Source organism: Eptesicus fuscus, chromosome 6, assembly GCF_027574615.1.
Source record: "Eptesicus fuscus isolate TK198812 chromosome 6, DD_ASM_mEF_20220401, whole genome shotgun sequence".
Taxonomy (NCBI): domain Eukaryota; kingdom Metazoa; phylum Chordata; class Mammalia; order Chiroptera; family Vespertilionidae; genus Eptesicus; species Eptesicus fuscus.
In genome coordinates this window covers 21,529,342-21,594,705 of record NC_072478.1, presented here as the reverse complement: position 1 = coordinate 21,594,705, position 65,364 = coordinate 21,529,342, and the positions used below count along the sequence as shown (strand labels likewise).

Sequence of the window (65,364 nt, the reverse complement as noted above, 5' to 3'; positions counted from 1 at the left end):
TGGCATTTCCTCCTTATATCACAAGTTAAGAGCTGTCATTTAGTCCCCCGCTATGAAATATTTGTTAATTTTAAGAAACATATTTCAATTATTTTACATGCTAATCTGAACTTGGAGTAGGAAAGTAAATAGATTCTTCCCTGTAGACTCCAGAAAAATCCTAGCCCTGCAAACATCTTGATTTTAGCTCACTGAGACCCATTTCCTGTTTCTGACCTCAGGAATTAAAAAAAGCATGAATGTGTTTGTTTTAAATCACTTTTGTGGTAATTTTAGATTAGCATTAAAAAGTGAATACACATTTATCCAATGAAAATTTTCTTGAGGAAGCTGAGATCAAGTGTCTCAATTCATTCATTTATCCTTCCCTGGGTAAAGGCATTTTGGGTTGTAATCCCCCCTTAAGTAAAAGAAATGTGTAATCAGTTTGAAGATATTCAGGCTCTTTAACTGGTAGAGAATTTCTTACTATATAAATGTAAATGTATTCAGATTTTGATGCCTTTGAGGCATTAACATAGGCAAAGTAATTCTTCATTTAAGTTCAGGTCTACCATTTACTTTAAGTCTTCATGTCTAAATTTCTACATCTTTTAATTTTATGTTAATTCAAAAATTCGTTCTTTTCATATCTATCCTCTTTAAATTTCTCTTAAGCTTCCTTTCAACATGAAATACATGATTATAAATAAATCTGTGTTTGTGCACATATAAGTTGGTGGGTTTGTTTGACATAAAAAATGTATATGAATAAGCACACATATACATACACACTTTACCTTGGAATTTTTTATTTAGGCTCAATGAAATATGGCCATATATTTTATTTATTGCTTGCAATATTCCTCTGAAGTTACGTTTACTAGCCCCATGACGAATGTTGCAAGCAAAAGGTGAGATATACGGCCATATTTCATTGGAAATTTAGGCTCAAGTATATTAAATGTTTAACAATTACTATAAGAAGCCATTAAATTTTATTGTGTATTTTCTTGACATATACTAATGGAAACATGAGGTATGAACTGCAATTTGGGTATGACTTTTATTCATCAAATAGTAGATTTTTATCATATTCAGTTTACATTATGTAATTATACTTTAAAAAAAAAAACATGGAAGGAAAATAGCCTAGGATCTAGAGCTCAGGTAGCTGATTCACACTGAGAAATGGTAGCAGGTATTTCTACTACCTGGGAGAAAAGCTAAGTTTCATGGGTATTGGAACCACAGAAGTAAAATAAAGTAATTCATATTCAGTACTATTTCTTTTCTTTTTTAAAAAAAATATATTTTATTGATTTTTTACAGAAAGGAAGGGAGAGGGATAGAGAGCTAGAAACATCAATGAGAGAGAAACGTGGATCAGCTGTCTCCTGCACACCCCCCACTGGGGATGTGCCCTCAACCAAGGTACATGCCCTTGACCAGAATTGAACCTGAGACCCTTCAGTCCGCAAGCCGACGCTCTATCCACTGAGCCAAACCAGTCAGGGCACTATTTGTTTTCTTTAAAATAGAAGATAAAAGTAGATATAAAAATAAGATAAACTGATGTTATAGTGCTTCAAAAGAGAAGGTCATCAAGGCCACATACAACATCATGAATGAGCCTTTAGAAACACATGTAGAGACTCACATCTGACTACAGACTCATAGGGAGACTGGCAGAGCTCAGTAAAACTCCCTAACATGCAATCTCACTTGGTAATAATGGCATTATATTTAATAACATGCTTGTAGGATGGCTTGTCATACAGCAATAGCTTAATGATATGATAATCAAAGTAAATATAAGTGAGGACAGTAGTTATCTGCTGTTGATTTTTGTTGGCACTTGTTCTCTTTTTGTCCGAATTATAAACTATTCTAATTAACTGATAAATATTGAACTTTGTAGCCTATAAACAAATAATACATATCCTTTTTAAGCACCCATGGGACATTGGCAAAAGTCAGTTAACTTCTTAGCCACATATTTCAAAACATCAGAAGAAAAAATTCAGATATATTTTCTAAATACAAGGCCATAAAACTCAACTAAAAAAAACTTTATGGGGGAATTTTTAAAGCAAACTCCTCAAACACAACTTGGTCAAAAGAGAATTATTCAAACTACTATTTAAAAGATTACAATGAGCCCAACTGGTGTGGCTCAGTGGTTGAGCATCAACTCATGAACCGGGAGGTCACGGTTCGATTGGTTTGATTCTCAATCAGGGCACATGCCTGGCCTCAAATGCGATCCTTAGGAGGGGGTATGCAGGAGGCAGGAGATCAATGATTCTCTCTCATCATTGATGTTTCTATCTCTCTGTCCCTCTCCCTTCCTCTCTGAAATCAATACAAATATATTTAGGGGGGAAAAAAGATTACAATAACAACTCTATATGTGAAAATTTGGCATGTGATCAAAGTTGTACTCAGATGAAAAATATCCTTAGAATTTTCAGTTAAAAAAAAAAAGCATGGAGAAGCATCAATCAGACCATCAAACCTAACAGGGAAGGCAGGGGAGGGTGGAGGTAAGATCGCGAGATCAACAAAAGAACTTATATACATGCATATAATAATAACCAATGGACATAGACACTAGGGGGGTAAGGACATGAGCGGGGAGATGGGGGACATTAGAGGGGGTAAGAAGACATATGTAATACCTTAATAAGGAAAAATAAATAAATAAATAATGCATGAAAATAAATTGAATTCATTAATAGAATAAAATAAGCTTCAGGGGAGCAGATTAAGTTTATAACAAAGACAAAGACAGGAATTGATGGATTTAAAAAACAGAAAAACAGAATTTATAAATCCAAACCACACTGATGTCTAATAGAGCTAATCAAGAAAAAAAGTTAGAAGACACAAACAAAATTAGAAATTTTACAGGAGAATAACACCTTTTTTCCCCCTAAATATATTTTTATTGATTTTAGAGTGAGAAAGAAAGGGAGAGGGAGATATGGAAACTTTAATTGGCTGCCTTCTACATGCCCCCCACCCCACCCTCCATCCATTTGAGATAGAGCCCAAAACCTAGGCATGTGCCCTGACCAGGAATTAAACCTCTCAGTGTGTGGGACAACAACCAACCAACTAGGACACTTAGCATTTTTATTTTATTTTATTTTTTATAGAAGACAGCATTCATTGTTACTGTGTTAGTATATTTAAGACAACTATATATAAAAATTCATTGGAGGTTCATTTCCCTGTAATCAGGAGAGGTGGGAAGAACACGTATGAGTGTGTAGGAAAATTGGCGACCCTGTATCATACAACTAAACAAGAAGGCAATTTCTCTCTTGAGTCATTCTTTGATCATAAAGGATGAATATCATCCTGAGCATAATAGAGATGTATAATGGATGGAACTGATAATGATCATTTACCATCCCTTCCATTCTTATGAAAAATTTAGAGGGAGGGAATTTATATTCTTTATGTTAATAAAAGAGTCACATTATATGAAGCACTGAAAATTTTCAACCCAATAAAATATAGAGAAACACCAACCAGTCTTCAATCATATGAATAAACCCCTTTCCAAATGGGCATCATTCCTCCATACTCCAATGAATAGATGCATAGAATGAAGAATAAACAGTTTACATAGTAATACAATGTGTGATATAAAAATTTGCTCCATCATATTGAAATTCATCTGTGATTTTAAGGTGCTATTTATTTATCTTTCAATGAAGAGTCCTCTTGGAGACATGGATTTGATAATCATTTTGAAAGTGGCTAAGGTAGGGCTATGAACACTGAGCTGAAAGGGAACAGGATCCCAAGGAGGAGAATAAAATGCAGTGACCAGCTGTTAAACACACTGGTATGTCAGAATCTACATTATCAGGAACAACAATTGAGACAGTGATATACAAGCAATGTTGGTCATAAAAGTGAACAGCAGAGGTTTCAGGTTTTCCTCTCATACAAAACAGTGTAAATTGCCTTGGTCATTAAGTGCAGCTTTTCCATAGGAGTAGTGCAATTCAGGATGATTCTTTAGTTAAAAAAAAAAAAACAACTATCTGGTATGATATATGTCATTTGAGGAAAAATATTCTAAACATACCCAAGTTGTCTTATTAGGTAAATAGTATTTTCCAAATATTCTGATCCACAATAAAAATAAGTTAGGAAAAGTAGAAAAACAACAAAGAGAAAAGTTGTTGAATATCTGAGAGAGCAGAGAACTTAATTGAGTTATATATGTTGAATAAAGAAGATGAGGTTAAAGAAATAGAAATTCCAGGAAATAAATGAAAAGAGCAAGTTCTACTTCCACGGTCTGAAGATCATCATGATGTGTGACTCTACGTCTTTGACCTCTGCCATCATGGGCACATCTTCAGTCTTAGGACAACTGGCCTGTTTGTAGTTTCCTTCACAAAGAATGTCTTCAGAGCCTGTTTGATGTCTTTTTTCCTGTGAGTATAGATGAAGGGGTTCAGCATGTGTGTGACCACAGAGTACATGACCCAGGCTGTGGCACTTGAATGTGCCTTGTGGGTAGCAGCAGAGCTAAGGTACATACCCAAATTCGTACAATAAAATAAGGAGACAATTGAGAGGGGAGACACACAAGCGTTATACTTCCCCTGAGCTGATGAAATTCCATGTGTGCAGGACACTATTTTAGAATATGAGTAAAGAATCCTAGAGAAAGAACCACCACCAAGCAGGGGAGCTACAAAATACATCACCATGTTATTTAAAAATGTGTCAGAACAGGCAAGTTTGATCATCTGATTGAGTTCACAGAAAAAGTGAGGGGTTTCCATTTCCATACAGAAGGGCAGTCGTAATGCCATTAAGCATTGTAGGAAGGAATATAGGACTTTCATGATACAGCATATCAGAACCAGCAGTCCATAGAGCCGAGGATTCATGATGACCATGCAGTGCAGGTGGTGGCAGATGGTCGTAAAATGGTCATAGGCCATCATAGTGAGGAGAAAACATCCAACCCAGCAAAATGTACGACAAAATACATCTGAGTAATGCAGGCTTCATAGGTGATGAAATTAAATGGCACTGATCCAAATAAGGATTTGCTCTGTGTCTGGAAGTTCCACAGCATCTTTGGGATGGTGGTGGAGGTGAAACAGATGTCTACCAAGGACAGGTTGGAGAGGAAGAAGTACATGGGCGTGTGGAGGTGGGAGTCTGAGCTGACGGCCAGGATGATGAGCAGGTTTCCCAACACAGTGATCAGGTACATGGAGAGGAAAAGCCCAAATATGAGGGGCTGCATTTCTGGTTTCTCTAAAAATCCCGGAAGAAGAAATTCTAAAATTTGTGTAACATTCACAGGTTCCAGGTGGTGCAGGAGACTACCAGGAAAAATGAAAATAACATGACTAATTTTCACACAGAATTGCATTCCTCACATATTGAAAATGCAATAATTCATATTTTATAGCCAAGGAATTAATTTTAGTATTGTGTGCATGGCTATGGTCCCTTTTAGGGGATATCCAATGTTACCCCTGATATGGAATATTTGTCCCAATCACCTATGTATCTGAGGGGTTCATGTATTCTACAGTTTTAATGAGAATTTCTTGTTTTGCAGGAATGTAAATTGAGTGCTGACCATGTTTAGGCACTGTCCAGGCTGTGAGAATAGGGTGCTGAAGAACAGAAGTCTCTATCCAATGAGGGAGAAAGAATGCAGAAGCAAATGATAAAATAATAAATTATTTCATATAGTGGCCTGTGGTATGAAGAAAAGGATAGCACATCTAAAGGAGAAAGTGGATAGAGAGTACCATTTTAATGGGTATGTAGGTGGATCTGTAAGCAAGGTGACATTTGAAAAGAGACCTCGAAAATGAGCAGGAAAATATCTGAGATGTCCTAAATTAAATGGCACTGATCCAAAAGAGTGGGATAAAAAGATAAAAGTTGTCAACCAGGTCAAAGCTATGGGCCCACTTACAAAACACTGCTCATTTTCCTGATTGTATGTTAGAACTTTGATTCAACTTCTGTAGCGACACTCAGTGCCCCTGCAGCCTGCACATGCATGGGCTTTCAGGTCTGTTGCCTGTAACGAATCAAAAGCAGTAAAAATTTCTTTCTTGTGCTCATATTCTAGAAGTGCCCAGTTTATTTTCTCCCAGGACAGTGTGTGGACATGTCTTTCTTTTCCGCCTCTCTCTGATGCGGCTGGTTTAGACTTCATGCCCCAGGACCTGGTCTTTTCCTGCCTGGCATTTGGATCAATAAACCCTATTATCATTTTTAAAGAAAATCTTTTGGCCCTCAAAATATTTTCTTTAACAAAAGAGAGGAAGGGAGACACAAGATTGTGTGGGAAAGTGTGTGCTGAGCAGAGGGACTGGCCAGCACAAAGGCCCTGCGGACGGTTCTTGTTTCTAATATTCAAGTCAGAAAAAATGAAGCTAGCTTGCAAGGTGGGTGAGCATGAGGGAGAGTGAGGAGAAGTGGTGGCAGACACGCTGTGGAGTGAGGTGGCCTCTCTGCTACTGCTGACACCTCAGGCACAGGGACTTCCTCATACATATACCATTTATGCTCTTGTTATTCTTGCTGCAAAGGTGTCCTGTGAATGGAAACAGATCCCCTCCTTAGTACCTGCTCTTTTTGTCTTCAAAAATATATTTTTGTTGATTTCAGAAAGGAAGAGAGAGGGAGAGAGAGAGAAACATCAATGATGAGAATCATTGATCGTCTGCCTCTTGCATGCCCCCTACTGGGTGGGGGTGGAGCTCACAGGCTGAACTTTTAACCACTGAGCCAAATGAGCTAGGCCTTTAGTACCTTCTCTTGATTGAGTTATGGCCCCATAGTTTTAGAGCTACTTCGAATGTATGAATGCAGCTATCCCTGCTCTGAGCACCTCTCACATCCACAACCCACCCCTCCCACACACACACACACACACACACACACATACACCACCACCACCACGCCATAGCCCAGTTATTCCCATGTCTCTCTCACCCCAGTCATACTGATTATGCCAGGAATAGATTCAACACAAGTTGGCCAGATCTGTAATCTTCCACCTGCCAAATATAGAAATGTTTCCAGAAATTCCTCATAAAGTGGACTTTTCTAAAATTAAATCAAGAAATTCCTATAAAATGATAAGCTAAGGTCATGTGGCATAAAAATATCTAAGTGTATCTCTTATGGTGAATATATATTTTTTAATATGTTTTTATTGATTTTTTTAAAGAGAGAGAGGCAAACATTTATGAAGGGAAACAATGATGGTCTGCCTTCCTCACACTCCCTACTAGGAATCCACCGTTCAACCCAGGCATGTGCCCTGATGGGGAATCAAACCAGCAACTTGTAGGTTCATGGGATAATGCTCAACCAACTGAGGCACACTGGCCCGAAAAATTAATAAGTATTTTATGAGGGTATAAGTAATAGCTTTTAAGTGGTGATGTAAGTATAAAAATCCCTCATGATTTTGACAAATGTGTCAGGAACCCAAAGAGTGTGGCGCCCAGATTGCATCTCAAGAAGGAGCCCAGCTCTGCCATATTGAAGAGGAGAATAGCAATTTTCCCTAGAGATATCAGGTCAGTGTCCCACCCCAATCAGACTTTGAAGAAAAAGGGAAGTCAGGGATGGGACAGGGTAGTAGGTCTTTCAACCTCTAGAAAGCAGGAGAGATCAAAACAAGGAGTCATAAAAACTGAGTACACTTGACTTATAACCTGGTCACCAGGGATCACAGAATGATTAGAAAAATTTTCCTTTCTGCCTATTCCAGAGGCCCAGAGGGAAATCATGTGCTTAGAAGTTAGAATAACACAAGGGAAATGTACCTGTTGGGCAGGTATAGAGAGAGCTGTAAATCTCTCCCCTGTGCAGTCCTCAGTTTGTACAACGCTGGGAGACAGCACATAGCTGTTTCTTTTGATTCCTAAGCTGGCTCAGGAACTGATGCTTCACTTCTTCCTGCTGTCTCGTGTGGGAACTGAGCTTCAGTCTCCATCATCAACCATCCAGGGAGCAATTCAGACTTCAATACGGAGACCTTCCTCTCAGAAACCCATCCAGGTGAGTCTGGGAGGCCACAAGGTACATCAGGAAAGGGTCAGGGAAGATGGAACCTGACAACTTTTACCTATGTCACCTGGGAGCCCAAACAGCCTAGACCAGAGATAAGAGCTCGCTGTGTTGGCATTTTGAGTTAAGGAATTAATTTGTAATTAATTTAGGCAATACATTAAGAAAGATGTGTTTGTTGAAATCTGTATTATAAGGACCATAATTAACAATAAAGTGATGAGAATGGGAGTACAGTTGCATGACACTGTAGAATGAGTGAGATGCATAAAATGATTGCAGTGAAATGAAAATGTATCTGAGAAGATTTGTTTTTCATGAAGCAGGTAATAGAAAAATAGTTTGGAAGAACAGTGCAGTAAAGTGAGAGTGTTTGTATTAAATTTCAAAATGATGTGTATTTGAGCACGTTTTGTATTTATTGAAAAGATCCTGACCAGTCAGGGAGTTGGTCCCTTGCAATAGCAATTTGTGAGACATTCATTGCAGTACCTTCTCTCATGCTGGGTATTCGTGTGAAAAAAAGTATTTAATAAGTCTGAGAAGGAATACTAAATAATTTTACTTTGAATTAATTATTTATTATTGCCAAGGCTGCGTATAGTCTTGGATTTGTTACCCATTGACTTTCTCTGTTGCAACAATTGACAGGAATTCCTACCCTATACTCAGCCTTTCCCCCTGTGGTCTCTATGTGTAATGAGAAATTCTGACATGCATTCAGGAAATATAAATTAAGGCCTGACCAACTTCTAGGCAAAGGTATAGGGTGCTGAGAAAAAAGTCACCATAGTTATATAGATGGAGAATTACAGGTCACTTATTGTACCTTAACACTTAATGCCACAGAGGCAGCACAGTGAGTTTACATTTATGCAGTGAGGCCTTCACTGTACCAGCTGAAGGGGGAATGTCTCCGATCTAGTTAAAAATATTGTTGTACTTCATGTGTGTTTTTAACATGAAATGTCCTTACCCCAGGGAATCTAATGAATGAAGAGGCTTAAACTCAGTTCCCCCGACAAATGTTATTGAATAAATGTCTACATTAGAATCCTGTAGCTGCTGTAATGTATTCCCACACTAGATACTTGAAACAAACAAACATGTGCTCTTACAGTCTGGATGTCAGAAGCTTGAAATGAGACTCACTGACTAATATCCAGATGTGTGCAGGGCTGGGGTTCTTCTAGAAGCTGAGGGGAGGATCTGTTCCCTCTGATGCCTGTTAGTGTGGCTGGCCACCTGCATTCCTTGTCTCATGTGCCTTCCTCCATCTTCAACCCAGCTGTGTAGCATTCTCAAAGTCTCTCTGAGTCCAATTCTTTTGTCTCTCTCTTCAACATTAACGGAATCATTGTGGTTACCTTAGTCCCAAGACAGCCGATTAACATGCCTGTTCCATCTGCTGCTCTAATCCCCCTCTTGCTATACAACATATCATATTCAAGTACTTAGAGGCGGGAATAAAAAGAGGGAAATGTGCCTGAGGAACAGGTACAGGGATTTATAATATCTCCTCATCTCCAGTCTCTCAGCGTGTGTAAACTTAGGCTGGGAGGAGCTCGGTTAAGTGTATTTGTCATTATTCTTTGTTTGGAGGCCAATTCAGGCTGGAGACTTATATTTCACACCTTCCTGCTGTTTTGCCTGTGAACAGAACTTTAGTGTCTATCATCAGCCATTCTGGGAGGAATTCAGATGTGCCCACAATGACCTGCCTCTAAGAGATCTTATGCAGGTGAGTCCAAAACCCAGCTGACCCTGCATGAGAGGGTCACAGAGAATGGAAGCCAAGAACAATTACCTGTTGTCACCTGAGAACCCATTCTACTTAGTTCAGAGGCAAGAGATTGCTGTGTTTGTTTGCTTGATGAATCAATGTATTTATTTCGATGGCTACATAGAGTTCATAGTGTGACTGCTAATCACACTTTTGATGGTGTTTACACTCTTTATCATTAAACTAGAGGCCTGTACAAGGTATTCGTGCACTCGGTGCGGGGAGGAGGTAGCAGGGGGGGTCCCTCTGTCTGGTCTGCACCCTCTCACAGTCCTGGAGCCCTCAGGGGATGTCTGACTTTGTGTATTTCTAAAATTTTTCCATTTTTAGGGGGAGCAGGCCTAAGCTGGCAGTTGGACATCCTTAGCACTGCCGTGGAGGCAGGAGAGCTCCCGCCACCGCTGCTCTGCTCCCCAGCTGTGAGTCCAGCTTCTGGCTGAGCAGCACTCCCCCTGTGGGAATGCACTGACCCTGTGGGAGCTCTGCATTGAGCATCTGCCCCCTGGTGGTCAGTGCACGACATAGTGACCAGTAGTTCTGCCATTGGGCCAATTTGCATATTAGCCTTTTATTATGTAGGATTGTTGTCATGTCAATGCTATAAAATGTTTAAGTTATTAATTTCAAAATGTGATTCTGATCACGGGTGATTTTGTCCTCCATGACACATTGAGTAATGTCCAGAGAGATTTGTGCCTGTCACACTGGAGAGAGGTGGGTGGAGGCAGGGATACTAAACAACCTTCAATTCACAGGACAGACCGCACTACAGAGAGCAGTCTGTCCCAGAATGTCAACAGTGCTGAGGCTGAGAAACTATGAGTTACATAACATCACTATTTGTAAAATATCATGTCATTTGCGAATAACATCAGTTTTACTCCCTACTTTCCAATCTGGTTGCCTTTTATGTTTCCTTCATGTCTGATTGCTGCAGCTAGGACTTCCAATTCTATGTTGAATAAGAGTTGTAAAAACAGACATCCCTGTCCTCTTCCTGTTCTTAGAGAAAATGTTTTCAGTTTTTGCCCATTGAGTATGATGTTGGATGTAGGTTTGTCATATATAGCCTTTATTATATTGAGGTATGATCTCTTTATTCCCACTTTGCAAGAATTTTTACCAAAAATGAGTTTTGGATTTTGTCAAATGCTTTTTCTGCATCTATTGATATGATCCTGTAAATTTTGTCTTTTGATTTTTTTTGTGAATATTGTACCAGCCTTGCATCCCTGGAATAAATCCAAAGTGGTCATGATGTATGATCTTTTTAATACATTGCTGAATCGGATTTGTTAATATTTTGTTGAGTATTTTAGCATCTGTGCTCATCAGGGATATTATCATGTAATTCTTTTTTGGGGGGTGTCTTCATCTGGTTTTGTTATTATGATAATGCTGGCTTCATAAAAGAGCTTGGGAGACTTCCCTCCTCTTGAAATATTTATAATAATTTTAGTTGATACTTCTTTGAATGTTGGGTAAAACTCCCAGGTGAAGCCATCTGGTCCAGGGCTTTTACTTCCTGAGAGGTTTTTTTTTGTTGTTGTTTTGTTTTGTTTTTACTACTCTTTCAATTTAATCAGCTGTTATTGGCCTATTCAGGTGTTCTGATTCTTCCTGATTCTGTTTTGGAAAATTGTGTATTTCTAGAAATTTTTCCATTTTGACCACATTGTCCAGCCTGTTGGCATGTAGTTGTTCATAGTATTTTCTTACAACCTTTTTTTTCCTGTTGTTTCAGTTGTTTCTTCACTGCTTTTGTTTCTAATTTTATTTATTTGGGTCCTCACTCTTTGTTTCTTGATGAGTTGGGCTCAAGGTGCATCAATCTTTTTTGTCTTTTCAAAGAACCAGCCGTTGGTTTCATTTATCTTATTTATTGTGTTTTTTAGTCTCTAGGTCATTTATTTCCACTCTGATCTTTATTATTTCCTTCCTTCTGCTTACTCTGAGCTTTTCTTCTTGTTCTGTTTCTAATTTTTTAACTTGTAGGGTTAGATAGATTATTAGAAACTAGAGGCCCTGGGCATGAAATTCGTGCAGGGGGAGAGGGTGGAGGGTGGAGGGTTCCCTAAGCCCCACCTGCATGAATTTCATGCCCTGGGGGATCTCCAACTGCCAGTTCAGGCCCGATGCCCAGGATCGGGCCTGAACCGGCAGTAGGACATCCCTCTCACAATCCCGGACCCCTGACTCCTAACCACTCCCCTGCCTGCCTGCCAGACCACCCCTGACCACCTCTGCCTGCCAGCATGATTGCCCCCAACTGCCCCTTCCACCGGCCTTGTTGCCCCCAACTGCCCTTCCCCCTGCTAGTCTGGACACCCCACACAGCCTGCTGCTCAGTCATTTTGTCATCCCTCACTAAACCCCCTGCCAGCCTGGTCGCCCCACACAGCCTCCTGCTCAGTCATTTGGTCATCCCTCACTAACCCCCCTGCCGACCTGGTTGCCCAATGCAAGCCTACTGCTTGGTTGTTTGGTCGCCCCTCACTAACCCCCTTGCCAGCCTGGTCACTCCACACAGCCTGTTCGTTTGTCCATTCAGTTGCAATGGTCACTTAGGCTTTTATATAGATAGATTTTTCTTGTTTCTTGAGGTAGGCTTGTAAAGCTACGAACTTCCCTCTCAGGATTGCTTTTCCTTTGTCCCATAGATTCTGGATTGCTGTGTGTTCTTTTTCATTTGTTTCCAGGAATTTTTTTTTCTTTATCTCATTGGTAGTCCATTCATTGTTTAATGAAATGGTATTAAGCTTCCATGTGTTTGAAGGTTTTGGGGTGTTTTTATTGTAGTTGACCTCTAGTTTCATGCCTTTGTGATCTGAAAAAAAGCTTGATATTTTTCAATCCTCTTAAACTTCTAGGGACTTATTTTGTGTCCTATCATGTGGTCTATCTTTGAGAATGGTCCATGTGTACTTGAGAAGAATGTATAATTTGCAGCTTTTGATTGGAATGTTCTATAAATGTGAATTAAATCCATCTGTTCTATTGTGTTATTTAAAGTCGCTGTTTTCTTGTTGATTTTTTTCTAGAAGATCTATTCAATGATGTCAGTGGAGTGCTAACATCTCATACTATGATTGTATTACAGTCGATCTCTCCCTTTAAGTCCTTTGGTAGTTTTTTTCAATATTTGTTTTTTCCTACATTGGGTGCATGTAGATTTACCAGGGTGATATCCTCTGGTTGCCTCAATCCCTTTAGTATTATATAGTGACATCCATTGTTTCTTGTTATGGCCTTCATTTTGAAGTCTATTTAAATTGTCAAATATGAATTTTGTTTCCCAGGCCTTATCTTCACAACCACTCACATGGAATTTTTTTTTTCCATCCCTTCATCCTCATCCTGTATGAATCATTTTTTAAAAAAAATATATTTTATTGATTTTTTACAGAGAGGAAGGGAGAGGGATAGAGAATTAGAAACATTGATGAGAGAAAAACATTGATCAGCTGCCTCCTGCACAACCCCTACTGAGGATGTGCCTACAACCAATGTATGTGCCCTTGACTGGAATCAAGCCTGGGACCCTTTAGTCTGCAGGTTGATGCTCTATCCGCTGAGCCAAACCGGTTAAGGCTGTGTGAATCATTTTTTTTCGAAGCTGGGTCTTTTGTAGACTACATATTTGCATCATGTTTTCTTATCCATTCAGCTACTCTATGTCTTTTGATTAGAGCATTTAATCGATTTACATTTATAGTTTTTTCTTTATTGATTAAGGTATTACATATGTGTCCTTATCTCTCCATTGCCCCCCCCCACCCCACCCCACTCGCGTTCATGCCCACACCCTCCTGGTGTGTGTGTCCATTGGTTATGCTTATATGCATACAAGTCCTTTGGTTGATCTCTCCGCCTTACATCTCCCTCCCCTAACTTCCCTCTGAGGTTTGAGCATCTGATCGATGTATCTCTGTCTCTGAATCTGTTTTTGTTCAACAGTTTATGTTGTTCATTATAATCCACAAATGAGTGAGATCATGTGATATTTATCTTCCTCTGACTTATTTATGGCTATTATTATATTTTTAAATATGTTTTTATTGATTTCAGAGAGGACGTGTAGAGATAGATAGATAGATAGAGAGAGAGAGAGAGAGAGAGAGAGAGAGATCAATGATGAGAGAGAATCATTGATCAGCTGCCTCCTGCACGACTCCTACTGGAGATTGAGCCCACAACCTGGGCATGTGCCCTTGACCAGAATTAAACCTGAGATCCTTCAGTCCCCAGGCCAATTCTCTAACCACTGATCCAAACCAGCTAGGGCCATTTATGGTTATTATTGATAGGTACTTATTTATTGCCGTTTTAAGTCTTTATGCCCATGTTTCTCTATTCCCTCTCATCATTACAGTAGTCCTTTTAACATTTCTTGCAATGCTAGTTTAGTGGCTTATAAACTCCTTTAGTTTTTGGGTTTTTTCTGAGAAGCTCTTTATTTCGCCATCTATTTTGAATGATAGCCTTGCTGGATAGAGTAGTCTTGGTTTCAGAACCTTGATTTTCATAACCTTGAATAATTCATGCAATTCACTTCTTGCCAGTGTTTCTGTTGAGAAATCAGCTGACAGCCTTATGGAAACTCTTTTGTAGGTAATGTTTCTCTCTTGTTGCCTTTACAATTATTACTCTGTCTTGAACCATTGCCATTTTAATTAATATGTGTCTTTGTGTAGGTCTCTTGACTTCATCTTGATTGGGACTCTGTGCTTCCTGAACTTGCATGACTTTTTCCTTGAGCAGGTTAGGGAAATTTTCTATCATTATTTCTTCAAACTTGTTTTCTATCCTTTTTTCACTTTACGAAGTTATCCCAAAGTTCCCTTAAACTATCCACATTATTTTAAATTCTTTTTTCTTTTTGTTTTTCTGCTTCATCCAGCTTAATTTCTTTTTTATTTATTTATTTTTATTTATTTATTTTTATCTATTTATTTTAATTTATTTATTGATTAAGGTATCACATATTTGTCCTCATCCCCCCATTCCCATTCCACACCCCTCTCCACACTTGCCCCCACTCCCGTGTTGTCCTTAACCGCTGGTTAGGCTCATATGTATGCACACAAGTCCTTTGGTTGATCTCTCCCCTTTACCCACACCCTTCCCTACCCTCCCTCCGAGGCCTGACAGTCTGATCCATGCCTCCATGTTTCTGGGTCTGTTCTTGTTCATCAGTCTATGTTGTTCATTACTTCCCCTAGATGAGTGAGATCATGTGCTATTAGAAATACACTTATAAGAACCGAAATGAGACAAGCAATAATGGTTATGGTGACAGGCAAATGAATCAGTCTGTAGTGAGTTTCTTTCTGGGCCAACAGTTCTTTTGAGACCCAATTTCAATGTCCAACAGTTCCTTATGTGTACATGTTAGCACTGACATTACAGTTCTGGATGGTGGACAAATGATGGTAATGCAGGTCCGACCCCTTACTAGCCTTAAATGAATCACTTTTATCACTCATTCCAGGGATGCAGTATTCACTTTTTCATATATCATTGCCTCCAACATGCAGTCACAGGCTAACTACTTTTCTTTATTCAAAGCAAAAACAGTTTTTCTACTCGTTCAATTGCCTTTGATCTTTGTTTTGTGAGCACTTTTATGCCCTTAGCAACATCAGCAGATCTGATGGCCTCTTTAGGTTTTTAAATTGCACTAATCATCCATTTCACCAACAACAAAAGCAGCAACAACAAAACTACATGAAAATATTCACAGCACAGTAAACTTGATTCTCATTCTCTCCTTTGTTTGTGTCTTACAAGACACTTTTGATCATGCACAAAATTTGTTTGGCACTCAAGACATGGCTTCTCTGACTTGGGTGACTTTTGAGAACCAAGGTTAGACTGTATTTCCCTAACCTTGCAGGGTGAATCCACTCATAGGCAGGCCGGTGGGGTCTGCTGGAAGTCAGTAATTTCTATCAGCTCTTCATGAGGGGGAGGTGTCAGTCAGGTTCCCAGGAAAGTTTGGAGAATGGCCTCACCCCAAAGCCAGTCACTGATGCTTCCTGAGTCTGACCAGACCTGTAGGTTGTGCCTCAGTTGAGGAGAGGAGCTTGCACCTCTCAGGAAAAGTGGCTGCTGCAGAATTGGTGAGGATGACTGAGCACAGGTATCCTGGAAGCTACTCCCCATGTCTCTCCCCAATGCTTCTAATCCCAGACTTATCTCAGGTGACTCTCCCCCTCCACCCCACCTCCACCCCCGCACATTAAGCCAGGGTGAGTGGCTGTGAATGAAAATTCTGTGCTCTGCCCCTTTAAAAACAAAGTGGCTTCCTCTATGGAAAACAGTATGGAGTTTTCTCAAAAAATTAAAAATAAAACTCCCATTTGATCCAGTGATCCCACTTCTAAGAATATATCCTAAGAAATTGGAAACACCATTCAGAAAGAATATATGCACCCCTATGTTCCTAGCAGCCAATTTGCAATAGCTAAGATTTGGAAACAACCCAAGTGCCTATCAGCACATGAGTGGATAAAAAAGCCGTGGTACATTTGCACAATGGAATACTACACAACTGTAAAAAAGAAAGCACTCTTACCATTTGCAGCAGCATGGAGAGTGTTATGTTAAGAGAAATAACGCAGTCAGAAAAGATAAATATCACATGGTCTCATTCATATGTGGGATCTAATGAACCAAATAAAATGATGATCAAAAATAGACCCAGAGTCATAGAAGCATGAACAGACTGTTGAACCTCAAAGGGAAGGTAGGAGAGAGTGGGTGAGAGGACAGAGATTAACCAAAGAATTTGTATGCATATATGCATAACCCATAGGCACAGACAATAGGGTGGTGTAGGCCAGAGGTGGGGGATGGGAGCGGGCTAGAAGAAGTCAGTGGGGGAAACAATGGAGCATAGGTAACACTTTCAACAATAAAGATTTTAAAAATAAAAAATAGATATCCTGTCTAATAAAAGAGTAATATGCAAATTGACATCACTCCAACACAAGATGGCTGCCCCCATGTGGTCAAAGATGGCTGCCCCATGTGGACACAAGATGGCCACCAAAAGATGGCCAGCAGGAGTGGGTAGTTGGGAGGGACCAGGCCTGCAAGGGAGGGCAGCTGTGGATGATTAGGCCAGCAGGGGAGGGAAGTTGGGGGGGACCAGGCTGGCAGAGGAGGGAAGTTGGAGGCGACTGGGCCTGCAGGGAAGGGCAGCTGGGGGAGACCCTGGCCTGCAGGGGAGGGCAGTTAGGGGTGACCAGGCCTGCATGGGAGGGTAGTTAGGGGCAAACAGGTTGGCAGGGGAACAGTTAGGAATCAATCAGGCTGTCAGGGGAGTGGTTAGTGGGTGATCAGGCTGGCAGGCAGAAGCGGTTAGGGGCAATCAGGAAAACAGGCAGGCGAGGGGTTGAGAGCCAGCAGTCCTGGATTGTGAGAGGGATGTCCAACTGCCCATTTAAGCCCGATCCTACCACGATCCCAGATTGCATCCTCTTGGGGTCCCAGATTGGAAAGGGTGCAGGCTGGTCTGAGGGACACACCCCCAGTGCACGAATTTCGTGCACCGGGCCTCTAGTAAGTAAACAAAAACAAAGTGGCTTTATCTCCAGCAGGCTCCGTTGCCCCCTGCTGGTAGAAGCCCTGCTGCTTTTCACTGATGGATGCTCTGTGGGCGGGTGTTCCTGGCTCTGGCCCTGGAAGCTGGGGAACCCAGCCTGGTGTACAGGCCTCACTACTCTCAGAAGGAAACCCCCACAGCTGAGATATCCCTCCTCAAGTTGGCCTGCCCTGTGGAGTGGTGCCAGCCCCTCCCGAAACCACAACCTTCCTATCACTCTCAAGGTGGTTTCTGCCCTTCCTTCTTTAAAAGTCTCCTTGTCAGCTAGTCTTCAGTTGGTAATTCAGGGTGAATATTCCCTAATTTAGTTTCATTGCCAGTTTGGTTCTGGGAGGAGTGCCAAGAATAATATGCCCACATGCTGCTATCTTCAAACTCCTGAGCCTTCATTTTCTAAAACAACCATCTTCCTCAGGGCCTTTGTACTGGCTTTTCCTTTTCCCTGGGAAACACTTTCCCACTTAGTCTCTCGCTCAGTCTTCATTGAGGTGTGTGTTAAAATGTCAGCTATTGGCAAGTCTTTGATAAACTCTATAAAAAGGAACATCCTCTATCCACTTTCTCCATTTAATATCATTTACTTTTATAGCATCTTCACCATCAAACTTGTTATAATATTATTTTTATTTGATTATATTATTGCTCTATCATTAGTTTGTAGACTTGTTTTTAAGCATCCCATATACTGAACAGTGCATAGAACATATTCTATAGTCAATACATTTTTCTCAAATGTATGAAAGATATCTTCAGTAAAACAACAGTATACATTATGTTTGAAGAACAGGTTGATGTAAGAAAAGGAAATTCAAATGAGAAATGCTAATAGAGAAACATTAATGGAGACCAGATAACACAACAAAAATGCAAGTCATTTTCCTGATTCTATAATATAAGTTTGACATTTATTCTTAGTTACTAATGCTTGTTAACGTGAAAGTTAGTTGTTATTTTATTTTATTTATTTGTTTTTTTTTTTTGTAGTCACCTCCGACACATGAAACAAGGCAATGGTACACAAATTTCAGAATTTCTTCTTCTGGGACTTTCACAGGCACTGGAACTGCAGCCCCTCATATTTGGGCTTTTCCTCTCCATGTACCTGGTCACTGTGCTTGGAAACCTGCTCATCATCCTGGCTGTCATCTCAGACTCCCACCTCCACACACCCATGTACTTCTTCCTCTCCAACCTGTCCTTGGTAGACATCTGTTTCATCTCCACCACCATCCCAAAGATGCTGGTCAACATCCAGACACAGAGCAAAGCCATCACCTATGAAGGCTGCTTCACCCAGATGTATTTTTATATCCTATTTGCAGTGTTGGACAGCTTTATCCTGACCGTGATGGCCTATGACCGGTTTGTGGCCATCTGTCACCCCCTACACTACATGGTCATCATGAACCCCCAGCTCTGTGGACTGCTGGTTCTGGTGTCCTGGATCATGAGTGTCCTGAATTCCTTGATAGAAAGCTTAATGGTGTTGGGTCTGCACTTCTGCTCAGACTTGGAAATCCCCCACTTTTTCTGTGAACTCAATCAGTTGCTCCAACTTGCCTGCTCTGACACCTTTCTTAACAACATCGTGATGTATTTTTTAGCTGGACTGCTAGGTGGTGGTCACCTTACTGGGATTATTTACTCTTACTCTAAGATACTTTCCTCCATAGATGGAATCCCATCAGCTCAGGGGAAGTATAAAGCATTTTCTACCTGTGCATCTCACCTCTTAGTTGTCTCCTTATTTTATGGTACAAGCCTTGGAGTTTACCTCAGCTCTCCTGCTACTCAAAATGCACACTCAAGTGCAACAGCCTCAGTGATGTACACTGTGGTCACACCCATGCTGAACCCCTTCATCTACAGTCTGAGAAACAATGACATAAAGAAGGCCCTGCAAAGGTTCCTTGGCAGGTAAGTTTTTCAAGGGCCAACTATACTGTGCTGACGAATTGCCTAGGAATGCAGGGTTCAAGCTTCAGAGTCAAAAGTCTGACACAAATTAATCCAATTTTTGGACCATAAGGAGTTGGAAATATTCATTTATCTTATGGGTTAACATGAATTACTTTAGTATAATTTATTCTCTTATGACATATATCATTCTAAATATTTTTTCTATTGCTTTCCTAAAGAATTGTCATGAATTACACTACCTCTATGGACAAAACTATACTTGGCTACTAAGGTCATTTACATAATTTTATTGTAGAGGAAAATCTGTTACTATAGTTTTCACTTACATGTTCATCATTATTTTCTATAGCACCACCTTTACTTCTCTTCTTGATAATGTAGACTTTAACATGCTAGTATGCTTTATAGCTGGTCTCCTGTTTTTATAGTCTTCATTCTGTTATTCAGCTGTGTGTCCACATGCCTGTCTTAGCCACTGGTGAAAATTGACTATTCAATACATGTTTCCAAGAAGAGTCTACATGAATACATACATTTTAATAAATTGCCATACAATTTATTACTATTAAAATATTTTTGTCATGCTGCACATTTACTCATTAAAGTGTGGAATATGGCCCTGGACATAGTTGCTGAGTTGGTTGAAACATTGTCATGTGCACCAAAAAGTGTTGTGTGTTTGATTCTAGATCAGAGCATATACCTAGTTTGTGGATTCCATTCCTGGTATGGTGCATACGGGAAGCATTCAATCCATGTTTCTCTCTCACATTAATGCTTATGTCTCTATCTATCTATCTATTATCTATCTATCATTTATTATCTATCTATCTACCTATCATCTATCTATCATCTGTCTCTATCTCTGTATCTCTTTTTGCCTTTGTCTCTCTCTTAAAAAAGCATTAATCCTACATAATAAAGAGGTAATATGCAAATTGACCATCACTCCCACACACAAGATGGCTTCCCCCATGTGGTCAAATATGGCCTCCCTCGTGTGGATACAAGATGGCTGCCACAAGATGTCCAGCAGGAGAGGGCAGTTGGGAGGGACCAGACCTATAAGGGAGGGCAGTGGAGGCAACCAGGCCAGCAGGGGAGCGCAGTTAGGGGTGATCAGGCCAGCAGGGGAGCAGTTAGGCATCGTTCAGGCTGGCAGGGGAGTTGTTAGGGGGTGATCAGGCTAGTAGGCAGAAGTGGTTAGGGGAAATCAGGCAGGCAGGCAGGCAACCGGTTGGGAGCCAGCAGTCCTGGACAGGCAGTCAGATATCCCTCGAAGGGGCTCCTAAACAGGCAGTCGGACATCCCTTGAAGGGTTCCAGATTGGAGAGGGTGCAGGATGGGCTGAGGGACACACATACCAGCCCTCTGTGCATGAATTTTGTGCAATGGGACTCTAGTAAAATAATATAAAAAATAACAATAAAGTGTGGAATATAATGTCCTGGTGTAAGGGTCCTTATACATCTGTGTGAAGAATTACATGGAGTGTTTTATGTGGGTTTTTTTCTGAACTATTTTCTGATTTCTGTTTGAAAGTTTTCAATGTGCTTCATACAAATGTGAGTACTCCTAATGCTCTAAACTCAGTATTCCTTTTTTAAATGTTTTTCAAATCCACCAAAGGGACAGTGAGTGTATAATCTTAATTGCCTTCCACTGCAGGCTTGGTCACCCCTAACTGCCCTCCCTTGCTGGCCTCGTCACCCCTAACTGCCCTCCCCTGCATGCCTGCCCCCCCCCAACTGTCCTCCCTTGCAGGCCTGGGTCTCCCCCAACTGTCCTTCCCTGCAGGCCTGGTCCCCCACAACTGTCCTCCCCTGCAGGCCTGGATCCCCCTCAATTGTCCTCCCCTTCAGGTCTGATTGTCCCCAAATGCCCTCCCTTACAGGCCTGGTTCCTCCCAACTGCCCTCCCCTGCCAGCCATCTTGTGGTGGCCATCTTGTTTCCACATGGGGGTGGCGATCTTTGACCACATGGAGGTGGCCATCTTGTGTGTTGGAGTGATGGTCAATTTGCATATTACTCTTTTATTAAATAGGATATCCTTTACACTCAGGAATATGTTCAATCCGTATAATAAAAGGATGAATCACAAAGTCCTGAGGGGACCTCACCCTCAGGGGAAAAGTCATGAGGGGCTCCTAACACCTGCCCCCAACCCTCTGCCTCTCCCAGGCCCAGGGCTGCTTCCTCAGCTGAGCCAATGGCTTCCCCGCACTGTGCATGAACTGGAGCCCAGGAGCCCTGGAGAGGAGCCATATATCCTCCATTCACCCTGGAGCTGAGGGAGAAGGGAAGAGGCCTGGAGGACACAACATGATCAGGTTTACGTCATTGCAAAAGAATACCCATGGTTGCTTTATGATCTTCATACAACCTAATGAAAAATCAGCACTAAATTGCCTGTCTCAAAATGACTGGAAATTAGATGTTGCAACAGACCAATTTTTTCCAAAATCCTGAACTGTATATATGAGACAGTGTAAAAGGATCATTGGGCAGGAAGAAGTTAAAACATAGGTACACTAGATAGAAAGATCGTCAAAGTAAAAATAAAATTGGGATAGATGGCATACAGCAGTTCTGTGATGATCAATGCGTGGAAGTTCAGAGCAGCAACACAGTGCAGGTTCTCCAAACAAGAGTTCATGCAGGGTATGACAGAATTAGAAAGTGATAGCATAGCGGCCCAGATACCCAAGATGGAACAGGGATTGAAAAGACCAGCATGATTTAAGGATTTTTACCAGTTTGCTTTTTTATTTTTATGAGTCACTTTTAATTTTGCAAAGAATCTAGGACAAAAAGGATTAGATCTAGAAATGTCCATTGCCTACTGGAATTTCGTGCTTAATGGAAGCTTTAAATTCTTAGACTTATGGAATAAGTTTTTTTAGGGGACATCATAAACAATCAATACCAAAGGATACCTGGAATTTTCTTTTAGACTTCAGTACAATGATTGCAGATGACATATATAATTATAATGAAGAGGAAGCATGGCCTGTTTTCATGGATAATTTTGTGGTATTGGCACACCCTCAAATTTCTGGGACAAGAAGTACAACAGTGTACACTAAAGGAACCTTCTAGAATGATCTGTATAATAAATACAATTAAAAATTGCAAGTCAATTTTTGCTGGCTGGACTGAAGTGAATTCAGATCACTCCTTATAATTAGACTGAAGGTCCAAACAAAACTTTAAAGATCATCTAGAACCATATCATATTTCACTCATCTAATGTTGGTTTGGGCTTGTCTTCTACTAGTAGTCTGGGCTCCTCTAACCATTTAAAACTTCAACATTGCAGATTTCATCTTACATCTGTGGACCATCCCCCTTTATTCAGAAGCTTTATGATGATTATTTTGAGGTTTCCATTCTTGCACAAAGAACAATGTTGTCTTCATTAGAAAGCATTTTGGCCTAAGAGGTAAACATGAAGATTACAAACAATGTCTAAAAACCTCTGGACTATATGCTTTGGGCTATTTGCAAAGACTATGCTGATCGTACTTCCAATGGAGTCATATATTTAAGTGTACCGGATCTGAAATGGTATTTTGGTGTGGGGGAATTTTTATGGCCTGGCAAATCACATGCAATGTTAATGTGAGTAGAGAATCTGAAAAACAAAAAACAACCAAAGTGAAATAATAAAAAATAAAGAGGATTAATTACCCAAGAGTGGAAAATCTGCCCAGTCATGTGAATAAGAATTATGGATTTTCCTGCACAAACATGCATGTCCTCCCACCCTGTCCTGACTACCTGGAAGAAACCTCAGTTGAGGCACTTTTATACAGTTATCTGAAATACAGTTGAATATTTATATATATAAAAGCCTAAGCAACCATCGCAACTGAATAGATTACTGAACAGGCTGCATGGGGCAACAGGGCCATCAGGGGGGTTAGTGAGGTGTGACCAAATGACTGGGCAGCAGACTGCATGGGGCAACCAGGCAGGCAAGGGGATTAGTAAGGGGCAACCAAACAACCAAGCAGAAGGCTGCATGGAGTGACCAGGTCGTCAGGGGTGGGCAGTGAGGGGTGAGCAGGCCAGCACAAAGGGACAGGAAAGGGTGACCAGGCTGGTGGGGAGGGCAGTTTAATGCAACCAGGCCAGCAGGGGGGGGGGGCAGTTGGTGGCGACCAGGCTGGCAGAGGGGGCAGTTGGGGGTGATCAGGCAGGCAGGCAGGTAAACAGTTAAGAGCCAGTGGTCCCAGATTGTGAGAGGGATGTCCAACTGCCGGTTTAGGACCAATCCCCAGGATTAGGCCTAAACTGGCAGTCGGACATCCCCTGAGGGATCCCTGATTGGAGAGGGTGCAGGCTTGGCTGAGGGCCCCCCCTCCTCCGGCCCCCCGTCATGAACAAATTTCGTGCACTGGGTCTCTAGTATTTCAATAAGAGAATCAATGTGAATGCTGTCCTCAAATTTCAGTACAAATGCCAAAATAAGAAGTAACAGATTATGATAATATCCCTCTGTTTTGTTCTCTTTGATTAAAGTATTGATTCACTATTGCAATGGAACAAGCCATCCTAAAAGCAAATGTTTTAATATAATTCCTATATTTTCCAATGGGTTTTTGTAGTGGGGAGGTGTTCTGATCTCTGCTGGTCTCCTCATGAGTCTGCAATCAACTATGGGTCAGCTGGGGTGTCTCCGCTGATCTTGGCTGGGCTTTCTAATGCATTAGGGGCTCAGCTATGGTGACTGATCTAAGGAGGGCTTTGTTGGAATAAATGAGCTCTGTCTGCATGTCCTCTCCTTCTCTTGAAGGCCACCTGGATTTGTTCACATGGCTGAGCCAGGGGTTTGAGTCTTGAGGGTCAGGCCCCTCCAAATGTAAACATCTCTCCCCTCTGCAGCTTGCCTCCTGCTTATCATTTCTAGGCTACAAAAGTAAAACTTTTTCCTTCCAGATATCTCCCTCATGAAGGTCCAAACAAAACTTTAAATGAGGGACACCAAGGAACTCATTGGTTAACATGGCTAGAGAGCTGTTGCTTTCCTGATGCTATCTTCTTTGACATCCTCATGTAGACATTGCTTCTCCTTCTTTTATTGATCTGCTCTTAACATATTCAAAATGATTTCCAATTTGATACTTTATTTGTTGGGGATGGGTTCATGGAAGGAGGTGGCCTTTGAAATGCACATACAACAGAGAAATAAGTATTTGAAAGAATAGAGTTGCTGACATTATGCTGACTGAAAGAAGCCAGTCACAAAAGGAAAAATTCTGCATGATTTCACTTATATGACATATCTGAAGGAGTGAAATTCATAGAAAAAGAAAATACAATGGTGGTTGTCAGGCATGGAAGGAGGGGGACGGGGAGTTAGTGTTTAGTTGGTGAAGGTATCAGTTTTGCAAGAACATAAAAATGTTTAGGGGTTGGTTGCACAACAATGTGAATGTACTTAACACTACTGAACTGCACACTTAAAATGATTACAATGATAACTTTTATTTCTTTTTTACTACTTTAAATTTTTTTAAAAAGGAAGGAAATTTTGACACATGGTACAACATGGACAACCCCTAAGGACATTAAGCTGAGTAAAATAAAGCAGTCATAAAAAGACAAATACTGTGTGACTCCACTTTTAAGAGGTCCCTAGAGGAGACACACTCATAGAGACGGGAAGTAGAATGGTGGGTGCCTTAGGCTGAGGAGGAAGGGAGATGAGAGAGGAGAGAAGGAATGGATGTTTAATAGGAACCGAGTTCCAGTTTGTGAAGATAAGACAGTCTGGAGATGAATGGTGGTGATGGTTGCATGTGAATGTACGCAATGCCCCTGAACTGTCCATTTAAGTAATGGTTAAGATGGTAACTTTTATGTTACGTGTATTTCACCACATTAAGAAAAAAATCCAGCCCTAGCTTGTTTGGCTCAGCAGGTAGAGTGTTGGCCTGAGGACTAAAGGGTCTGGCATTCGATTCCAGTCAAGGGCACAAGGTCAGGTTTAAGCTTGATCCCCAGTAGGGGGCATGCAGGACACAGACTATCAATGATTCTTTCTCATCATTGATGTTTCCATCTCTCTCCCCTCTCCCTTTCTCTCTGAAATCAATAAAAATATATTAAAAACAAAAAGAGAAAAAATATCCGCAGGAGGCTTAGAGTGGCCACACACTGTTTTCTTTTCTTTTGTGTGCAGACAGTAGCCAAGTGAGAAGGAAAATCTCTGATGCTTTAAACCGTGGAGATTTGAGCTTTGCTTGTTACTAGAGCAGAACTGAGCCAGCCCTGACTCAGATGTGGCAGCTGATTATGGTGATGGTTCCCTCATCCATGATCCCTAGGGCTAGGATGATAGTAAGAATTGAAGCAAAATTTAAGGGACACCAAGATACTCAATAGTAAAGATGACTATTATTTGAATGCAGTGTTTTAAAAATTCAAAATTAATGCAAATCATGCATGATGATTGAAATAGTAAAATGTTAAATTAAGACAGGATCTGTCACAGCAATGTGCTGAGACATTTTAGAACAGAGGCCCAAGGAACAAGCAATCTTTGCTCCTCATTTGTCTCCCTGTAGTCCCTGCTCAGGTGAACACCCAAGATGCTCTGCCTGGGGCTTTCTATGGCCCATGTTGTCCTAGTTCAGAATTGATAGGGAGTTAGCATCCCTGGGAACGACCCTCCATCTCTTTTTGTTGATCAATAACTCAGCTCCCTCACTCCTCCAGCGTGTGTTCTATACTCTCTCAAAGGTCCCTGGAGGGATGGAGCCCCAGTGCCCACTGCAGAAATTGTTCATTCAAACTCTCATGATTTGCTGCCTACACCTCCCTATCTCATGTCCCTTCTTCTCTACTCATGCGCTGTAAGAGCCACTGCTAAGGATGTACCCACACTCAATCTTTATCTCAGGCTCTGCAGTTCATGGAAACCAGCACTAGGCAGACTTCTATTACAATTATATTTCAACTGGTCAAACACTATAATTCCTGATTCACCTCTTAATCTCTGGCTAAATATGTTGTGTTAGTGATTTATTGCTGGGCAACAAATTGCCCCAAATGTAAGGGCCTAAAATAACAGCAAATAGTTATGCTTTCACAGTTTTTTGTGGGTCAGGAATGAGGTATGACTTCTCTGGGTTCTTTGTTCCAGGGTTTCTAAGGGGCCACAGTGTCAGCTGAGGGAAAGGTCCATTCCCAAGCTCACTCAGGTATTGTTGACAGGATTGAGTTCCTCACTGGCTGTTCAGTAGGCAGCTCTCAGCTCTTCACCACATGGGTCATTTCACAGGGCAGCTCACAATGTGACAGTTGGTTTCACCATAGCAAGTGATAGAGGGAGGAGGAGTGGGAGAGGGAGAAGCAGAGGGAGAGGGAGAGGAGGAGGGAGAGGGGGAGGGTAGGGAGAAGGGGAAGGGGGGAGAGAGAAAGAGGGAGAAGGAGAGGGACAGGGAGAGGGAGAGGGAAAGGAAAAGGAAGAGGGACAGAGAGAGCGCCATGGGAGCAAGTTGGAAATCTCAATCTTCTGTAACCAAATCTTGAAAGTGACATCTCACCACCTTGGTCTTACTCTCCTGTTAGAAGTGACTCATGAGGCCTTGCCCGAACTCAAGAGGAGGGCATTATACACAGATACCAGGAGGCAGGGTTCATGAGGGCTGTCTTGGAGTCTGTCCTCTGATTTTCCCATTTTAGTATATAGTTCCACCAGCAGCTCAGTTGTTCAGGCCCCAAATTGGGGTACCATCCTGTCCATAAAGCATTCCAAATGGACCTTCTGATATCACCTCCTTCCTTCATCCCCTCGTGGCCTTCACTTCTCAGAAGCTAAGTCCTATCTCAAAACTTTACACCCTCTGATCCCTCTGCTGGAACTCTCTCACATCTGCATTGCTCCTCCTTCAGGGTCTTTCACGGGCTGCTGTACAGGTATTGCCTAGGGCTGCAGTCTCATCTGAAGGCTGGATTAGGTAAGCACCCATTTCTTTCCAGCTCTAGGTTTAACATGAACTCTTTCAATATGAATTCTTTTTTTACTATATTTTACTGATATTTTACAGAGAGGAAGGGAGAGGGATAGAGAGTTAGAAACATCGATGAGAGAGAAACATCGATCAGCTGCCTCCTGCACAACTCCTACTGGGGATGTGCCCACAACCAGGGTACATGCCCTTGACCGGAATCGAACCTGGGACCTTTCAGTCTGCTGGCCAATGCTCTATCCACTGAGCCAAACCAGTTAGGGCTCAATATGCATTCTTGATCCACTATTTTCTCCTGTGCCATGAAGAGTTATCTTAGAGGGCTTGCAACTTACAAAGGAAGGCCTGTCTGCATGATGCTGTCTTGAGCCTGGTAGGTCATCTCTTTAAGGCCCTGGAGTATCTTGCCTGATAAGAGTGTCTGTATAGTTCAGACCTTAGACCATGCCAGAGAGTCATGCTCACAATGTGTCTCATGATAGAGGCATTGGGCCACTGTGAACTATTAGCTTGTCCTCTGAATAAGCTGAGGTCAGCCACATAAGTGGTCAACCAAGCCCATATGAACAACTCCCAATAAAAACCCTGACACCAAGGCTCAGGTGGGTTTCCCTGGTTGGAAATACTCAATGTGGAAATACTCCACGTTATTGCTGGCAGAGTTAAAAACTGAGACTGCACTGGAAAGGCACAGCTGGAAGCTCATGCCTGGTATCCTCTTAGTCCCACCCAGGTGTCCTGTCCTTTGCTGATTTTAATCTGTATCCTTTCCCTATAATCTATTGTGACCTGGAGTATAAAAGCTTTTCTAGGTTATGAGTCTGAGTGAATCATTCACCCCCAACCAAGGCTGGCATTCCCCCAGCCCTCCTCTTTTGAGATCTTCATCACCCTTGTCAGTGAATGGTATGTTCTTGCTCATTTGCTATTTCCTGTCTCTCTCATATGGACAGAAAGGAAAGCTGGAACCTTGTGTACAACTTTCATGAGAGCATAAGATCAGAGAGGTCAGGGGTCAGGTCCTATCTCTGCCACTGTCTGGCTGTGTGGCCCTGGATGAACAACCTCACCTGTCTGAGCTCCAGTTTCCCTACCTGTAAAACAGGAGCAGGAACATGAGATCCTCTGTTATAGAAAATTGGGAGATGTATGGTCTGGTTTATTAAAGCCCAGAAAGTCCTCTATAAGCACTAGCTTCAAAGTATTGGTCTCTATCTGGACACATAACCTAGAAAAGCAGTAACTAGAGCAGGTGTCAGTGCTCAGTTGAGGACAAAGGAGTTAAGATGACACTGTGAGACCTTTGACATGGAGAGACAGAAGGCGCCCAGACATATCCAGATGGTGGAAAGAAGGACAGAAAAAGTTCCAAGAAGTGCTGGACATCTGCCTTGTGGCTCTGGTTCCACACAGGGCTCTGTAGCCTATGTGGGACACCCTGGGTAGCCAGGACATGGAGTCACTGGGAAGGAGGTCCCAGGAAATGGTAGAGCTGGGTAGGAAGAAGGGGGTGAGGAAAAGCAAACACTACAATCAGGGCTCCTAGGAGGAAATGTGTGGGAAGAACTGGGAGGTAGAGAATCAGAGCAGCTGGAGCCATGGCTGGGGGCGGGCACCACAGGGACCCAAAGGAAGGCTGTTCTGGAAAGTTGCCATTCTTTCCTAGCCTAGGAGGATGCCTCCCCTCTGCTGGATGCCCTGTAGATACTACTGGGTTTCTAGACACAGCCCTACCCATCTCCTTAGAGGAATATCCTCCTCCTCATCCCTGCTTCTAGACTCTTCCACATAAGGCTTTCATGGGTGCTCATGCCATATGAGTTCAAGACAAAGGAATCAGAAGCACATGGTCTGAGTCTCTAGGGAGCATTAGTTCTAGAAATAAGACTGAAAGGAAGAGAACAGAGCCAGAGTGGGAGTACTGGGTTGTGGACTTGAGAGGCAAAGAGGGGATGTACCTGGCTCTGAGCAGGCTCTTCTACTCACATTATCCACACCATCAGAGCTCTCAAATCAGGGTCATACCTAGGCTGGGGATGAGTCCACTGTGGACCCATGTGCAACCTGGGCACCTCCCCCTGCCTTTGTGGGCCTCAGTGTTCTTCCTAATGGCCCAGGTGTCCAGGTCAAAATACTGGAGTCATCTGTGTATCTCTATCTCTGTTTCTCTCTATCCCTCCAACCCCAGAATCATCAAACCCTGAGGGATCTACTTTCAAAATCCATCCAGAATCCACCCATTTTCACCTCCTCCATGGCCTTACCCTGGACCAGCCCCATTATCTTCCACTGGGGACACTTCAGTCACCTCTGCCCTGACCTTTCAGCTCCCTTCCACTCCACTCACCCTCACACACAGGCTGTTCCCCAATAGTGTCCAGAAGACAACTCCGCTCACGAACACTTAGAGACTCGCACCACACTCAAAACAAAAGTCAAAATCCTCCTTGTGACCCTCAAGTTTCTACATATCCTGCCCTGGCTCTCCCTGCCATTATCTTCTTTCACTGCCCCCTCACTATTTCCTCCAGCCCCACTGGCTTCCTACTATTCCTGTCATTGTTGCTTATGTTGAGTCGTGGACACACACACAAGCACTTGATATTCTGTATGTTTGTATGTCTGTGTGCGAGCACATTTTTTCTGTCAATCTCCATTATTCACAGATTCCATATTTGAGAACTCGCCTACTTGCAAACATTTATTTGTAATCTGAAATCAATACTGGTGAGAACTCAGTGGTTATTCTCAGACATGCGCAGAGAAAAGAACAATCTGAATTGCTCATTGGCCACTTCTAATCTGAGGTCCAACAAGGCAAGACTCTGCCTTCTTGTTTCAGCTCTGATACCATAATGTGTAGTTTTCATAGTCTATGTAGTGCCACACGTTCCACAGTTTTATTCTTTCTGTTGGTGATTTCACTGCTGAAATTGGCCCCACATATAGTGCTGAAAACTGTCTAGTGTCTCTAAGAGCAAGAAGGCTGTGATGTGACTTATGGAGAAAATATGTGTGAGATAAACTTCATTCAGACATATATTGTATGATATGGAGATTTTTTCACTCACTGTCTCTTTGATAGATTTGAAAACTTTAGAAAAGGGGAGCTTAAACTTGGAGCACTAGAAGGAGTCATATTTGTAGGAAGTACATTGAAAGATTTTTAGCCAAAACAGGAAAATAGTTAAGAAAAAGTGCATAAAACTCTCCAGGTAATTTATCACCTCAAATAATAAGAACCCTTACACATAGACATCATATCCACTCTTTAAAGATTAGATGTGCGCCATGAAGACTATGGTCTCAAGTTTTCCTCTACATTAAAATTATGTAAATACCCTTAGTATCCAAATGTAGTTTGGTCGTAGGGGTAGTGGAATACATGACTATACTTTCAGGGAAATAATAGAAATATTCCTTTAAATAATATATGTGATAAGAGAATAAATTATGCTAAAGGAATTCATGTTACCAATCAGATGAGAATTTCCAATTACGTATGGTCCAAAGATAGGCTTTATTTATATCAGAAAAACGGGCTCTGAGGTTTAAACCCTTCATTCATGGAACATGGAACCAGGCAATGGTACACAAATTTCAGCCTAGTACAGTTGGCCCTTGAAAAGCTAACCTGCCAAGGAATCTTTGCAGGGCCCTCTTTATGTCATTGTTCCTCAGACTGTAGATGAAGGGGTTCAGCATGGGTGTGACCACGGTGTACATCACCGAAGCTATCGCAGTTGAGTGTGCATTTTGGGTAGCCACAGAGCTGAAATACACTCCTAGGCACGTACCATAAAATAAGGAGACAATTAAGAGGTGAGATGCACATGTAGAAAATGCTTTATACTTCCCCTGAGCTGATGGGATTCCACATATACAGGACACTATCCTAGTGTAAGAGTAAAGGATCCCTGCAAGGGGACCACCACCCAGTAGCACAATTAAAAAATATAACATAATGTTGTTAAGAAAGGTGTCAGAACAGGCAAGTGGGAGCACCTGATTGAGTTCACAGAAAAAGTGGGGGATTTCCAAGTCTGAGCAGAAGTGCAGACGCAGCACCATTAAGCTTTCTAGCAAGGAATTCAGGACACTCATGATCCAGGACACCAGAACCAGCAGTCCACAGAGTCGGGGCTTCATGATGACCATGTAGTGCAGGGGGTGACAGATGGCCACAAACCGGTCATAGGCCATCACAGTCAGGATTAAGTTGTCCAACACTACAAAGAGTGTATAAAAATAAATCTGGGTGATGCAGCCTTCATAGGTGATGACTTTGCTCTGTGTCTGGATGTTCACCAGCATCTTTGGGACGGTGGTGGAGGTGAAACAGATGTCTACCAAGGACAGGTTGGAGAGGAAGAAGTACATGGGCGTGTGGAGGTTGGAATCTGAGCTGATGGCCAGGATGATGAGCAGGTTTCCAAATACAGTGACCAGGTACATGGAGAGGAAAAGCCCAAATATGAGGGGCTGTTGTTCCCATTCCTGTGAAAGTCCCAGAAGGACAAATTCTGAAATTTGTGTACCATTGCCTGGTTCCATGTGTCAGAGGTGACTACTAGAAAATAGAAAAAAATGAATAACTAATTTTCACATTAGCAGGCATTAGTAACTGAGAATAAATTATATATTTATATTTTAGAATCAGAAGATAACTTCCATATTTGTTGTATGTTTTGGTCCCCATTAATTCATTTCTGTTGCCATTTCTAATTAAAATTTCCTTTATTACCATCAATCAATTCTTCAAACATACTGTATATTGCTGTTTTATTGATGATATGTTTCATTCACTTCATGTACATATAGGGTGTCTCAAAAATGTGTGCCCACAGTTTGAATAATAATAAAGGCAGTGTTTATTAAAATGCATTTTATTTTCAATATTGAGCAATCAGCTTTATAGTGTGTATACTTTTATGGGGGACACCCTGTATGTTGACTATAGACCAGGTTTCAGGCGCTGTTCATAATATGGATGCTGAAAAATCAAAGTCTCTACAAACTAATGATGAAGAAAGAATTTAATCAAATAAAAATGGTAATATCACATATGCAATGGTGAAGGTGCTGTAAAGAAAAGTAAATCACATTCAATGGAGAGAGTGCACAGAGGGTATTCTTTTTATAGAGTTTAACCAAGACTTGCCAACAGGTGACAGTTATACAGACACCTCAATGGAGAACAGGCACCAGAGTAAGGGGGAAGTTTTTGCCAGGCAAAAGGAGCAGACAGTGCAAAGGGCCTGAGAAGATGGTTGTTTTAGAAAATCAGGGCTCAAAATGACCCAGTGTATCTGGGGGAATGAGCATGAAAGAGCGGGCTGAGAGATGGTGTCAGAGAATATTAAGAATCAAGGTAGCGTGCATGTTGCTGTTGAAACTTCAAGTAATAGAGGGTGCCTTGTGCACACTATGAAAATCTTGCACTGTATTAATCTGGTTGCAAAAGCATCCTGTGAATTGAAAAGGATCTCCTCCTTATTACCTTCTCTTGATATTAGAGTCACATTGGAATAAATGAGTTCAAGCACCTCTGCTCTGCGGACTGCTCTCAATTTACAAAGCAAACACACACACAAACACACACACAAATACACACACAAATACACAAACACACACACACACACACACAAATACACCAGGGCCCCTTCATCTGTGTTATTTCCATGTCCTTCTCCCTCCCTCCCGCACTATGTAGGCTATGAGTAGATGCAAGTCAAACTGTCCATATCAAGTATTTTTTTTTAAAAAAAAGAACTTAGAAATAGTACCTAGATATTCCTATTGTATGCCTTCCATGGACAAATACACTTTGGGTTTCATATGGCTATGCACAGTTTCTGCCCTGTATTTAAAGAAACATGAACAATAGGTTAAATAAACATAGTGGGAGAGACAGAAATAAAATGCACATGAGGAAGAAAAGAGATCTAATGAGCTCAGCTGGTCCCTGAGAGATGATGAGGAAGCAAAATCTTCTTTGGATTCTAGCAGCTTACTTGTATACTTTTAATATCCCCTTGAGGCCAAGCAAAAATAATAAAGGAGAAAAAATAAATTTCTCCAAAAGACAGAGGTAGTTATAAATGTACGGTATGAAACACCTTACAGATTGATTACCCCAAGTAAATAATTACCAACAAATAAACCAATAGCTCACAAAAGGCAATATACAAAACAACATAGATTGAATATTTATAACATCAAGCAGAAGAAGACAAGTTTTTCCTGTGCCCCTTCTATATTTATTTGACCAGTTGGTTTTTATGTGGTTGATGGCAGATGAGACAAGCCCCTTTCTCACTTTTCCTATGTGGCATCATTGTTTTTCTTGGACTTTGGGTTTTGAACTCATCCTGTAGGAAAATAAAGTTGAGCCCATCATTCATGTTACAAAAAAATGGATGTATTATCTACTCACTATAGGAGTAACCAATCTCTCTTAGGTTAACAGATAGAAAACTGCATATCAATGTTTATGGGTAGGCCAAACCATCATAGTTATGTCAAGAGACTAAGAAGTAATAAGACAGACATATTTAATTTTTAAAAAAATGTAAAACTTCTCTTTGGCCAAACAGCCCCCCAAAAATAAATTGTCAAATATTAATTTTTACGTAATATACTTTTTTAACATTTTTTCATTGAATTTATCATGTTGACATTGGTCAATAAAATTATATAGGTTTCAGGTGTACAATTCTATAATACATCATATGTATATCGTATTGTGTGTTCAGCACCCCAAGTCAAGTCTCCTTCTATCACCATTTATGCCCCTTTCATCCTCCTCAACCTCCCCCACCACAATATTTTTAGAAAACCATTTAAAAGGCTGATAATGAAAGAATAATCATCATATAAAAATAATATTAAAATTAACAAAACCATCAAACATGAATGTTTGATCAAATTCAGGAAAATCCAGAAGACAGTAAAAAAAATTTTTCATACCCTGTAAGGTCGGGAAAAAACTAAAATGTCACATTGACTAGGGTTGGAACTTTCAAGCAGGTAGCAAAGGGGACCTCTTTTTCTTTTCTGGTAGAACTGTAAAGTGTTACATCACTGGGAAACTTATCTGAAGACAGCTATTACAAGTACATATATTATTTCAGTCATGGTGTCTCAGTCTCTGCACTATTGACAATCTGGGCCAGATCACTGCCTGTGGTGTGGTCTCTCCTATGCATTGCAGGATGTTGAGAGCATCCCTGGACTCTACCTACACCTCCCATGTGACAGCGAAAAATGTCTCTGGATATTGCTGAATGTCCCCTGGGGGAACAATACTGCCACTGGTGGAGATCCAGAGTTCAAATGTAACAATCTCAGAATATTTTTGTGTAATTGTTATAATACAATGTATTGAGAAAGTATATGGAATAGCATAGCCACATCATAAAATATTATGTGCACATGGTCATAATGAATTGGTATTACACTAGCTGAGTGGAGGGAAGATCATAAAATGTTGTTAGTAATAAGGAACAGTGGGAAGAGAAAAAAGAGTGTACAACGCATAAATAGAATATCTAATGGGCACATGATGCTATTTTTGAATTTATATAAAGCATATGAGTATGTATATGTGCATAACATAGAAAGAGAAGTTTTTAAAAACTAAGACATTATGGAATACAGATTATCAGCAGGAATGAAATTAGGTTATGCATAGTGGCTACAAAACAATTGCATAAAAACATTAACTGAAAATCAAATTAATCTATATAAAGATAGAAAACAATAATAATTTATCATCAACATGGGCCACTAATTCCAGATTAAATTTCCAAAAACTTGGAAATATTAGAATATTATAGAATGGCATTTAAATTTGGGGGAAATCAGTGTCTAAGTTATAACTTTTTCTTATATAAAGTTATTAGATTCAAATATGCTAATAGAAAGTAATGCTAATCTTTAGTCAAATACAAAGGAGAAGGCCTTCCAGAGGACAGTAGAAGATGATGCAAATTTTGGAAATAGAGGTTATGACAAAAGGCTGAAAGGAACAATAAGGGATAATGGAGATGTAAAACAAGTTGGCTATGTGGGTGTAGGGTGATTTATTAGCACTAAGTTCACAGAAGAACATTCACTTTCTTTTTTTTCTTTTTTTTTTTTTTTTGGAGCAAGGATTCACAAGTGAAAAGTATACAAGTAACAGCTGAATTTATTTTCAGTAAGAGAAGTGAAAAATAAGAAGAAACTGAGAGAATGCAATATGACCAAGTGGTAGATTTGAGCTCACACAGTAAACACAATTCCCCACATATACACACATGAAGGTACTCAATGACAACAAATTTGGTGGAGAAGACTACAATTCCTTGTTTAGAAGAATGCAATAAAACCAGGAATGAAAACACTCTGGCTGCACTACACAAATGCCAGGTCTTGTACAGACAATTTACAATAGACAAAACAAATTAATAATTAACCTACAAATGTATTCAGGTCACAGGTAATGAAGTAATTGCAAAATTAAGCTATTTAGCAAATCTCTTTTTACTTATCAAGTAAATTCTGTTTCATGTGAATTGAACAACCAGACTGAAAGAAAATAGTGTGAAATGTATGTCTCGTGAACTACTGTTGCAAGGTAATATTTACAATAAGTATATTGAATCTGGATTTTTCTCTTCAATATGGAAATGTTGTGAAATAGACCCAATGATAAATATAAAGAATCGCCCTCACTTTCCTGGACATCTCTCCATAGTAAGCACTCTATTTTCCTACTCCCTTTAGTTATAAAACTCATTGTATAGGTTCCACTTTTACTTAAAGTACTTTATGTCTACCATTGCCACCTCTGATTGGGCTTCCATCTGTTAATTGTCAACAATTAACCATGTGTTGCTGAGTTTAGTGTTCACTTCTCCCTTCAGCATCCTAAACTACTCATTAATTAGTTAATCACACAAACAACCATAGGCTGATGGCTATCAAGAGACCTCAGGTAAATGTTCTTGGCTTTGAGTCTCTCTGACCCTTTCTTGTAGTACCTGCCAGATCTTTGGACTCACCTGATTGGGAAATCTTAGGGGTCGGCCTTTGTGTGAAATTCCAACCTCCTGGCTAGTTGATGATGGAGACTAAAGCTCTCTCTCCAGACGAGATAGCAGGAAGGAGGCAAGCACAAGTCACCTAGACAAACTTAGCATTCCAAAAGCAACAACCAGATCCCATCCACAGACTAGAGATGAGGAGATATTTACAGCTCCCTATGTCTGCTAATTAGGTACATTTCTGTCTTGTTTTTTCAATCTCTAATCACATGATTTCCCTGTGGGTTGAGACAGAATGGAATGTTTTCCTGGAGATTCTGTGTTCCCAAAAGACAAGTTTCAAGGGAATTCCATTTTTTTACTAGTTCATCCTTATAAAATATGTTGGTTTTCAGGGGATTAACATCTCAGCATCTTATCCCAACCCTGATTTAATTTTTTTCCAAATTTAAGACTGAGAATCTAGCCTGGATTAGAAAACTTAAATTTCAACATACTGACTTGTTGTTGGAACACAGCCCCTGATATCTACATAAAATTCTATTTTTCTTTTCAACAAGGGGGAGAACTAACTTCTTTTGATATAAACTTTGAATGTTACACAATGGCTTCATGACACATTAACCAAAAACAATTTGGCATTTTGACCTTATATCACAAGTTAAGAGCTGTCACTTAGTCCCTCTCTATGAAATATTTGTTAATTATCAGAAACATACATTTTTTTGCACTCTAATGTAAGTTTGGAATAGGAAAGTAAATAGACTCTTCCCTGTAGCCTCCAGAAGAAACCCAGCCTTGCAAATATCTTGATATTAGCCCACTAAGACCTATTCCTGTTTTTGACCTCAGGAATTTTAAGAGCATAAACATTTTTGTTTTAAGCACTTGGGATATTTTTACAATAGCATTAAAAATTGAATACAGACATTTATCCAATGAAATTTTTGTTCAGGAAAATGAAATTAACATTTCAATTCATTCATTGCCCCTGAGTAAAGGCATTTTGAGTTGTAATCCTCTTAGAGAGAATAAATTTATAATCAGTTTGGAGATATTCAGACTCTTTACCTGGTAGAGGATTTCTTATTGAATAAATATAAATGTGCTTCAGATGTTAATTCCTTTGAGGCATTAATACACGAAAGGTAATTTGTCATTTAAGTTCATGTCTACCATTTACTTTAAACCTTCATGTCTAAATTTCTATATATTTTCAATTTTATGTTCTTCAACTTTCTCATAAGTTTACTTTATACATAAAATATCCTATATAATAAAAGCTTAATATGCAAATCGACCGAATGGTTGCTATGACTCCCACTGACCACCAGGGTGTAGACACTCAATGCAGGATCTGCCCCCTGGTGGTCAGTGCGCTCCCATGGGGGAGTCCCGCTCAGCCAGAAGCAGGGTTCACAGCTGGTGAGTGCAGCAGTGGTGTCAGGAGCCTCTCCCACCTCCGCTACAGGCAGGCAGTAAGGAGTGAGAGATCCCAGACCGCAAGAGTCCAGAATGGCAGTGAGGGAGAGAGTGTGAGTGAGTGAGGGAGTGAAACGGCAGAGTGTGGAGATGTGGGGTGTGTGTATAAGTGAGGGACAGTTATATTCCACAGGACTTTTGGGAGCTGGCAGACCAGGCTCCCCTGGCTGGGCAGCCTCTGTTACTGCTACAATCTCTCCTGGGGCAGCCAGTTCTACCACAGAGGCCACACCATCTTGAAAAGGAGAGCTGCTATGACTGGGAGCCCAGCCTCACCTCCACCCGGGGAGCCCTTGGATGCCACCCGGGACCCTATAGCCACACCAGCCAGGGACCTGCTGCCTTGGTTGTGAACCCTCACACACGGAGATTCCAGTCTCCCAGGCTGTGGGCTCCTAAAAATTTGTCAGGAGGGGAGAGGACAAAATGGCGGCCAAATCAGCAAACATATCCTGCGCCTTCTCACGGAGCAGGTAGAAGAAACAACTAAATCGAATAACATCCACCCAGAATTGGTGAAATAAACACAGCTGTTGAGGCAATCTGTGGACGGCAAGGACAGAGGATGCCTGGAGAATGATAGAATTGGAGATGTGGGCTGGAGAGAGAGATGCGTGACTACTGTGACAAGAGGATCAGAAGGAAACTGAGCTGCACCAAGTCTGTGTCCCTTGGGGACATGCGTAACACTTGACTGTAGCAGGAGGGTCCAAAGGGCTTCTGGAAGCCAGGGAATCTAGGTCTAAGTCCACAGCCATTGTGAGGCTGCGCCTAGAAAGGCAGCCTGAAGTTCTGCACTGGCTGCGCAGTGCCGAGGGGGAGAGATATACTCAAGGGCATGGTTGCTCTGTCTTTATGTTTTCCTTGCTTTTACTCACTAAATCCAGTACATAGGATCTTTCAATTACAAACACTCACCAAGGCTGTGGTGCAGGTGGAGGTTCAGTTTTGTGGAGGCCAGGGAGAGAGACAGGGAGAGGTGACCAGGAATCCAGCTCTGGGACAGTCTAGTCCCTCCAACCCTAAACAGCCATTTTTCTCCTGAAGAGCCAGCCCCTCCTAGCAATGCAGCGGCACCCAGCCTTGAGCTCTGCAGGGCAACAAGGAATCTGAATATCCTCAGGTAGCCCTTAGGGTCTGGGTTGAGGGGCCATTTGATCCTGGAAAGTAATACAGTAACACCCCCACCTAGAGCCTGTGTCAGAAATAGACCCTTCTGTAAATACAACTGAAAGCAGGCAGACAAACAAAGTGGGCATATTGGTCCCGCCTGCCTGAAACCAAGGAGACAGACACAGAGGAGTGCTGGATCGCTGGGAACTTCAACAAGGTGCTGATTACCTTACAGGAAACTGAGAAGTAGCAGACAGAACAGTAGAGAGGGGTCTTAAACCAGCCCCTCTGGGACATTAAAATTCAGCTGAATTGAATGACACTTCATTACTTCACTTTTTTATTTTTTATCTTTTACTTAAGAAAGAAAATGGAAAAATAATTTTTCTTTATTTTATTTATTTATTTTAACCTTTCATTGTTTTTGGATTAGTGTTCTTCAATCTATTTTTAATTTTTATCATTATTTTACTTTATCTCATTTTTTTCCTTTTTGCCAACCTTTTCTTTCTCCCTTCTCCCTTTTTCATCTTGTTTCTCTTCTCCTGCTCCTGCTTTAGTTTTTTTCTCTCTCCTTTCTTTTAAATCTTGTTAAAATTTGATCTTCTTTATCTGCTTTATTAATGCATTACTATTATAGTAGTCTATGTTGGCTTACTCATATATCTAATTTCCTCTTCCCTGTTCCAAGTCCATGCACCCTTCTCATTTCTCTTTCTTTGCTAGCCAATATTTTCATACTTTTGTTTTTCCTCTCCTCTCTTGCTCACTTCTCCTAATTTCTTAATTAGTTCAACTTACCAAACTCAAGCCTATTTACTCTATACTCTATTGTCCTTTTTCAAAAATAGATGAATATATATTAAAGAAAGGGAAAATTTTTATTTGTCTTTTTTTTAATTTTTATTATTTATTTATTTTATTGAGTTTTTTGTGTTTTTTATTTGTTTGTGTTTGTTTGTTTGTTTATTTGTTTGTTTTGTGGAGTATTCTCTCCATATATATTTTTTTTCTCCACTTATTTTTCCTTCTTTTTTTTTCTGTCTTACCTTTTTTTCCTTTTCTCAAAATCATTTTTGTGCTCTTTTCTCTCCCCTAATTCTCTTTTCTCTGGTGGTCACCTTTATTTGGGCTTATTGGTATCATAAATACATTCGTGTTTTGTGCCCTCTGTGTTGTGTCTTGTCAAGTTGTATTTTGTGCCTTTAAGTCAACGTGGTAGACAGTGATCCACATAACCAGACACCGTGAAAGGAGCAATCATGGGGAGACAAAGAATCAGCCCCCATACTAAAGAAAAGGAGGAATCATTGGAAAAGGATGTAAATGAAATGCAGGCAAGCAATTTGTCAGAGAAAGAATTCAGAGCAATGGTCATAAGGATGCAAAAAAGGGATGGAAGACAAATTCAACATGTGTAAGAATCAAGAGGAAATAAAGAACCACCAAGAAGAAATGAAGAATGACATCATTGCAATAAAGAACACAATACAAAGCATCAACAATAGACTAGAAGAAGCTGAGGACCACATCAGTGAGCTAGAAGACAAGGTAGGAAAAAATACCCAAGCAGAGCAGCAACTGAAAAAAAACAAACTTAAAAGATAGGAGGAGAGCCTAAGGAAGCTTTGGGACAACATGAAACAAAACAACATCCGCATAATGGAGATGCTAGAAGGATAGGAAACTGTGCAAGGAATAGAAAACCTGTTTGAAGAAATAATGACAGAAAACTTCCCTGATATTGGGAAGAAAAAACTCACACAAGCCTAAGAAGTTCACAGAGTCCCAAAGAAGATGAACCCAAAAAGACAGACACCAAGACACATTAAAATTAAATTGGCAAACACCAACAACAAAGTAAGAATCTTAAAGGCTGCCAGAGAGAAACAGAAATTTACCTATAAGGGATCCCTATCAGACTATCAACTGATTTCTCAACAGAAACACATCAGACCAGAAGAGAATGGAATGAAATATACAAAGTGATGCAAAGAAAGGGTCTGAGCCCAAGAATACTATATCCAGGAAGGCTATCATTCAAAATTGAAGGTGACATCAGGAGCTTCAAAGACAAAAAGGAACTAAGGGAGTTTATTACCACCAAACCAGCAATGCAAGAAATGCTAAAGGGACTACTGTAAAAAGAAGAAATAAGAAGGGAAGAAGGAACCAGGCATAAAGAATATAAATGGCTACAAACAAGTATCTATCAAAAATAACTTTAAATGTAAATGGATTCAATGCCCCAATCAAAAGACATAGGGTTGCTGAGTGTATAAGAAAACATGACCCATATATCTGGTGTCTACAAGAGACCCACCTCAGAACAAAGGACTCACACAAACTGATAGTGCAAGGATGGAAAAAAATTTTTCAGGTGAATAGAAATGGAAAAAAAAAAAAGCTGGGGTAACAATACTTATATCTGACAAAATAGACCTCAAAGTGAAGGCCAAAATAAGAGACAAGGGAGGCCACTTCATAATACTAAAGGGAGCAATTCAACAAGATATAACTCTGGTTAACATATATGCACCCAATACAGGAGCACTCAAATGTCTGTATATATAAAAAAAACTTCTGGAAGATATAAAGGGAGAGATTGACAGCAATACAGTCATATTAGGGGATTTTAATATCCCTTGATACCACTGGATAAATCCTGTAAAGAAAAAAATCAAAGAAACATCAATCCTAAATGACTCACTAGATCCGATGGACTTAATTGACATCTTGAGAACATTTCACCCCAAAGTTACAGAATATACATTCTCCTCAAGTGCACATGGGACATTTTCAAAGATTGACCACATATTGGGACACAGGCAAAGTCTCTAAAATTCAAGAAGATAGAAAGAATATCAAGCATTTTCTCAGATCACAAAGGCATAAAATAGAAATCAACTTCAATAAAAACAATGAAAAAATCAAACACTTGGAGGCTAACTCTCATCCTATTAAACAATGATTGGGTTACCAAAGAGATCCAAGAAGAAATAAAAAGTATCCTGGTAACAAATGACAATGAAAACACAACAATCCAAAATCTATGGGATACAGTGAAAGCAGTCCTGAGAGGGAATTTCATACTAGCTCTAAAGGCCTACCAAAGAAGAAGAAGATGAAGAAGAAGAAGAAGAAGAAGAAGAAGAAGAAGAAGAAGAAGAAGAAGAAGAAGAAGAGGAGAAGGAGGAGGAGGAGGAGGAGGAGGAGGAGGAGGAGGAGGAGGAGGAGGAGGGGGAGGAGGAGGAATGTTAGAACATATGTGCTAGGAGGAGGAGGAGGAGAAGGAGGAGGAGGAGGAGGAGGAGGAATGGTAATAAATTATCTAACCCTACAACTTAAAAAAATTAGAAAGAGGGCAACAAGAAAAGCCCAGAGTAAGCAGGAGGAAGGAGTTAATAAAGATCAGAGAGGAACTAAATGACATAGAGACCATAAAAAGAAAAATAAATACAAAAGATCAATAAAACCAAGAACTGGTCCTTTGAAAGGATAAACAAGATTGATGAACCTCTGGTCTGTCTCACCAAGAAACAAAGAGAGAGGACCCAAATAAACAAAATCAGAAATGAAAGAGGTGAAGTAACAGACCCCACAGAAATACAAAGGATAGTAAACCCTGGTTGGTTTGGCTCAGTGGATTGATCGTGGGCCTGTGGACTAAAGGGTCCTGGATTCAATTCTTCTGAAGGGCACATTCCTGGGTTGTGGGCTCAACCCCACAGTGTGGGGTGTGCAGGGGGCAGGCAATCAATGATTCTCTATCATTGTTGAAGTTTCAATCTTTCTCTCCCTCTGTCTTCCTCTCTGAAATCAATAAAATATATATTAAAAAAATATGAGCAACTCTACTCAACAAACTGGAAAACCTAGATGAAATAGACAGTCTTAGAAAAATAAAAGCTTCCCAAACTCATTCAGGAAGAATAAAAAAATCTGAATAGGCCAATAACTACAGATGAAACTGAAGCAGTAATCAAAAATCTTCCAGCAAACAAAAGCCCTGGTCTGGACAACTTAACAGGAGAGTGCTAACAATCATTCAAAGAACCAAAACCTACCCTCCTCAGACTATTCAAAAAATTCAAGAGGAAGACACACTTCCAAGTTCTTTCTATGAATCCAGCATTATCCTAATTCCAAAACCAGATAAAGATACCACAAAGAAAGAGAACTACAGGCCAATATCCATAATGAACATATGTGCTAAAATCCTCAACAAAATCCTAGCAAGTCGGATCCAGCATTACATTAGAAAGATTATACACCATGAAAAGTGGGATTTATTCTGGGAATGCAAGAAGGTGTCCGGAGCCAAGAGTTGATTAAAGGGTTAACTCTGACCTTACTTTAGCAAGTTATCTAAACAGAAACTCACAGAAACCAGGCCCACCTCCTCTCTCTGAGAACAAAGCATTCTTTCCTTAGTTACCCTTTAACTGCCAAATTCTTTATCTAGTCACCTCCCTTTACAACCTTAGTTAATTGCCTAAGTCCACATGATCCCTTTAGCCCCCATCTCCCCTAAGACATCCCCCCTTCTAGAAACCACATATAAGGAACGCTGTAAAAATAAAATTTCGAGGCTTGATCAGAAACCCGTTTGTCTTGCCTCCATTCTCTGCGTCCCTTGTCTGTTTTCATTCCCTTAGGTGCGCTGCCTCGGTACCCCCGTTAGAAGACCCCGCAGGTCAAGGAAATATTGGCGCCCAAGACGTGGGGCCCGAGAGTCGGCTCTCCGGGGAACATCTGCACATCGGTCCGGCCGGACACCCTCTTGAGTCGCCGCGGAACGCCGCAAGTGAAGACTCTGTCACTTGATCGCCGCGGAGCTGCCCGTCCGTGAGTATGATCTGATTGTAGTTGAGTTTTGCAGATGATCTTTTCAGACAAGATTTAAGAGTGAATTCCTTGTGAGAATGAGTTTTTGTGCCCTTTGACGGATTTCCTACACTTTGAGCTTCTCGATTCAACCTCCAGTCCGCTAATAAGCACTCGTCTCGCCGATCCGGGAAGGGTTAAAGGTACCGAGATCTGGCCGAGCGAGATCTCTGAATCACCCTGAGGAGTAACTTGTCTCTGGTCGGTTCCTAGTCACGTCTCTCGCAAACCCTGAGCTCACTCTGTCTTAGTGGTCGCTAACCTGGCATGGGGCTTATACATCCCGACCTATGATACGAGAGCAGGGGCCTTTGGGCAAACAGAGATCGTTGACGAGACAACTGTCCTAGGCAACGGAAACTCAGGGCTGACCTGGCACGGGGTTTATACGTCCCAGAGGCTTACGCGGAGGAGGCAAAAAATTGAGAAGCTCCCACATCAACATGGGCACCTCTCTGTTCTCACAAGGTATTCCTCGGTGGGCTCAAGGAGTCCCCTCAGGACGAAAGGAGTAAGGGTAAAAAGAAAGGCATGTCCCTGGTTTCCACTAGTGGGCACCATCGATTCAAAGCGATGGAAAAGAGTGGGCGACGCCCTTCAGGATTATTATGAGACTTTTGGCCCAGAGAAAATTCCCATACCCGCCCTCGGCTTGTCCGTCGGTCGCGGTAAAAATGCCAGAAAACCCACCTCAAAAGGATCTTATGGAAGAAATCAAAGAAACTCATCCTACCCCTAGCACTAAGGTCCCCGGTATCTATCCCTCACTTAAAGGTTTAAATAAGATCCCCTTAGATGATAAACTCTCCCCGGAAGATCAGCAACTGCCAATCTTTTTCTTTCCTTAATAATAAATAAATAAATAAAAATAAAAATTGAAAAATAAATAAAATAAAAACAGATGCCAGACCATTACTGAATCTTCCCCCTAAGAAGGTGGTGGGGGAAGGGAGACACGTGGCGATCCAATATGGACGCCACTCCCCAAGAAAGCCACTTTGAAAGGCCTCATCTTCGCCATCTTTATTTATTTTCCAGCTAATGGCTTAAAGCTTTTACAAATTCATAAATGCATCTGGGATTTCTGTGCACATGTAGAGGGAAAAGGCCAGTTTAAAAACGAGTGCGCATAGTTTTGAGCTGAACTTAACTCTTTGCTGTGTACAGAATAAAAACCCGAGACTGTTTTGGCCTTGAGAATGGCGGAGATGAACCGGAGAAAGAAATACAGACTAGTTCCCCAAGGCCATCTAAGATAGCTCTTTTGAAGTTTCCCGCCCGAGGCAGGTAACCAGCAAGTAAATAGTCAAGTTTACATATGAATGGCTGAGAATTTGCTTCTTGACTTCCCCAGCAGGAAAATTGTGACCTTTTGAAATTTAGTGGCTGGGCCAAGCCTATAGGCTGGAAATTTAAAAGAACTTGGAAGTTTACTAAAGCAAATGATAAATTTAAATTAAATGTATTGAAATTGATAATACTGAAATGTTGATCTAAGTATGCCTAGTATGAAGTCTAGATGTTGTAAGTTGACCTATTAATTGAATATGCCTTATATTTTATGTGAAATGTATCCTTAACAATGTAAAAGTATTATTGATTTGAGAAATGCTAAGTATTTGATTTTGCTAAGATTTAAAACTCTGAAAGTTTAAGGTCTCTTTTTTCTTCATTACAAGGTTTTAAAGCTACACCCTTTTTTATGGAGGGAGGGATGGACACGCCCTTCCCCTAGCATGCAGGTAGGCTGGTTCCCGCCAGCGGCCATTTTTAAAGAATGTTCATTTGCATTTCAATGGCTACACCTTTTGCTAGCTGACCTTCCCAGAAAAGGTCAAATGGTTTTTCCTGAAAAGGTGGCTCATTTAAAATCAGCTTTCCACCAGTAGTCATTTTTTAATACTTATAAGTTTGCTTCTCAGTTTCCCTAGGCAGAAATAACATGGTTTAAAGTTGACTATTAGATTTTAAAATTTTATTCTTAAAGCTATAAAGGTGTTATTAATCTAAGAACTGCAAATATTTGACTTGCAAGCTCTGAAAGTTTAAGATTCAGATTGAATTGTGAGAAATTATAGAATTGTGGTAACTAAATGCCTAGAGTATTGCAACTTAATTTTTGAGAAAATAAAATGTTTTCTCTTAAATAATTAGAAATTCAAAATATGTTACTTCTTGGTCTGATTTTAAAAAGGAAATTCTGTGATATAGTTTAAATTTAATTGACATTCTTTAAGATAATTTAAGTATATAATCTTTAAATCATATATATTATATATTTGATCTTTCCAGGTGTATTTCAAGGTTTTGAGAATGGCTTTTGAGACATTTCACTGGGCCCTTGAGGTGTATTTCAAAAGTCTATTCTCTCTTAAAATAAATATTTTTTTAATTAAACCGATTGATACTTGAAGTTGCATGGAAAGCTTTATCAAATAAAAATTAATTAATATATTTTACTTACATAGACATATATTAAATGTTATGGAAGTTTTTACCTGTAAGAATGGTAAAAACAATATATTTCTTAAATATAGCCAAAATTTTCAAAAGCAGTAGAATTTCATAGAAAGACAAAAGCCTCAAGTAGCCTGCATTTTTGTATGGGCTGGAGGTGGGACACTGCTTATGCTTTTGGATCAGACCAATAAAGTATCAAATAAGTTTGATGAATAAGTTTCTTTGCCTTTTTAAATTAAAGATACCTACTTAAGTTACCTTATAAATTAGATTTTTAAAATATAATCAATGTCTCATAAATTAAGTTACATGAGAAGCCAATCTTACCTTATAATAGACAAATATGCAAATTGACCGCACCTTCGCTACACCCAAGCCACGCCCACCAACCAAGCCACGCCCATCAGCCACACCCACCAGGAAACCGTTGCAGGGAAGCTGGGGTGTGGCGGAGCCCAAGGCCGGGGAAAGCCGCCCTAGGCTTTCCCCGGCCTTGGGCGCCAGCGGGGTGCCTGCTCCGATCGCAGGACGCTGGGTGCAGCCAAGCCCAAGGCCACCGCCCAGGGCCAAGCCCGGACCCTGAAAGAAGGAAGAAGGCGGTGGCCACAGCCAAGGCCTGGGTCCCTGGTGCCGGCAGAAAACTGGTGCAGGCAGCCAGGTGAATGAAGGTCTATTGCACGAATCTTCGTGGAAACGGGCTACTAGTGTTTTTATAAGTAATTGAATCCTGACTCGTAGTAGCCTGCATTCTTAATTAAGCTAGAGGAGGAGCAACATTTGCAGCTTGTGAGACAGCCGCCATCTTGCCTACCCCTCTGGCCATGTGGTTACTGCCCGCCATCTTGAAATAACAAAGGCCAACCCCTTTCTTTAAATAAGCCAATGTCTTTGTAAGCAATTTAAATAAATCTTCTAAAAAAGTTACTGAAGCCTTCCCATGATCCCTCTGTATATGCAAATAAGCCTAAGAGGATACTTTAAAAATATAATTATAAATTTAATAAAAATAAGAAATTAAAAATTTTAAATTCTCTTTCACTAGTATTTCCAGTGTAAACTAAGATTATTGTTAAAATGTTAAATCTGAAAATAAATTAGTAGTCAGCCTTACTGTAAGAATAGCTAGCTAGTCACTTGAGGCTTACCTTTTAAGCTGTAACATACAGATTGCTTGTTATAAAAAAAAAAAGGAAAGACAAAGATTCTTAGGTGAAACTCTGTAGCCTGAAAATTATTTTGGAAGGAAATAAAGAGAGGTTTTCTTCAAATATCATAGAGATTGTAATTGATAACCAATGCATTAGGCCTCAGAAGGTGGAGATAAGAAAAGATTAAATTACTTTTAGAAATTATTAGGAGACTTTAACTGGTTAAAACTTTTTCTATACAAAAAGAAATTGATAGCCAGTTTGAGATTGAATTGCCATGGCCTAGAACAAAGAATATTCTTACATGATATTTTACAATTTCATTATAATTTTTGATATTTTACAACAGCATATTGTACAATTATCCCAAACTTACAAATTAATTCTTTGAATGTTTGGCAGCAATTTATAAGGATATGAAAGGATTTAATCCCTTCCACTGTGTGGAAGGCCCCCTAGGAAAGCATTTGAGCATTCTATATTGGCCTTTCTTGCTCCTTTTGCCAAGAGGACCCTCTTCTCACAATCCAATTGCCCACAGCTGTTGCCTGAGTTTTCAGTTCATACTGAGGTTGAAGCCTCATGGTGGCTGGTACCATGGATCTTACTCTTGCCCAATTGTGTGAACTGGGTCCTTCCTGGAGAAGAAACCTGAGTACCCCAAGATTCTGTGATCAATGCCAGGGCCCCACCAGCAGGCGAGGGATCCCAAGGCAGGTGCTGGGCATGGAGGCCATAGAGGCATAGGATACCAAGGAGACAGAACTGAACCTGCTTGGCCCTGGAGGATGGCTGGTTAGTCAAAGACGGGTAAGATTCCTCAAGGGAGGAACAACCTAAGACAGGCACAGTCGCATAGGGGCCATCAGGAGAGAACTTGGGGGTCAACAGAGGTGGGGCACAGAACCTCACCCCCCAACATTGCAGGGGCTTGAACACTCGCCCCTTCTGAGGGAGGTCTCCTGCCCCATGGCTGCTTCGCGCTTCCCATGCCCAGCTCAGATCGGGAAGAGACCCAGATAACAAGAAACTTGGCCTGGCTTGGATTGGGACCCAGGCAACAGAGAGTTGGCCAATGGCAGCTGCCCTATGTCTAAATCTAGCCTAGCACCAGGAATGCTCAGGGCTTTCTCAAGGATGCAAAATAATCCTTTCCATTAATATTTACAGAGTAAACTAAGATTGTTGTTAAAGTATTAAATTTGACAGTAAGATAATAAAGTTTTCAAATTAATGTAATTAACTAAATGAAATAAGTAAATATTCAAGAAAATGTAATTGTACAAAAGCTGTTCCTAAAGTATTAACTAAAATTTCTATTGATAGTTCATTTCATGGTAAAATTACTTAACATGCAATGAACCTAAAGCAGTCATATTTTTGTGCAAAAAAAAAAAAAATTAAAGTTATCAAGACTGCATTATAAAAATCTTCCAAAGCCTCCTAATAATTAAATAAAAATAAGGGAGGATAGTGGAGTAATATTCTGTAAGGAAAAATATCCTGAAAGTAAATTACATCTAGAAATTTTTTACTTTGAAAATTAATTTTTATTTGTAATGCAAACAGCAAGACACCCATTAAAAACACACATGGTGTCAAAAATATACCAAAGGAAAATTGTTTGGGCAAAAATCAAAGTCTAATTTATAGAAAAGAATTCTTTATTAACCTTTGGTCGAGAATATGTTTATATTTCCAGAAAACTCCAAAGCCCATATGGATTCCTGCAACAACAGATCTCAGAGAGGACCTGATAGGACTACTGCAGCCACAGAATAAGCAGTGGCCCCTGAAAATAGGAGAAATAGTCCAGAAATAAAAATAGTGAAGATGCCTTGCCATGCTAGCAGTCAGCACCTGTGCATTGCTGCAGGTTGACCAAGGGCAAGGAAGGTCGGTGTGCATGCTTACAGACCATGTGTGCACACCCTTCTGCATATAAGTCAATGTTTGATGTTTTGTGTTTTTACCAGGACCCCTGACTTGAGGGTCTTGCCTTATTTCTAACACAGGGAATAGTATTAACTGCCACATTAAAAGAAATTGTTATACCTCAGGCATTAACCATTTTTATAGATGGATCCAGTTCTAGAAAGGCTGGATCTACTGCAGCAGGAGAGCAAATATCTTTCAAGCTTTTTATATTTCAGTAGAAATACAAGCTCTTATTTGTGCCTTAACAGATTTTGCTACAGAGCCCATCAACCTATAGTAATAGTGCTTATGTGGTAAGTATGGCAAAAATTATTGTAACAGCTACTACAGGGCACACTAATTCAGAGGAAACTTTTCATTTAATTTTCAGCCTTTAAAATGTTATTAGAGAAGGACAATGTCCATGTTTTATTGGAAGCAATGTCCTCAATGTGTTTATCCACCTCTCTGTGCCAACTTTAGGGGGTAAATCCCCGAGGACTTAAACCTAATCAAATTGACAAAATAGATGTTACTCAATTGTGGAAAGAGCCAATCGTACTCTTAAAATCATTTTTTAAAACAAAAAGGGGGAGACAGGTGTTATGTGTCACCTCTAAAGAGGCTCAGTCAAGCCTTTTATACTTTAAAAATTTTTTTTAATTGTAATGCAAAGGATTGTAAAGCAGGTGAAAGGCATCAGGCCTCCTGTACAATAGCCTCCACTGAGTCAGCTAGGTGAAAGGAAGCATAAACCAGATAAGAGTTTTATCAGATTCAGTAATAATGTGGGGAAGAGGTTGTGTTTTATATCTTTTCAGAAGGAGCAATGCAGCCAATTCGGGTGCCAGAGCATTACGTCTGTCACCACAATGGACCCAGAGAAGCCCCTATGTCCTGCCCCCAGGAACGATGCTGCTTCTACACCAACAAGTCTGGCATCGTCCGAGACAAGAACAAGAAGACCTCGTCAAGAGACGAAAAGAGCTATTTGAGAATCCGCTCTGGAGTGGACTTAATGGACTCCTCCCCTACCTCCTCCCCATCCTTGGTCCCCTTGTTGGTTTTCTCCTTATTCTTACATAAATCCCTTGGGCATTTAGAAAAATAACCGACCTCGTAAAACAGCAAATAGATTCAGCTTTAGCAAAACCCATTCAGATTCATTATCAACGCCTGGAAATGGCCGATAGGTGGGACTCGGATTGCCAAGAGCACGAGCACCTCCGGACCCAGACTCGCTCCTTCCCTACGGGGACAGCATCTTAACCAGAGGGATGCTTACCTACGCTCTAGCCAGAGCCAGAGGTATGGGTATCGAACCGAGTGCAGAGCAAAGCATTGCAAGGGAAGGTTGGGATATTTTCCAACCTCCTCTGGATTTCCCTGAGAGTATACCTGGTTTGCATAGAGGTTGACATCGATAAAATAATGGCTCTGCCTCTCCTCCCCAAAAAGGTGTCAAGAGCCACACACAGTGGGTATGCAAAGCCCACGGGAGGAACCAGGTCAATATCTCCTCGGTCGATTAATGCCCACTCCCGTTTCTTAAACAGAGAGGGAGGAGATGTCCGGAGCCAAGAGTTGATTAAAGGGTTAACTCTGACCTTACTTTAGCAAGTTATCTAAACAGAAACTCACAGAAACCAGGCCCACCTCCTCTCTCTGAGAACAAAGCATTCTTTCCTTAGTTACCCTTTAACTGCCAAATTCTTTATCTAGTCACCTCCCTTTACAACCTTAGTTAATTGCCTAAGTCCACATGATCCCTTTAGCCCCCATCTCCCCTAAGACATCCCCCCTTCTAGAAACCACATATAAGGAACGCTGTAAAAATAAAATTTCGAGGCTTGATCAGAAACCCGTTTGTCTTGCCTCCTTTCTCTGCGTCCCTTGTCTGTTTTCATTCCCTTAGGTGCGCTGCCTCGGTACCCCCGTTAGAAGAACCCGCAGGTCGGGGAAAAGAAGGGTACAATATCTGCAAATCTCAATAAATGTGATACATCACATAAACAAATTGAGAGACAAAAATCACATAATCATATCAATCAATGTAGAAAAAGCATTTGACAAAATCCAACACCCTTTCCTGATAAAAACTCATATGCACCCCTATGTTCATAGCAGCACAATTTATAATAGCTAAGATTTGGAAACAGCCTAAGTGCCAATCAGCAGATGAATGGATTAAAAAGCTGTGGTACATCTACACAATGGAATACTATGCTACCATAAAATATGAACTTTTACCATTTGCAACAGCATGGATGGATCTGGAAAGCATTATGCTAAGTGAAATAAGTCAGTCAGAGAAAGAAATATCACATGATCTCACTCATATGTGGGATATAATGAACAACATTAACTGATGAACAAAAATAGATCCAGAGACTAAGTAACACTGAACAAGCAGTCCAACCTCAGAGAGAAGGTAGAGGAGGAGGGGGTGAGAGATGAACCAAGAAGTTGTATCTATAATAATAAAAGTGTAATATGCAAATTGACCTAATTGACGAACAGCAGCACAGACAACCTTCTGGACAAAGCTGGGGCTGTGAGGGACTACTCTTGCACGAATTTTGTGCATCAGGCCTCTAGTCTATGTATATTATCACAACCAATGGACATGGACAGTGGGGCAGTGGGGGCTTGTCCTGTGGGGTGGGAGTGGTGGGGAAGGGGGGATCAATTGGGGAAAAAGGAGACATATATAATACTTTAAACGATAAAAAAAATGGGCAAAAAGCCTAAATAGACACTTCTTCAAAGTAGACATACAGATGTCCAAGATAATATGAAAACATGCTCAAAGTCACTAATCATCAGAGAGATGCAAATTAAAATGACAATGAGTTATTACCTCACACCTGTCAGAATGGCTACCATCAACAAACCAACAAATGATAAGTCCTGGCGAGGATGTGGAGAAAAAGGAACCCTAGTACACTGATGGACGGAATGAAGACAGGTATAACCTTATGGAAAACAGTATGGAGTTTCCTCAAAAAATTAAAAATGGAACTGCCATTTGACCCAGTGATCCCACATGTAGGAATATAGCCTATGAAACCAGAAACACCAATCAATAAAAATATATGTACACATATGTTCATAGCAGTACAATTTAAAATGGGTAAGATATGGAAACAGCCTAAGTGCCCATCAGTAGATGAGTAGATAAAAAAAAAAAAACAACTGTGGTACATTTACACCATGGAATACTATGCAGCAGTAAAAAAGAAAGATCTTTTACACTGTGAGATAGCATGGAGGAACCTGGAGAGTATTATCCTAAGCGAAATAAGCCAGTCTGAGAAAGACAAGTATCAAATAATCTCACTCATTTGTGGAATCCCATGAACAAAATACTGATGAACAAAAAGATCCATATACATAGAAGCATATAATAGATTGATGACTCAGAGGGAAGGTGAGGATGGGGAATTGGGTGGGGGACAGAGATTACCTGGGAAACTTATATGCATATATGCAAAGCCCATGGACACATACAATAGTGTGGTGAAGAGCTTGGAGGGACAGTGTCTGGTAGACAGGGTCAATGGTGGAAACAGAGGGGGACACCTGTAATAATTTCAGCAATAAATATAATTTTTTTAAATATATATTTTATTTAATTTTTAGGGACACATATAAAATATTTGAAGAAGACATTTTTCAGAAGTACAGTATATGATGTTATTCATGAATTCTCACATGCAATAAGTGAGCAATCCTCTCTAATAAAATGGTAATATGCAAATTAACCATCCCTCCGCTACATAAGCCACGCCCACCAGCCAATCAGGGTGACTATGCAAATTAACCCCATCCAAGATGGCTACAGCCACAGAGAGCAAGGTTTCCTAGATAACAGAGGAAGCCAAGCTTTCCGATAGCCATTGCAGGCCTAAGCCTCCACTCAAGCTACAAAGTTTCAATTATAGAAGGTAAACAAATTCAAACAAATGGCAGCAGAATGGAGCTTGAGAGAGCAGGCCAGGGTTGCCGCCGGCAACAGGGGAAGCAAAGCTTTCCACACACCCTGGCCGGGCTCACCCACTTAAGGCTACAAAGTTTCAATTGTAGAAGGTGAATTAACTGCCACAGAAATGGCTGCCGCCCCAGAGAGAGCAGCAGGCTTGGCTCCGCTCCAGGCTATAAAGTTTCAATTGTAGAAGGAAAATAAATTCCAGATACCAGGGCCACCGCTTGGGTTTCCAGGGGGTGTGGCCGGTCTGAAAACCACCACAGGCCCCTTGCTCAGGCTGCCCCATGCCCCAAGGGAACTCCACCCTGATCAGGGACACCCTTCAGGTCAAACCAGCTGGCCCCCACCCGTGCACCAGGCCTCTATTCTACCTAATAAAAGAGTAATATACAGATTGATCATCACTGCAACACACAATATAGCTGCCCCCATGTGGTCAAAGATCCTGCCCCCATGTGGACACAAGATGGCCACTACAAGATAGCCAGCAGGGGAGGGCAGTTGGGAGGTACCCGGCCTGCAAGGGAGGGCAGTTGAGAGGGACCATACTTGCAAGGGAGGGCAGTTGGAGGTGATCAACACTGCAGGAGAGGGCAGTTAGGGGTGACCAGGCCGGCAGAGGAGGGAAGTTGGGGGCAAACAGGCTGGCAGGGGAGCAGTTAAGCATCAACTAGGCTGGCAGCAGAGTGGTTAGGGGGTGATCAGTCTGGCAGGCAGAAGCAGTTAGGGGCAATCAGGAAGGCAGGCAGGCAAGCAGTTGGGAGCCAGCAATCCTGGATTGTGAGAGGGATATCCGACTGCCCGTTTAGGCCCGATCTCACCAGCATCGGGCCTAAACGGTCAGTTGGACATCCCTCCAGGAGTCCCAGGTTGGAGAGGGTATAGGCTGGGCTGAGGGACAACCCCCTGCCATGCACGAATTTCGTGCACCAGGCTTCTAGTGAGTTTATAACAGCCTCCAGAATGAATACCCTATTTTTTCAAAATTACATGCAAGTATGATATTTTATTCAGAAGACCTAACTCTACCTGCACTTGACTCTCACACAGAGCCACAGCCTTGCTTCTCAGAGTAGTCCCCAGAGCAGGACCTTTAGCCTCAGCATCACACAGGACATTGATTCTCAGAATCTAAAGCCCATCAGGACCCGATAAAAAAAAAAAAAGAATGATTTACAGCCTTTTTGATGTCTTTGTTCCTGAGACTGTAGAAGAAGGGGTTCAGCATGGGTGTGACCACACAGTACCTCACTGAGGCTGTTACACTTGAGTGTGCATTGTTGGTAGCAGCAGAGATGAGGCACACTCTTAGGCTCTGCGGCTCTGCACAGAGAAACCTGGGGTTCCTGCAGCTATCTGTGGCACAGAGTAGGGAACCCCTGGCTTCAGCCTACTTCTTTGGGGTAATACAGCGAGGAGCCCCAGATGGGTTGACAGGGCTTACCTTTTTGGGGTGACCAATTGCGGGACTCCTGCACTATGAGAGGGCATAGGCCAGGCTGGGGACCTCCTCCACCCCGAGTGCACAAATTTTGTGCAGCAGTCTCAAGTGTACATATAAATAAATCTGGGTTGTGATGCCGCAACCAGCATGGCTAGGGTTCAAGGTCTGGAGAAGGGGCCAACACACAAATGAAAGCACTAGACAATAAATATGAATTTAGAAATAGTGGAGAGGCTCCACTATTAAAGATCAGTAAATATTAGTAAAGATTTACTTTGAGACTATTAGGTCAGGAAATTGCTCGAGCCACCATAATCCAACAGAAAAATCGGTGCATAGCTTTGGCTCTGCCAAAGCTCAAGGTCCATCAGCCTTCTGAGTTCCTTGTTGCACTTTCATGTTAGTGTTGACAATGGATATTCTCCAGCATCTCCCCCTTTTTGTTTGCTTAATAAATCTTGAAAAGTGTATGCTGTCTATAAGGCTTGAGTTCTTTTAAGATTCTTCATTGTGTATCTGCATTTCATTATTGTGAAATAAACATATAAGAATAAGAATGAGACAAGCTATAGTGGTTATGCTGAGAGGCAAATGTAAGGAGATCTAGTGAAAGGGATTAAATTATTTCATGTCCTCTTAAAATTGCTGTTAGAAATCTAAGGAATTAGTTTTTTAGTTTGCCTGGGATAATGGTACAATACGCTGTTGTAATTCTAAAATATCAATGGTTGTGTTACCTTTACACCAAGCACCAAGAGGTGATTTGTTATTGATTCCCAAGGGTGTAAGGTACTATTATAGGCAACGGGGGTAACACAAATATGGGAAAAATTATTATAATGACACTGTAAGGATATTCTTTGCTCTAAGCTGTGGATTTTATCACCCATCCACAAGATTTTAGTGCCAATAATTCTATCTCAAACTGGCTGTCAATGCTTTTTTGTATTGACAAGATCTTAGTTACATTTTCCTTCACTTGAACAAACTGAGAAGTTTAAACAGTTTATATCATGGATGAAGCAGAAATTCCCACAGAAGTAAGTGGGAGCAAAGAGGGCAAAGAGTCCTGCTATTAACATTCCAAGAAATCTTTTTTGTCATTTTAAGATTTTTACTAGGTCATGTAATAGTTGGTAGGTTTGATCTGATTCCCAAGGCTCAGGTTAGGTTCATAGGAACCCAAGTGAAAGCAGGTTGTTTTAAAATCATGAGGGAATCTTTATGGAATGTAGAATTAATACAGTGGGGTAGTGTGTAGCCTGTGCATGACACCTCATACAGATGGCTTGTTGCATTAAGGCCCATCTGGATGGGGCATGAGAAAATAAGTATCAAATACACAAGTGGTGGCAAATACTGTATTATTTGGAGGTCCCCATAAGGTATGAAGGAAATTATCTAATCTATAGTTAAAACTATACCATTTTATAGGTGCAAGGGCAGCAGGTAATTTCCATTGTGTATTTTGTAGGAGCCAAGTGTCATGTTGTAATTGACATCCAACAAATCCTCCTCCATGCCATGAGATGGAGTGATTAGCTTCAACATATAGATAAGATGTGGTCCCCTTCTATTTAAGGTGTGACTGTTACTATATGCAGACCCGTAGGGGCTCCAATCCCCAAAGAAAAAACTGTTATTAAGTTTGCTGCGGGTGGGGTGGTCACTATAACAGTCTTGCCAATTAATTTCTTCCTCGGTGGGGTGCCAACCATAAGACTTTTTACATAATGGCTTATTGGGGGGATGTCTTAGTAATGTTACATTTTCTGTGCCTCTCCCAGGAGCAAGTAGTGATAGTAGATGTATTTGGGATTTTACTTCCCCTTCCTTTGGTGCCCATGCTATCCAGAAACCTCTCTTTAATTCTACGCACAAAGGAGCAGTAGTTGGATTCTGTGTCATAAAAAAGGGAAATTGGGTGGCAACACCTTGTAATTATACTTTTCCCATATACTTCCTTGCCACAACTGTGGTCCTCCTGGATCACCAAGGTGCTTGGTATTATTGGTGACTACACTTGGTGGGGGAACAACCCAAGTAAGGGGTCTTACCCATGGAAGGTCAGGAACCTAAGTCCAATATACTTCCCCATTTGTCCCTGGTAGTATTACCACACAACTTATGACTGCTAGCATGGCAAGAAAGACATACTCAGGTGTTCTTGGGGTTTTGGTCTTGTCACAAATTCGCTCAGCTTTCTGGACCATCTTCTTAACCATCCCCCAGGTCATCTCCAGACTGTTTGTTGTCCATCTTGTTCTCCTCTCACTCCTTATCTTCAGTGTGTTGCTTGGGGTTGATGCTCTCTGTGGCTGGGGTAGTGGATTGTCTGCAGCTGCAGGGTGCGGCTCCAGGTGCAAGGTCCTCACTAATCAGGCCAGTTCCTCCCTCAGATCCATGTTGAAGTTTAATATTTATTACAGGAATCCACATGGGCTTGGAGTAGTTTTCTGGAAATACACAAGTGTATCCTCAAACATATGTTAACAAGAGGTTGGGGCCTTTCTATAAACTAGACTCGGGATCTTTCCATTTAACCAAACCATTTTCCTTTGGCTTATTCTGACACCAGTATAATTCCATGGGTGATGTGCCATCAGCATTACAAGTGAAAAAAATTAAGGTAATTAAGGCTTGGTGTAGTCTACTTACAGGAGATTTCTCCACTATTCCCCCTTTTTGTTTTTCAAGTTGGGATTTTAACTGCTGATGTTGGTGTTCTATAATTACCTGTCCTTGGGAATTATACGGTATTCCTGTAATGTGCTGAATTTTCCACTTTTTACAAAATTGCTGTAAATGACAGCTTGTATATGCAGGTCCATTATCAGTTTTAATAATTTTTGGAATTCCCATGGCGGCAAAAGCAGCTAGGCAATGACTAATGACCTGTTTTTCCATTTCCCCTGTAGATGCAGTAGCCCATAGGATCTTTGAAAAAGTGTCTACAGAGACATGCAATGCCCCAACGCATCCAAAAGGAGTATAATGTGTTACATCCATTTGCCAAATATGGTCTTTTATCAATCCTCAAGGGTTAATTCCTGTATTAGGCCCTTGAGGCAGATGTAACATGCAAGTGGAACATTCTTTGATAATCTGTTTTGCCTGCTGTCGAGTGATTGAGAATTGTTTAAACAACATTTTGGAAGGCTGATGTAAAAGCTGATGAGATTCTGTGGCCTGTTTTAATAAAGCAACCAATTGATAAGCATATGCGTTTCTTTTTGTTAAAGGACCAGGTAGTGTGCTATGTTCCATAATGTGAGTAATATAAAAAGGGTATTGTCTCTGCTGTACAATCTGCTGTACTTGTTTAAATAGTACAAATAGACTTTGGTGACTGAGCCACTTTAATTGAGCAGTTTCAATTCTGTTTACCAAGCCTGCAGCATAAGCAGAGTCAGAAATAATATTAGTAGGCTCTTGGAAATCCTGCAATGTAGCCTTAATAGCCTCTAATTCAATTGTTTGTACAGAAGTATGACTAGTCACGATTTATCAGTCTGAGTTTACTGTAGGACTAAAGGCCCAGTGCATGAAATTCATGCACTGCGGGGGGTCCCTCAGCCCAGCCTGTGCCCTCTTGCAGTCTGGGACCCCCTTGGGGGATGTCTGCCTGCTGGTTCTCTTCTGACTACTTGTAAGATATTCTCTGCCTTTGTTTTCTTTTGTAGAATCCCTCTAATGCACCCAGGTATTAATTTTCTTTCTCCTCACAGTCCTCACAGTCCAGGAACCTCAGGGAATGTCTGACTAAGCCGGAAGTTGAACATCCCTCTTGCAGTCCCAGATTCCTCGCTCCTTACCGCCCACCTGCTTGCTGCTCCTTACCACTCAGCTTGCTGCTCCTTAGTGCTGCCACGGAGTCAGGAGAGGCTTCTGAAACTGCTGCTGCACTTGCCAGCCATGAACCCGGCTTCTGGCTGAGCGGCTTTCCCCCTGTGGGAGTGCACTGACCACCAGAGGGAAGCTCCTGCATTGAGCATCTAACCCCTGGTAGTCCATGCTCATCATAGTTACCGGGTGTTCTGATTGTTCTGCTGTAATGGTGGCTTAGGCTTTTATTACATAGACTAGAGGCCCAGCGCACGAAATTGCATGTGGTAGCCTACTGCTGCTTGCCACGAGAGCCACTGCTCTGCACGAGAGCCACAGCTCACGCAAGAGCCGCCCCATCCTGCCGTGAGAGCCACCACCCCCAGCCACGAGAGCATCCCTGCCTCACCATGAGAGCCGCCCCACCACACTGTGCCACAAGAGCCAACCTGCCCTGCCCTGCCATGCCGAGAGAGCTGCCCCATACCACCACACCACGAGTGCTGCTGCTCATGGGGGAAGGGACTGAAAGGTGCTCAATGCACCTTATTGTGACTGGTCGTTTGGTCATCACGGTCGTCACAGACTGGGCTTTATATATATATATGCAGCTTTAGCATTAGATGAATTAGATGATCCATCAGTAAAAACAGTTATGCTCCAGGAATAGGTTCCTGCCTAGTATTTTTTGGTATAATAATAGGGGTGTAATATAAAAATTGCCGACAACAGGGGAAGCAAAGCTTTCCACACACCCTGGCCAGGCCCACCCGCTTAAGGAAACAAAGTTTCAATTATAACCCCAACACAAATGGCTGCCAGCCTCAGAGGGAGCCCCAGGCTTGGCTCCGCTCCAGGCTACAAAGTTTCAATTGTAGAAGGAAAATAAATTCCAGATACCAGGGCCTCTGCTTGGATTGCCAGGGGGCATGGCCAGCCTGCAAACCACCACAGGCCCCTCGCTCAGGCCGCCCCACACCCCAAGGGAACCCCCACCTGATCTGGGATGCCCTTCAGGGCAAACCAGCTGGCCCCCACCCCTGTACCAGGCCCCTATATTATCTAATAAAAGAGTAATATGCAGATTGATCATCATTGCAACACACAATATAGCTGCCCCCATGTGGTCAAAGATCCTGCTCCCATGTGGACACAAGATGGCCACCACAAGATGGCCAGCAGGAGAGGGCTGTTGGGAGGCACCCAGCCTGCAAGGGAGGGCAGTTGAGAGGGACCAAGCCTGCAAGGAAGGGCAGTTGGAGGTGATCAACCCTGCAGGAGAGGGCAGTTAGGGGTGACGAGGCCGGCAGAGGAGGGAAGTTGGGGGCAAACAGGCTGGCAGCAGAGTGATTAGGGGGTGATCAGGCTGGCAGGCAGAAGTGGTCAGGAAGGCAGGCAGGCAAGCAGTTGGGAGCCAGCAATCCTGGATTGTGAGAGGGATGTCCGACTGCCTGTTTAGGGATCCGACTGCCCACCGGGATCGGGCCTAAATAGGCAGTCAGACATCCCTCGAGGTGTCCCATATTGGAGAGAGTACAGGCTGGGCTGAGGGACAGCCCCCCTCCGTGCACGAATTTCATGCACCGGGCCTCTAGTATTAAATAAATTTGTCATTTCTCCTTTAGAAATTTTTAGATAAGGTCTTAACCAATTAATGTCCCCTAATATTTTTTTAAAGTGTTTTAAGACAATCTTTTTGTATTTCCACCTTTTGAGGCCTAATACATTGGTTTTCAACTATGGTTCCTAGATATTTGAAAGGCATGTCTTTCTGTACCTTTTCTGGAGCAATTTTTAAGCCCCATTTAGGAAGTTTCTTTTCTAATTGGGAAAACATTGCTAAAGTCTGCTCTTCCCATGAACTTGCTAAGAGTAGCCATCCATGTAATAGATAATATAATATTGGGAATATTTGTCCCTTAGAGGCTAAATAGCTTGATCTACATATTTTTGACATAAGGTGGGGCTACTGGCCATTCCTTGAGGCAAAACTTTCTATTGATATCTTTTCAGAGGTTTTATATTGTTAATACATGGCACTGGGCCGAAACCGGTTTGGCTCAGTGGATAGAGCGTCGGCCTGCGAACTGAAAGGTCCCAGGTTCGATTCTGGTCAAGGGCATGTACATTGGTTGCGGGCACAACCCCGGTAGGGGGTGTGCAGGAGGCAGCTGGTTGATGTTTCTCTCTCATCGATGTTTCTAGCTCTCTATCCCTCTCCCTTCCTCTCTGTAAAAAATCAATAAAATATATATTTTTAAAAAATACATGGCACTGAAAAGGCAAATCTTTGTTTATCTTGAGGTGCCAAGGGAATGGTGAAAAAAAAAAAAAGCACCTTAAGATCTACTACTGTAAGAGCCCAATATAGAGGGATTTGTGAAGGTGCTCGGAGTCCAGACTGTAAAGCTCCCATGGTATGCATAGTAGCATTAACCACTCTATCATGTAATAACTGCTACTTTGCTATTGCCTTCTTAGGTATCTACACTAACAAAAGAGAAATATGCTAATTGACTGTACCTCCGCTATGCCCACAGCCAATCAGGAGTGATATGCAAATTAACTCAACAAAGATGGCTGGTAAATTTGCATATGCAGGCAGGGCAGGCAGCGCCAGACACCGTTCGCGGGGTCCAGGCTTTGATAGGTGACCTGGGTAAGGGGCATGGGCAGCGCCTGATGCCGCCCGCGGGGTCCAGGCTGCAATCGGGGACCAGGCAGGCGGGGCAGGCAGCGCCAGACGCTGCCTGTGGGTCCAGGCCATGATCGGGACTGGGCAGGCGGGGGTGGCCAGCATCTCTGGGATCAGTGTCTGCCCCCAGGTCACTTCCAGACACCGGTGGAACAGGCCCAGGGTTGAATATTTTAATGAAAATGGGATGCCTGTGCCCCGCCCCACCGCACTCAGTCCCTGGCGAGGAGAGGGCAGTGGGCAGTTAGGAGACACCGAGGCTCAGAAGGGACTGGGAGCAACCTGCAGGTGCGCTACCAGGAAGAGGTGCTGAACCATGAGGATGCCGAGGGCTGGCTGATGGAGGCGTATAAAGGTGCAGACGAGGTGGCTCTCGCCAGCGCTGAGCTCAAAAAGCTGCATCGACAGCCTGATGGACGAAATCGCCTTTCTGAAGAAGGTGCATGAAGAGGAGATTGCTGAGCTGCAGGCACAGATCCAGTACGTTCAGATCTCCATGGAAATGGACGTGTTCTCCAAGTCCGACCTCTCCGCTGCACTCAAGGACATCCACGCCCAGTATGAGAAAAGCTGGCTGCCAAGAACATGCAGAATGCCGAAGAATGGTACAACAGCTGCTTCACCATGCTGACCGAGAGCGCTGCCAAGAACACCTACCCGGTGCAGGCCACCAAGGACGAAGAGTCTGAGAGCCACCGCCTGCTCAAGGCCAAGACCCTGGAGAACAAAGCAAGCCGGGGCATGAATGAAGCTCTGGGAAAGCAGCTGCAAGAGCTGGAGGATAAGCAGAACTCCGATGTTAGTGCTATGCAGGACACAATCAACAAATTAGAAAATGAGTTGAGAACTACAAAGAGTGAAATGGCACAATATTTAAAAGAATACCAGGACCTCCTGGTATTGTGAAGATGGCTTTGGACATTGACATTGCAGCTTACAGGAAACTCTTGGAAGGTGAGGAGACCCAGCTCAGTTTCACCAGCATGGAAAGCATAGCCAACGACTACTCCCAGAGTTCCCAGGTCTTTGGTCTATCTGCCTACAGTGGTTTACAGACTAGCTCCTATTTGATGTCCATTCGCTCCTTCCCTTCTTAATACACCAGCCATGTCCAGGAAGAGCAGATCGAGGTGGAGGAGACCATTGAGGCTGCAAAAGCCGAAGAAGCTAAGGATGAACCCCCTTCTGAAGGAGAAGCTGAAGAGGAGGAGAAGGAAGTGGCTGAGGAAGAGGAAGGAGAGGAAGAGGAAGAAGATAACAAGGAAGAATTTGAGTACGCAAAGGTGGAAGAAGGAAGTGAAGGTGAAGGAGAAGATGCCCAAGAAGCTTAGGATGAGAAGAAAGATGAAGGTGCTGGGGAGGAGCAAGCAACCAAGAAGAAAGCTTGAGCCCCCCTTTCCTTAATTATTTCAGGAATAATCCTCCTGAAACCAGATCAACCCCATCACCAACCAAGCACTTGAGTTTCCGATATTATATGAATTAAGAAGTTAATATATATAACATTCTGAGGTGACTCAGGTTGGGCATTAAATGTTGTGCTATGACTTCTCTCCTTATTCACAGTATCTGTTTGATTGCAGAGTGGCTTCCTGGCTTGCTGCCAGCCTGTGCATGGTCCACGCTTATGAGTTCAGGATCTATGACATTGTGAATAATTCAGATGTTTACAATAAAAATACATGAATACATGAATTCACTAATGTTAATGTTAAACTTCATGGAAAAAATAGTCCTTTGAATCTTTGGTGGTTAGAAATTAAAGACCTCAAATCATGTGCAATAAACAGTAATTAAAGTTACACTGAATGACAAAAAAACATACATTAGGGGCCAGGAAACATTCAAAGAACTGGGGAACCATACCCAAATCAGGAAGGGAAGTCACAAGGGGGTATATTATTGCTACGAATACAGTATTTCCTACTACTTAGAACATATACAATGTAATGTATTAGATGCCTTCCTATTGCATGAAGTACGTATTCTCATAGAGTAATACTGGTAGATATGTTATAGTTATGGCAGTATGTCATATCCTATCTATATTAATAAAAGGGTAGTATGCTAATTAGACCATGAGACCTTCCAGATGCCCTTCTGAACAAAGCCATGGTGGTGGGGCCTAGGCAGAGGCGGTTAGGGGTGATCAGGCCAGGAGGAGACGGCAGTTGGGGGTGATCGGGCTGGCAGGCGGGCGGGGGGGGGAATTGAGAGTGAGCAGGCTGTCAGAGGGGGCCAGTTAGGGGTGAACAGACCAGCAGGGGGGTGCAGTTGGGGGCAAGCAGGCCAGCAGGTAGAGTAGTTAGGGGTGATCTAGCAGGCAGGCAGGTGAGCGGTTAGGAGTCAGCAGTCCTGGATTGCAAGTGAGTTGTCCAACTGCTGGTTTAGGCCCGATCCCACAGGGGTCCCAGATTGGAGAGGATGCAGGCCGGGCTGAGGGACACCACCCCCTTCCCCCCGCTGCCCATGCACGAATTTTGTGCACCAGGCCACTAGTTGTAAATATAGGAGTATTGCATGGACTAGTGAAAGGCTCTATGTGGCCAGCCTCTATTTGTTACTGTATTAATTCATGAATATGACCTAATTTCTCTTTGGTTAATGGCCACTGATCCACCCATATAGGTCTATCATCTTTACATTGTATAGGATCAGCATGGGGGTGAGGAGACTGATCAGTGACCTTTCCTAAAAAGGCTGATATCCTAATCCTCATCTTCCTGGGTTTCCTTTGGCTTAAATGGGTTCTTTAATTCCCTGATTGTTTTTTTCTAAGCCTTGACGAGTCTGATATCTCATCTGAGTTATTTACTGCTATCCCTTGCCGGTAATAATACAAGCTTGTAAACCTTCTAAAGCATCCTGGCCCCATAAGTAGACTACAATTCCAGACTATGTAGGGCTGAAACCATCCTGTCTGTCCTTCCTCATCTTCCCACTATGTTTTGTATTATCAGGAACTCCAACCTCCCTAAAAGAGCCCATAGCTTCTACCATAGACCAACTTGGAGGCCAGCATTCTTTACTAATAACACTAACATCCACTCCATTGTCTACTAAACCTTTAAACAGTTTTCCCTCTATTTTTAAATTAATCATAGGATGGGTTTTGCTAATTTCATATATCCAATAGATATCTGAGCTTCCAAATCCTTGTGTTCCTCTTTTCCTTTTATAGCTACACCCTGCTGGATATAAGGTAGAAGTAGGAGCTGAACAATTCTTTGTCCTGCAGTAATTTGTATAATATGGTTGCATTCTAGTATTGCCTTGATTTCTCTCTCCTTCATAGTCTGAATCTATGACTCCAGGCAAAACAGTCCTTTCAGAGTGTTTACACTTCTTCCTAAGACTAATCTTAATGTTCCTGGTGGCACAGGCCCCAAATTCCTGTAGGAACAGCTTACCGAGCCATATCATGGGTCAGAGTGACTGCTATTGTGCTGTTGATATCTAGGCCTGCACTCCCAGGAGTGGCTTGGATGAGGGAATCCACTGTGGGCATTGCAGGGCATAAATCCCCTGTTGATGATGGGGCTGGGGATAGCCCCTCTGGCCATTTCCCTGCAGTTGGCCATTCCCTATGTCTTGATTTAACAGCTGCCCATTTCTATGAAATTTCAATCTACATTGACCAACCCAATGATTTCCTTTTTGACATCTAGGACATAAAGAGGTTGAACCTGCATTGTTTGAATCGGGAGGTGGAATGCTCACGCCTTTCCCTTGGGCGCCACCCTGTGTCCTTTTTGGTTGCCTACATTCTCTTTTGAAATGTCCTGTTCTTCCACAGTTAAAACATCTTTTATTCCCCGCTGTTACAGCAGCAGTTAGTGAGTTTGCTTGAAAAATGCCTGATCCCACATTCTGACGTGCTCCAATCATTTCTGTAATGGTACTATTTTTTCTTAGAGGCGTCAGACATTTCTTACAATAGCGTTGGCATTTTCATAAGCTAATTGCTGAATTAAAATGTCTCCTTCTGTTTCATGTTGTATTGTGGCTCAAGTGAGG

General features: G+C 41.6%; 2 protein-coding genes and 3 pseudogenes across 2 annotated transcripts; 3 read left to right on the top strand and 2 right to left on the bottom strand.

Moving 5' to 3' along the window:
• Positions 1-4,346: 4,346 nt before the first annotated feature.
• On the bottom strand, positions 4,347-5,266 carry LOC129149563 (olfactory receptor 7A10-like; annotated as a pseudogene).
• Positions 5,267-18,450: 13,184 nt separating this feature from the next.
• On the top strand, positions 18,451-19,380 carry LOC114228469 (olfactory receptor 7A10-like). Its single transcript, XM_054716861.1, has one exon. It carries the CDS (start codon positions 18,457-18,459, stop codon positions 19,378-19,380), a length of 924 nt encoding a protein of 307 aa, XP_054572836.1. The 5' UTR covers positions 18,451-18,456.
• Positions 19,381-21,747: 2,367 nt separating this feature from the next.
• On the top strand, positions 21,748-22,479 carry LOC103301034 (DCN1-like protein 1; annotated as a pseudogene).
• A 1,749-nt stretch (positions 22,480-24,228) lies between these two features.
• Positions 24,229-31,814, bottom strand: LOC103301035 (olfactory receptor 7A17-like). Its single transcript, XM_054718330.1, has 3 exons — positions 31,467-31,814; positions 30,998-31,181; positions 24,229-24,275 (listed from the first exon to the last, which is right to left on the bottom strand). The coding sequence occupies exons 1-3, from the start codon at positions 31,812-31,814 to the stop codon at positions 24,229-24,231; spliced, it is 579 nt and encodes a 192-aa protein (XP_054574305.1).
• A 29,945-nt stretch (positions 31,815-61,759) lies between these two features.
• On the top strand, positions 61,760-62,678 carry LOC114228470 (neurofilament light polypeptide-like; annotated as a pseudogene).
• The last annotated feature ends 2,686 nt before the right edge of the window (positions 62,679-65,364 follow it).

Excerpts from the sequence above, each read along its gene's own strand:
- LOC114228469 (XM_054716861.1), top strand. The coding sequence starts at position 18,457 with ATGAAACAAGGCAATGGTACACAAATTTCAGAATTTCTTCTTCTGGGA.
- LOC103301035 (XM_054718330.1), bottom strand. The coding sequence starts at position 31,814 with ATGTACCTGGTCACTGTATTTGGAAACCTGCTCATCATCCTGGCCATC. Across the intron at positions 31,182-31,466 it reads TGCTGGTTCTGGTGTCCTGG|CTCTTAATTGTCTCCTTATT; the intron begins ATCATGAGTGTC and ends TGTGCATCTCAC. Across the intron at positions 24,276-30,997 it reads GGCCCTGCAAAGATTCCTTG|GAGGCAAGCTGCAGAGGGGA; the intron begins GCAGGTTAGCTT and ends AATGATAAGCAG.